The 72,089-nt window shown below is 39.1% G+C and overlaps 1 protein-coding gene across 1 annotated transcript; it reads right to left on the minus strand.

The window, feature by feature from the left end:
• Positions 1 to 2,935: 2,935 nt before the first annotated feature.
• loxl1 (lysyl oxidase-like 1) lies at positions 2,936 to 33,974 on the minus strand. Its single transcript, XM_041786525.1, has 7 exons — positions 32,476 to 33,974; positions 23,054 to 23,162; positions 22,032 to 22,169; positions 13,408 to 13,564; positions 13,022 to 13,117; positions 11,843 to 11,958; positions 2,936 to 4,965 (listed from the first exon to the last, which is right to left on the minus strand). Exons 1-7 carry the CDS (start codon positions 33,560 to 33,562, stop codon positions 4,959 to 4,961), a joined length of 1,710 nt encoding a protein of 569 aa, XP_041642459.1. The 5' UTR covers positions 33,563 to 33,974; the 3' UTR covers positions 2,936 to 4,958.
• Between the last annotated feature and the right edge of the window lie 38,115 nt (positions 33,975 to 72,089).

Consider the following 72,089-nt stretch of genomic DNA (forward strand, 5'->3'; position numbering starts at 1 on the left):
ATGCTTGATTGCAATTAATCTTCTGCATGCAGGATTTTACCGTTTTGTGCTATTAGTGCCTCTTCACACTTGTCTTTATTTTCTTTCTTTATTTTTCTCCTGAAGTATATTGTTTCTTGTAATCTAAGCTCTCACTTGACTGATTTTCTATTAAAAGTTACTCCATACTGGCTTGGTGTGAGTCATTAAACTGAGATGAAGCTGACTCCCTAAGAACTGTTTATTAGTGTATGCTTCCTTTTGAAATCATGTTAATATTCAATTATGACAATTCTGCATCAATGTTTGAAGGATGAAGACAAAACTTAGACTGTGATTACTGACATTTTGTCCAGTTAAATGAAGACTATTGATGATAATATGATAAAAGTTTAGGTCCTCTCTTACTGTAATGAATGCTGTTCTGTTCAATTTGGTGACTTCTGACACATACCAGACAAATGACATGCCAGTTTTCCATTGTCAATAAAACTTGTACTTTTTGCTGACATTTTCAATGACAATGATGAAAATATGACACAATCATTTTTTCACGACATCAGCAGGTGACAGCGTGGAAATTGGACTAAAAACTAGTGTGACTGATTTATTTATGCATCCAGATGTTTCATTCACTGTCTGATGTTTGCAGGCATCTTGTATTCAGTGTTTTCCGTGTTTGTAAAGGTCAAATTTCCATACCTACCTGAATCATGCAGAACAAAATTACATACGGTACCAAGGAAATACTATAACGCATTAAACAGAGCACACCTAATCTTCTATGAAGGGGATGAACTCGGTAAGTTGTCACACCTGTCACACGGCATTTCCTGTGAATCTGCTGATCCGTATTCTGTGTAAACCTGCAGATTGGGCTCCAGTGATTGACACTGGTGGTGCAGAGCATGCATATCCCATTCAGAGCACATAGCAGAGGTGTAAATGTATTTATTGTATATGACATTTTTGACAGGTGTTCACTGTTAGAAAATACAAATTTCATCAGCACATGTCAAAGATGCTGTAGAACCATCACCTGCTCTTGTGCTGCTGTTACACTGAGTGTCACAATCACATGTTGGTCTTTTCAACAAACATACAGTTTGATCAGAAGCAACTAAAATAAAAATCAAATGCTGATCAATTTAGAGAAACAGTACAGTGAAATATTGGACCCTTATTCAATGAGCAGTATGTATGACACCAACGACAAAGGCCTGTTTTCATTAGATGCATTCTAACAAAAATGTCGAAAAAAAGCAGAGTAACAAAGCTGTTTCATCAGTTACAAAATATTTCTGTTGCTCTGTCAATATTTGGTTAATACAGAGAAATCAAAATGCTGAACAGAAAAACTTCATCAGCAGTTGCACCTTTAGACATCAGTCTTTTAAACCCCAATGTTATCAAGTTACACTCCCCATACTCTAGAACTTTCTTTGTTCTGTAATAGCTTAACATGTATTTACATTTCATAGTTACCTCTCCATAAAGTAGTTTAAATTATTAGAAATGGGTCAGAACAACCTACTGATGGCCAAAAGGCCTTCCATGGACAGGGAAACTTTGCGCCCACCTGATAAACAGTGCTCATAAAAAGTATTCAAGCCCTTGGATGTTTTATCCATTTATTGGTGTTATAAATTAATCATGGTCACTGTAATTTGGCTTTGTAGACAAAAAAAAATCCTCTTTAAGGTCAAAGTGAAAACAGATTTCTTCAAATTGATGTCAAATAAAAACATGTAAAGTAAAATAAGTGGCTGCATAAATATTCACCCCCTTCATGTCAGTAAATGTACCTTAGGCTGCAATCTCAGCACTGAGTCAGTGTGTATAGGTCTCAGTCATGCTTGTACACCTGGATGCTGCAACTCCAGACTTCTTTGCAAAACTGCTCAAGCTCTGTCCTTCAACTACTGCCACAAATTCTCTTTTGGATTGAGGACTGGGTTTTGACTTCAGAACATTCGCCTTGTTGTCTTTGAGCTATTTCTGTGGAGCTTTTATGGTACTTTGGTTCATTATCTTGCTGGAAAATAAATCTTCTCCCAAGCCATAGTTCTCTTGCAGACTGAATAGGATTTTCTTATTTGCCACATTCATTTTACCCTCAGCCTTTACAAGCCCTTTAGGGTGGTTGCTGAGAAGTATCCCCACAGCATGATGCTGCCACCACTGTGCTTCACAAAGGTGTGTTTGTGGTGATGTGCAGTATTTGGTATCTGCCAAACATAGCATCTTGTCTGATGGCCAAAAAGCACCATTTTGGTCTCACTGACCAAAGGTCCCTCTTCCACTTGACCACCGAGTCTCCCACATGTGTTTTGGTGAACTTTAGTCAAGATGTTGTATGAGTTTTCCTCAACAGTGGCTTTCTCTTTGCCACTCCCCCATAAAGCTTTGACTGGTGAAGAACCCGTGTAACAGTTGTATGCAGAGTCTCTCCCATCTCAGCTGCTGAAGCTTGTAACTTCTTCAGAGTAGTCATAGGTGTCTTGGTGGCCTCTCTCACTGTTTTCCTTCTTGCATGGTCACTCAGTTTGTGAGGACAGCCTGATCTAGGAAGATGTACATGTGTGCAATATTCCCTGTATTTCTCTGGATTTAACAGAACTTTTGGGAGTGCTTGGTGCCTTGATTTTTTTGTAGCCATCCCCTGACTTAGACTTTTCTATAACCTTTTCTCTGAGTTGTTTGGAACATTCATTTGACTTCATGGTGTTATAGTTGCCAGAAATACACAGGTGTCTTTATACTACAATAACTCGAGACGCATTCACTGCACTCAGGTTCTCTCCATTTCACTCAGTTGTTGGACTATTAACACTAATTGGCTGGACCTCTGTTAAATTAGGTCAGTCATTTTAAAGGGGGTGAATATTTATGCAATCACTTATTTTACCTTCCATATTTTTATTTAATTGAAATTACTTAGTAGGAATCTGTTTTCACTTTGACATTAAAGAGTTTTTTTTGTCAAAAAAGTCAAATTATATTGACCATGATTGATTTATGAAAGCAATAAAAAGGGTAAAACATCCAAGGGAGTGCTTTACTTTGAAAAAGAAAATAAGGGGTAGTTTTTGAGAAGTCATGAAAATTATAACTTTCCTTTCCACCAAGGTTAGTCAGATAAGCTATGATTGTTTATACTCAAGCAATTCTTTAACAGCATTAAAAAAAAATCAGATGTGCTTGCAAAAGGCAAAACCATGGCAATATAGGCTATGAGATCATGTCTGGTTATCACAGGGATTAATAGAAAAAGAAGGCCCAGCAGTGGTGAGCTGCAGGTGAGCTGAACCACTGCTAGCACTTTGACTAGCTCCTGCTATTTTGCCCTGCTGTTGTTTGGACAAATTTCGCCCAGTTTGAATTATTAAATCAGATGGCAGTTGCTAATAGCACAATGTGAAAGTTCCAATAATTGACCAACTTCATCAGATTGTGATTGTGCTGGTTCATCCGTGAAAGCTGCTGTTCTGCATAGCTGCTGAGTCTCCCTTTAAGGGATTTTCAATGTACAGTAGTAATACCTGTAACAAAAGTTTTATTAAATAACAAAAATTTAAATCTTATTGTCCTTGGAATTATACTAAGTCTTTGTTTGCATTCTTTTACTAATTTGAAAGATTTGAGGGATTAGCTGTGTCCTGTCTCAGAGTGGAGGAGTCCACAGTGAGCTACTGTGTGTACTTCTGCTAGAAAACCAAACAAGACTCAATGGCCTAAAGGAGAGGTAGGTAAAGACAGCTATATGATGATCTGCATTGTAACACAAAGTCTGTTTTGAATTCAGTTTCTCATTTGATTTCAAGTAAATATATACTGTATATTTCTATTTCTATAAGTTCATTGAGATTCACACATTACAGTAATTATCAAGCTGGATAAAGAAAGTACAATCAGTTATAACAAAATAATCTTTAAAGTCATGCATCAGTGGAATATTTCTTTATACATTCTTCAAAAAGATTAGATGTACCACATGACCAGTGTTGGTTGTATAAAAAGGCCCTGGGACAATGGAAACCTACAAGCTCACTTTAAGTTTGCTGTAGAAAAGCACCCTTTGTGCCAGTTTTGCTTCCCGTTTTGGATTTGCGGAAGTAAGAGAAGAGACAAATGGGGAAAAAAACAAAAATATGGCAGGATTTAAAGAAGTGCAGCCACCAGCACTGTCACCCTGTCGTCTTGTTGACTTATAGTTCGTTGGTGTTGACAAATGCAAATATGACCTGCTGTCTTCCTTTTTCTTGCGGTTAACTCAACATTAAACAAGATGTGCCCAGAGAGGCACAGTACCCCGGTCTGACCTGCTGAGGCAGTGAAGAAAAACTAAAAAAAAACTAACACATTACAGTTCCTCAGAGTCACTGGGAATCTGTATGTGTGTATTGTGTGTCCCTACATAGTATGGATGAATGCACCTGCGAAGGCTTTGTCCCCCTAATTTGAGTTGTTGGATTGCAGCTGAACCCTGACTTGTCTGGAACAACTCATTTCAACCCAACGCCACCATTTCACGCTTTATTTATAATTCAAGCAGAGGCACTCTGCTGGGGATGTGCACAGATTTTTTTTTTTTTACAGTGCACACCTCTTTTGAAAGTCCATGACGTGTGTAAACATTAACCTAACCTGACAGGAGGGGTTACAATATGAGAAATGTCATAGGTAGGACACTGTAATGGTAGATTGTAAGGATAGGATGACATGGCGGGGATATCAGTGCGCAATGTTTTATGAAAAAGTGTGTGTATGTATGCGCGGGTGTGTGTGTCTGCTTCAACCCCCACCTTCTCCTCAGTGCCAGTAGAGCCCTTGTTTGCCATGGGCACAGCATACAGAGACAGCACAAAATGATAGAGACAAACATCACTGACAATGAGCCAACAACAAATGGATTCCATTCACATTTCAATGGAAAAGCAATCAGGGTCACTCTAGCGTGGCAGCTTTCCAGTGCCTGATCAAGACCTGCAAAATAAACACACAACAAAAGTCACTTTTGTAACATCAAACTCCAATCAAACAAAAGTTGGTCTACAAAATGAAAAACCTGACTAGATTAAGCAAATAACAGCTGATATAAATCTTTTTATTATCTTCAGCCAACAAGTAAGATTGTTTCTGCATACAGAATTGGTCATTCACAAACATGTTATGCGCTAAAATTTTTAATGGACCAACTTCATAGGTGCTCTCTGTTCTCTGTGCTAAACCAAACTCCACACATGAGTAGATTTTAGGTTATATCGACCCTTGCTGACTGTTTGGTATTGGTGTAAAGATAATCCAATACGGATCAGTTAACCGATCTTGATGTCCGTGGTCCGAGTGCGTCAGTCCACGGAGCCGTGGATCATAAAAATGTGTCACGAACAGGTCTTTGGACCAGTTTTAATGTTAGAGATCGGTTCATTGAGGCTCTGCTGCTTGTTTTCATAGCCCGTTACGCCATGCTCTGGCTCAGCGTCTTTAATCTCACACGACCCGCAGTGATCTTTTACCTTTAAATGAGAGTTCCGTTTGTCATAGGTGCTCGCTAGGTAGCTGGCTGTGTTTCACCGGTCGATGCCTAAACATCTTCCAGTTCTGCACCTTGTAATGACCTTGGGTCATAGGTTTGGTTGTGTTTATTGTGAATGCAGCTTTGCCTCCTCTCCTGCTGTGTGTGAGTGGTGGGTGTGGCTGTCAAGGAGTGTGGCTGTCTCAGTGAATGTGTCTGTGTTAGCTGTGAGTGGGTGAGTGTGATTAGGTCCTGGTGCTGAGGCTGATTGGCTGTTGCAGACTTGCTGCCACCTGAGAGACTCCAGCAAGTCTACAAATACCTGCTGCTGCGGCCTGCTCTTCCTCTTCTGCTCCAGCCACTTCCAACAAAGCAGCTTGCTTGTTGTAGCCTCTGTGTGTTGTGTATAATTCTGAGAGTTAAGTGAGTATTTAGGAAGTAATAGTAGTGTGTGTTAATCAATTTGTTGTTAAGCCAAACCTTAACATTTTGTTACCATCTGGATTTCAGACTTTCATTTAGTGTTAGATTGTGTAAACTTTTGTGGCAGCCAAACTTAAACTGGGTGTTCACTTAAAGAGTACAGACTGTTAAATTTTAATAGGTGTTAGCTGCCTAGACTGGGGTTAAAGTCAAAACCACACTTTTGTGTATACTCTGAGATTTCAATACCCCAGTTTGGTATTTAGCTTTGGGTATTAGAAATTCTGTTACTTGGGGAAATCTTTTGTTATATGTTTTTGCTCTGTGTTTGCCAAATAAACCTGTGTTTAACTTTGAGGAATTCCTGCTGGCTTTCTTGGGCGTGGATGGAGTCTTGAGCTATATCATGTTATGTCTAGGTTCCCCTAGACCGGTGACGTAACAACCTCAGGAAAAAGTCGTGGACTTTATCTGAAGGAAGGATAACTCTCAAAATGTCTGCCCACCCGTACGCTTTGGAGAAAAGCGATTAAGAACTATGCAGCTCATAAATCTCACCTGTTGAGCTGGCTGCGCTTAAGTTTAGTTAAGATGCTAACGCTAAACACAGCACAAATGGACCCAACATAAACACTTTTCTGAGTTAAAACTCTGAGAAGTCTTCAGTTGTCACCGTAACAACAGCCACTTTATTCATAGGGTTTATAACTGTAACATGTTGTTGGGAGTGACTGATTTTGTGACATAATCAATACATCTGAGCCCAGTGATATGATATTAAACAGAGTGGACTTCACTGAGCTGGAGATCAGCTGTTCTCCAGTGAATTAATTCAAGAATGAAAACAATCAAGAATGATAAGATACACCGAGAAAAGGAATAACGATGTTTTTGCGACATGTAGACTGAATACTCACATTAAGAAGAATTATGAAAGGAAAAAAAATGTATAAAAAAGCTGTTTTAATTTGACTGTTTTTAATATTATTTCAACCCCTTGTACACCTGTACCAGCAGACACACAGAGCTCTGTCTATCCAAATCTCCTTGTGACTCTAAACTCATTTTAATTTGTGCTTCTAGGGAAAATTTGATATTTAGTCTGTACTGTTATTGGGATTAATAATGCTAAGGAAGTTACAAATATAGAAGGACAAACATGTGCCAGTAAAAGCTCATTTTAATATTTATCTCCCAATTTAATGTCAAAGTAAGACCCGGGTGTGATGAAAACTTTCTTAAACATAAATTCAGAATGTTAGCACAGGAGACCTGGTGTTTAGTCTGTTTTATAAATAAGATCAAATAAACTTAGAATATTATGAAATGCTCTTGTTTTCCCCTTTTTTGCAAATTTTTGTTAAAGCAAAAAGTTATTTTGATTCTATAATTAGAATGTACTGGATCATATCGTACCGAATCGAATCATAGTCTGTGAATTGAGATTCAAATTGAATTGTCTTGAGAAGGAGAGATTCACACGCCTACTGTTTAGCCCAACATCCCTTATGTTTTTGTGTTTACATATTTACACTACAGTAAAGCCAAATCTTCGTGATTGGAGTTCCAAGTAAATAACGTGGGTTTTTATTTCCATAATCAAGGGCAGCCATAATCACCATCTTAGCAAACAGATTTCTTGAAATCTGCGGACATTACTCTGATAAATGTGTTTGGCTGCATTTTCAGTGTCTGCCTTTAACTGAAATAGATTTGCGCAAGTTGTGTGCAAAAGCCAGTGAAAAGGACCTAAAAAGCCACACAAAGTAAAAACCTGTTTTTTACTTTGTGTGGCTGGCATAAATCTAGCAGCATAAAGCTAGATAGTTTGAGTTTTGTCTTTTTTTTAACCAGCCCTTATTCCAAAAAATAAAAAAATTGGGGCTTTGTGACAAAAGTGAGTGAAAACAGACTACAGTGGCTCCTTTCAACCTACTTAATTGAATACATTAGATGACAAAATTTGTTCAAACTGATAAATATGATAATTTTTAGAAAGATACACACTTATTTTAATGTCTGCAACACGTTCCAAAAAGGTTGGGACAAAGACAAGAAAGACTTGGAAAGTTGTCAAATGCTTATAAAACACCTGGAACATTCCACATGTAGTAGTGCATTTCTGAATTAATGCAATTGCAAGGAATTTAGAGATTTGTCCATCTACGATCCATAATATCATCAAACATTTGGAAAATGGGTTCCAATTTAGCTCAACTGGTAGAGCATGTGCCTACATACAGAGGTTGTAGTCCTCAATGCATTAGTCATGGGATCGAATCCCTATCACGGCACTCCTTGGTGCATGTCTTTGCCCCACTCTCGCTCCACATATTTCCTGTCTCTCCTCAGCAGTCCTGTCTAAGTACAATCAACCCATAAATAAAGGTTGAGAGAATCTGGAGAAATTTCTGAAACACCGAATCCCTCTGACCTTTTGCCCCTCAGGCGGCACCACATTAAAAACCAGCATCATTCTATGAACCCCTGTCAGATAACACAGTATGTTTCTGTATCTACAAATGTAAGTTAGGACTCTACTATGCAGAATGAAAGTCATACATCAACAACATCCAGAGGAGCTGCTGGCTTCTCTGGGCCAAAGCTCATCTCAACTACTAAAGTGGTAGAGTGTGCTGTGGTCTGACAAGTCCACATTTCAAGTTTATATATATATATATACACAGCCATCAAGTCCACCAGGCTGAACAGGAAAAGCATGATACAGGATTGTTATTGGTGCAAAGTTCAAAGCCTCTACTATGATGGTATGAGGTGTATTAGTGCCCATTACATGAGTAACTTGCACATCTGTGGAGGCAACACTAATACTGAGAGGTTAACACAGATTTTGGATCAATATATGCCTCCATCCAAATAGCATCCTTTTCAGGGATGTCCCTGCTTATTTGAAAAAGACAATTTTGAGTTACATTCTGCACAAGTAACAACAGCATGGCTTTACAGTAAATGGGGGCAGGTACTAGACTGTACTGCTGGCAGTCCAGACCTCTCTCCCACTTAAAACATATAGTGTATTATGAAGTTCAAAGTACAACAACATAAATCATGCACTGTTGAGCGACTAAATACAAACATCTGATGAGAAATGGGAAAGAATTCCACTTTTAATACTCCAACAATTAGCGTCTTCAGTGCCTAGATGCTCAGAAGGCAAGCTTTTTTGAACATTTTTCAAGTTTAACTTTTAGAATGTGTTCAGGTTGTACATTAAATATCTTGTCTTTGTTCTGTATTTAATGAAAATAGGGTAAACATGATTTTCAAATCAGTGCATTCCATTTAAATTAAATTTTCACACAGTGTGCCAACTTTTTTGGAATTGGGGTTTGTAAATTTAATGTTAAAGCAATGAAAACAGGGTATTTAACAACTCAGCTTGTTCAGTCAGCTGAAACCCACAACTCAGTGGAACACCTTACCAGATGACATTAAGATCTGCATTTCTATCTGCACATCTAAAAATAGAACTTAAAAACATGTTAAAAGATGATCAGCTCTGTAACCACTGGATCTTTCTTTCCTTTTAACTAAGCTTAAATTCTTGTTGCTGGTATGAATGTGTACTTTTGTAATACACTGCTCTGTGTTACTAAGTTGTGTGTAAAAAAAAAAAACCCTGCTGTTTTAATATAATGATGGAGTCAAACTGCTAACATCTGCTGATTTAATTTTTTTATTGGCATCAGTAACTATTATATCCATCTTTTTATTAGGTCTGGGAAAGCTTTGTCAAACATTTTTTAATGCATGTTTCACTCTGCCAGTGAAATAAGGGAGACTGGCATGAATACTTGAATCTAATGATGCTTTACTCATGTATATCAACTCTCTATATAAAGCCCTTTAAAGAGGATTTGATAACGATCCTGAGCACAATGATACACTTCCTAATAGAGCTATTTAAAAGTTCAACGTCCTGAGATCTCCCTTTGAGGGAAAAAATCAAAGTTTCAGAGACCATTAATCTTAACTGGAGAATGAGAACCTCATTCATTATATCATCAAATATTTCAGCCAGGAACCCATTAAGTCCTGTAAGTAATTCAAAACACAGCGAGGCTCTTCATAACACTGCACTAAGCTGCCACCCCGGCATGTGGTTTAGTGTATTTCAGTGGTAAGAGGGTTTAAAGTTTGCTGTTAAAACTCAATAAAAGAACAAAACCTGAAGATTTTCTAGGTTTTACAGCTTCACAAGGCTCATTAATGCAGAGGGGTCCGGCTGCAGACCGTGTGTTTCTTACAGCCACTCTCATTCATCTAAAGCCTGATTTATGCTTCTGCATCATGTCGACGGCATAGGTACGCGTCGTCGCTAGGGGGGTGTGGCTGTGTGTGTGTGTGTGTGTGGTTTCACGTACAAATCCTTGTTTATCTGCCGGTCATAGCGACCGAGGTGGAGCGGGTGTGTTTGGAGCTGGAGTTCATCAGTATCGACGAACAAATTCTTTTGTTGCAAATGTTGAAGCGCAGGCGAAAGGGAAGATGTTAGCGGAGGTGGTCTGTACGACCACTAAACGAGTCAAGGCTGAGAACGGCTGAATTTACCACACCAGTTCATCCACTGAGGGACCTGGATGAAGAAATGATGTTTTGAGCAGACCAATCACAGCCCTTGCGGTCCACGTCGCGTAGCTAGGATTTTTTGGAGGTGCGCATCAGGCTATAGTGTAGGGGTCCGCGTAGATGCAGAGGGCTTCATGTAGCTATGCCGTCGACGCGACGCAGAAGCATAAATCAGGCTTAAGACACCATATATCTCAGAAAGGAAGGAAATGCCTTGATTTGCTAAAGCTATAGCTATAGCTAAAGATAACATAGCCAACCTAACTACATAATCATTACCATACAAGCCAATGTAAGTAAGTTAGTTAAAGCTATGTGAGCTTTAGCAAACAAAGCTGAACCTAATGTAGCTATGTTAGCTTTGTAGCTATGTTGACTACGTAGCTCCATTATCTATAGCTTAGTTAACATTAGCAATATCAGCTTTAGCAAACACAGCTGAAGCTCACATAGCTTTGTAGATAACATAGCTACATAGCTTACGTAGCTGCCTGTTAGCTTAGTTTTAGCTATGTTGGCTATGTTGCTATGTTAGCTATGTAGCGCCATTATTTTTAGCTAAGTTAGCATTAGCAATGTGAGCTTTGACATAGCTACATAGATAATTTAGCTACATAGATAATAAAGCAACATATTTGTTTTGTGAGCTTTGGCTATGTTAGCTTTGTAGCTCTGGTATCTACACAGCTTACTGAGCTATGTAAGCTACGCTAGCTGTGTTAGAATGTTTTCATGGAGGACAAGCTTCTTCTCCTGTAAGCAGACTGTTTACTCTGCTTAATTAAACTTTTGTAGATTTTGCAGGTCAGGTTGTTGACTTTAACTTTTGGTATCCTATCTGTTACTTAAACCGTTACCCTAACCCTAAACAGAAGTTTAATCTGATTTTATTTCAGAAGTTTTAAGGTGTCTTTCCACTCTGAGATATAGTCAACGCTGATGAACAGTCTTTGAGAGTGGACGTCAGAGAAGAATGTTCTACAGACAGACTGTCCTGACAAAATATAGCACTATGTCAATACACAATCAAATAATGATAAAGCAATATATTATAGGCTGACTAGTGAAATGCAATTATTTAATATCTGTTGCTAGATATTTTTAGTTCAAATATGACACTTTATATGATGACTTTTGAGTGTCTTTCTATAAACCAATAATCAAAGTTGCACTGCAAAGACACTGCATCTTAATATGATTGTTATGGTGTGCCACATATCCTATGATATTGCTTCACTTCATATTGTATCCCATTGTGAGTTAGCCTGCAATTCCCAGCCCTTCTCCTAATAATCAAACTAAATCTGTGTAATCAAAGCTTTTCATACTTACTGTGCTATCCTGCAGTTGTTTGTTGTAACAAACCGCCCTGTGTAGTGAATATTACACCTGACCACATTGTTGGTGAAGTCAGATTCCCGTACCAAGAACTTGGGATTAACCTGGAGCTGAAAAACCAGGAACAAAGAGAAAATCATAAATACCAGCAAAGAATAAAATAGGAAAACAATATGTAGGAAAACATAAATTCTGCTATTAATACGTAAAAAATGAAATGCTTCATAAAAAAAAAGATGTGAAACAACTACTTCCAACCACTTATAACAACTCCGACTAAATCTTAATCTTATCTTTAAAAAAAAGACAAATAATCAATAATAAATTGAAAATATTAAATTATGAGGCTTTGCACAAATTTATTGCTCACTAATTGTTCATTATATATCTTATTGTGTGGAATTGTAGGGATCTACTTTTAAAACAACCTTAAATTGAATAATAATACTGCAGAAATGAGTTTTGCCTGGTATTTTGCTCATACAGATCCACTTTTTCTGAATTCCTTTGTTATGAAATGTTAGGACTTTTATTACAACAGAATAATGCAAATAATGTTCTGAGCAAAATCAAATACACTCCCTGACTCTGCTCAAAAGCCTTTTCAATTCAAAAGAGCCTTTATAATTTGAGAGGTTTTGTAAATTTATTGTACAAAAAGCTAAAAAAACCCAAAGGTATGAAAAGGTGATGTGGTTCTATTGTTGGAATTAAAATATGGAATGATGCCAATAAATTAAAAAACATGTAATACAATTCTGTTTTTTAAGAAAGCTATTTCTAGGTTTTAAAGCTATTTTTGAAGCTTATAAGTGTGATTGATTTATCTGTTATTTTTTTTTTCTTTGCATTTCTGTAAGTTGCTAGCTTAATTTGATAAGAATATAGGCTAGGCTTTTATAAGCAGTTTGCCTCTGTCTATATGTCTTTTTAGTCACTACTTAATATATATATACGACTGTGGACATTGTTTAAAATGTCTATACTGTGTAAAATGTTTGGAATTTGAGTTATGACTGAATAAAATTACTACTAGTACATTGTAACTATTTTATGACCTGGTTCAATTTGTTTTGGTGACCTTGACCTCTCCTCTTCCTCCATGATATGTGAATCCTGCCCTTTTCACAATGCGGCCATGCCCATGAATACCAGATTCTCACTGACTCTTACCTTTAGTATGTAGTTTCCAGGCTTAACATCTGTTATATCGATCCACTGGCAGTCAATATCAGCATTGTATGTATCATAGCAGCCTGGACTCAGACCCTGTGGAACCAGAGGAGAGAGAGAGATGCTCATGAGGAATAATGATGTGAGCTGAAAACAGTTGAGCATTAGCAGACAAATTAAAGCCAGCTGTTTATTTAACAAAAACAAGGCTTATGGCTGACCTTGGTTACAAATCTGCAACAAATGATCCAACATCAAAACAACAGAAGTGTTATTGCTGTTTTCATTCAGAATTTTTACCCTGGCAATGCATGACTTGATGTTGGGATTATTCATAGTGACAACTTTATAATAGCACAGCTACTGCAAAGAGGTATTGCTGTTACCTGAGTGTGAGCAGTGCAGGCATAGCGCTTCAGGTGACCAAAGTCACAGGTGGTGTCCTCTAAACAGAAGCTAGCCTTGTGTCCCTCTGCCACTTTGCGCCCCGTGCTGACCTCTATTAAATCATAATGGCTGAATTCATCCATGCTGTGGTAGTGCCTGTCAGGACAAGAAGAAGATTGAGTGTGGAGGGGAATGGAAAAAAAAAAAACATCTTGATGAATCCCAAATAGTTTACATTCATTCCAATGTTATCTGTCATGCCTTGTATCCCTGAGAAACTCTTCTTCTGCAGAAATTGTTGAGTTTGTTAGGCTGCTTTTGTAATCACAATGCTATTTAGTGCACATTAACTTATTAAAGTGTAACTTAAGATATAAAGTGTAAATTTATTGCATTTTATAATCAAGCCAGTGACCTCACATGTTCCCACCCTTGTAAGTGATGTTGCACCTCGACTGAACACATCATAAACTATCAAAGGACAACGGACACTAATTAATGACCACAATAAAGTATTGCTGCAGCACAACATTAACACCCTAATGATGTATGAATGTTGCTAATTAGCTTGTATCAGTCTGCAAGATCAGAGGTGTTTGGGTGTGTGATTGTACAAGCATGTGTGCTGTTTATGTGAGTGTTACTTTATTTCAGTTACATATCCGTTACTCATCAGCCTGTGTTTGCCAGCCCGTGAGTGTTTGAGTGCTGCAGCATTTGTGAACTTGTGTGCTTGTTTCAGTGTGTTTGTTTGCACAGCTTTAACAGCTTATAAAAGCCTGAGTGCTCATGTCCACTGATCATCACAAGTGAACCTGAATATGAACCTGCTGACTCCCAGTGAGTGACTCTGGCAGTGAGCTGCTCCATTTGAAATCATATGCAGGAAAAACTGATGCATGTGTTTGGATTGGACCTCTCCCAAATGTCAAAGTCACCCAAGATGCTAATCACTTTTGACTGGAGCATGTTTGCACTGAGTAGACTGACAACATAATTAGATGGTTTTGGATAAAGCTCTATATCTTGTTGATTATTTTGATGTGTTTGTGTACAGCACTGAAAACTATTTCACAGCCAAATGCATACCGTATACCAACCTTACCATACATATTTTATTTTTTTTTTGTAATGTGATTTAATCTCTTCACATGATTCACAGTTATGTATTTAGTTGTCCAGAAATTTTGTAAAGCTAAATGTATATCAAACCAATGCAAAAATGTGTGCCAAAACAATACACAACAAACATAACAGTTAAAAAGATCATAAGATCATACAGTGCCATGAAAAGTATTTGCCCCCTTACTTTTTCACGGCACTGTATCCCTTATCCCAGGGATGGGCAACCTTGGTTATTGAGAGGGCTGCACTGATTTTGTTTTTTACTGCAAGGAGCCAAAGTGTTATGAATTGGGGCAGGGGTGTCAAACTCAATCACAGCAGGGGCTGGGTTCTGGATTTAGGTCTAACCTGAGGGTCGAACAGGGTCAACATTTAACCATAACTGTCAACCTCATTTTCACCAGTAATAAAATATGAAAAACAGCACTGATGATAAATCATATGGAAATTCAAAAAAGCAAAAATGGTAAGTTTAAAGGCTCAAATCTGAGATATAAATTAAAATTTATTTGTTCAAAAGATCAAAACACAATATTGAAACTAGAAAAATAATGTTTTTAAAGAGCAAATATATGAGGAGAAAGTTGAAATCATAAGTTAAAAAGGTCAAAATATTAGATCAAGTTTGAAATCATGAGTTCAAAAGTCAAAATATGACTTAAAGTTTTAAATTGTGAGTCTGATAGGTCAAAATATGGGATTAAAAAGCCAAAAATTAGGAGCTGAAAATGTCCAAATATATGATAAAATATATAACTTAAAAAGTTGAAAATATCACTTAAATTCAAAATTGGGAGTGTAAAGGGTCAAAATATGATATAAAAAGTAAAAATGATTCATTCAAAATGTCAAAATATGAGAAAAAAATGAAATCATGTTTTTAAAAGTCAAAATATGGGATTAAAAAAACAAAGTAAGGAGTTGAAAAGGTCAAAATATGACTTACAATTTATAATTGGGAATCTTACAGATAAAAATGTGACATATAAAGTCCAAATTATGAGTCGAAAAGGTCAAAGTATGAAATGAAAGTCAAAAATATAAGTTTTAGTCGTAATCTTGAGATTCAAAATTGAAAATATGAAGTAAAACACAAATTAATTTCCTTACCCACATTTTGAGTTTTTATGAAATTTTTCTTACTCTTTACTTTTTCAGGTTTTTTTATGGCTTAACAAGGATATTTTAAATAATCAAGCTGAAGTTCACATTTTTACACTGGAGGAAATCTGCAGACCTCACACTGGTGGGCCAGTTAGAATACAAATATGATATGACCTTGCGGGCCGGACATAATCGTTCCAGGGGCCAGATTTGGCCCCTGGGCCTTGAGTTTGACACCCATGAATTGGGGGATACTAACAAGTTAGATGACTTATAATTTAACAAAAGGAACAAATATATAGCCTTTATCATAAAAATGCACAAACTAATCCTTGACTTGGGTATGAATGAGCTTTCATACCACTCCAAATTAACTGGACTATTCAGGAAAACAGATCAGAGCTTAACAAACAGCTCTGGTGTGAATGCAACCTATGCTACATTTCAACCTCATCATACAAACCCCTTTAATACACTCATGGCCATGTTCTCAGTGTTATCATGTAATTCAATCAGCATGTAATAACATGCCATTGGCTATGTCAGTGGGAGCAAGTTCCTTGCTCATGTGGACTTCAGCAGCTTGGATCAAACTCCCAACTTTCCAAATTAGAGACAACCAAAGTCTCCCCAAAGGAAAATAAAATCAGTGTCTTTTAGAAATTTGGTTTTGTAACAATTAGATTGGCCCAACTGAAAAACCAGGAGATTGTGGTAAAAGCTCTTAGCCACAATTTCGATGGAGTCTCACAAAACATGAGACCTGCAAAGTGTTTGTCATTACACTGGTAACAGTACAAGTAGACACTGACCATGTTAGTATTATGAACAAGTTTAACCCCTTGTTTCCACATACATATGGTTACAGAGGTAAGTCAGCAGGAAGTCCATTCATCATGGGGATATCTGTGATGTCAGTCTGACATGAAATGCAATCAGATTAACAACTTTGACAGGATCTATTAGACAATATGAATTACTGCAAGATTGTTTTGGTAGTATCAGATGTATTAAGACGTTTAAGTGATCATTTGGGAGGGATGGTTGGATTAAAAAAATGTGTTACTTAACATATACCTGTTTTATCTCTGTAATTCTAGTAAACACAGATTCTAAGCAGCATAACGGCGAAAAAACAAGACAATATCATCCTCTGCCCAACAGGTAGTTTATCAGTTTTCTATCCATCTGTAAAAAAGTGCACTTAGGCCCTAGGGGCCATAGTCTGTATATTTATGGATAAACAGACATCAGTCATGTGTGTGGAAACGAGGTGTAAAGCCTGAAAACACCCTCCTTTTGCTTACTTCCATATAAACATGCAGCACAACTTTGTAATTGTTTGTAATGAACTGATTTGTCAGATACTGCAATTGTATAAAGAAAATACAGTACAATCAGTTAGCCAATCACTCACTAGGACATTAAAATAATAGATTAAAAAGTCAACCACTGCTGTGGTTATGCAGCAAATAACTGTGCCATTCTGCTGTTATTTTGCTGTGAACATCTGATTCTTGAATTGCCAGTTAATTAGTGATGACTGAAATTGTTGCAGCAGATGAAATATGCCCTGGATCTCTTACACTCAGACACACTCAGACTACACAAATATCGCCCTTTGGCCCTACTTCATGGCCTATGTTTCAACATAGTAGCTTTTACTGGAACAGTCATTAAAGATTGAGGGATGACTTGGAAGGAAAGGTGGGTACTTTCCACTGACGGAGCAAGTGACCATTCAGCGACTCATTCTTTCCACTCAAGAGGCAATCAGTTAAGAGCTTCCCTCAGGTAGAGACCAGTCGATCTTACCTAAGGTTTAACACCACATTTATTGAGCCTATGGGAAAAATGACCCCTCTGTCTGTGTTCAAATGCAAATGTGCATGTTAATGGGCTTTTGTGCAACACTTGTAAGTGTTTATAATCATGTGTGTATAATCCAGGAGGGGAACTTGAGGGCTTGTTGATGGGTTAAGGCACAGTCTCTGTTTGTGTTCCTGAAACTGGCATTCATTATGTTGCAGTCTTGAGATGATTATCTACAGCCTGTGTTTTTGTGTGTGTGAAATTGAAAGTAACAGTGCGGGAAGCAGAGAAAAGAGGGTCTGTAAAAGTCGCCTGCCTTCTTGGATTCCTGGATCTGCTCTCAGACTATATCACCTACAGAGAATGTAGTGTTGGAAGGACACAGAGAGGCTTTTACAAGAATAACTTGTAGTCGTAACACACAAAACATTCCAATCCTTCTTCATCTTTGTGAGTCATTTTCCACTTGTAACAAACAAGACTTTGAGGGTCTCTCAGATCATGTCAGGTTGTAAAATGAACAGAACTACAGCAGGTTCTTTGAAAACTATTTAGAAGCAGCCTGACATTTGCCTTCCACAGAGTGCAACCAGGATATGAAGACATTTGTTGAAGCACCTGCACAAACAGCAGCAATGATCTTTGACCACTAAGGTTACATAAATAAAGTTCTACCATAAGTGAGAAAAATAAAGCACAAGTTGAAGAACTTTCAGATAAACAGTGTTTTAATCTCTCCTACTTGATTCCCCGATTGATTGGCATGAAAAAAGATTCCATGTGGAAATCTGTGTCCTCATTTGTGTAAAAATGTGGAGGATTCCAACATTTTCATAGCCTGCAAAACTCCAGAGGATGCACTTCCCTTCCCTTCATCCAATACTCTAGTGAGGAAGATAGGGGTGAATGTAATGATGTGCAAAACCGACAACTTCACAGCTTATCCAACGAGAATGTAGGGCAGGAAAAGTTTATGGTGACAGTCTGGGTGAGAGATTTTCTTCCCCTTAAGGGATTTCTTTGTTAACATTCACCCTGTCCCAGTAACCCATATCCATTTCATCATACTATAGCTGCTCACTTATCTGGTGTCAGATTGACAAGAAAAATAGATTGATTTGTCACTCTGATCACATAGTTGGTGGAATGATTGCTTTGGCTTTGTGCCTCCTGGGAACCACTGTGTAAATGCAGACTGATGTCAGACAGCAACAACACTGCCAATCTCCAAGCGGCCAGTCAACATTCCTCCAAGATGAGGGCAGTAAAGCAGAGCTTGGCACTAATGTGAGCGAGCAGATGTGCTGAAAGCGAGATAAAAGTGGGTCTACTTGGAATGTAATGTCATAAAACAATGGAGATACCACCATAATCAACACTAAGCAATCCCCAAGAGATGTTCAATTTGAGCTTTTTCACACAATGCTTACTCTCAAATGGACCCCACAGTTTGATCCCTGCTAGCTACACTAAGGTTGGGAAACTGTAAAATATGAGTAACTTCTCTGTTAACAAGGAAATGACTTTCTATGTGACAGTTTAGGGCCTGATAAACATCCTACAATGATCTTCAGCAAAAAATCTGCTGACTTGGACGATATCAGTTAACTGAAAAGTCAGCATTGGGTTTCAATTTTCTAAAGGGGGCTTTCTGAATTTTTCAAGCTTTAAAGTCCACAAAAGTGCTTTAATAAGTAGCAATCCAATAAGCGGTGCTGTCAGTAAATTAAAAATCTAATCTAATTAATCATAGGCTTAGTAAATAATTCATCACAATTAAATAAATATGTTGATGATTTGAGAAAAGAGTGCTGCAGTAATGTCACATGAATTTTGAAAAAAAGTTATGGGACTATAAATACAAGAAAAAAACAAATAATTTAAAGATTAGAAAACAAGCATCCTGTGACAAAAGTCTCAAACTATTCAAAAATTTACGACAAAGGCCTTCTATAAATTGGCTGAATTTATGCCATTATTCAAAGCAATTCCTGTCTGCAGTGACACAGAGGACAACATCACAGGCTCTCTGTCTCTTTTCATTATATACTACTCAGGCAGTCCCCTAAATAGCTCTGAGTAAAGACATGCACAATTTGGCAAAGCATGACGCAATGAAGGAACAGACTGTTGTTGGTTGCAACAGTCTGTTCCTTCATTGCGTCATGCATTAGCATTAGCAGCTAGCATCAGAAAAGATCGAATGAACCGATTAGAAAATGGATAAAAATATGTTCGATATCGGCGCTACTGATGTGGATTTAACCTTTAAATGCCCTGGAAAGGTCACCCAAGTTCCAGGCACACTAGAAAAGTCTTTGTAAGGGCTGCAAAGGCATGGATAGCGTCACCACAGTGGCACAATGGAGGGCTCCTTGAGAGAAAAGTAAGTGGCTATGATTTATGGTTCAAAAGTTATTTAAGTTTTGTAACCTGTGTCTCCTCTTTATATGACAACATTAGTCTAGGAGGGTTAATACCAATTGACAGCCTACTGGTTTAACCCACCTGCCTACAACTGCTTCATCTACCAACATCAACCTTACATCTATTATTGTTGAAAATCCAAAAGCTGTAATACTTTAAGCTGCAATAATTACCAATATCAGGCAATTCCTCACAAAGTGTTACCATCATAACTTACATTTCAGCCACATCCAAGAAATGGCCATAAACGTATCTAGTTCATTATTGATGCACTGCTTGTTTTATTTTTTTCTGTTTCTTCCTTGTCTCTTTTTCTGTATCACCCCTTCTCTTTCACCTCCTTCTCTCTTCTTCTCCATTTCCTCTATCCACTGCCTTCCCCTCCTCCCTCTTGGTATTTGCTTTTTACTCTACCCCTTTCAGCCCACACAGCTTCAGTAGATGGCTGCTCAACATGAGTTTGGCCCTGCTCAAGGTTTCTGCCCAGTAAGGGGAAGTTATTCCTTGCCACTTTAACTCTGCTAAATGTGTCTTAGTGGTGAGCTAATGGAGGATTAATATTGGGTCTTTAGAAATTTCATCACCAGGCATGGGCTAGATCTGTTCTCTTTGTAAAGTGTCTTATGATAGCACTGGTTATGAATTGGGGTAACTATAAATGTTGCTACTACATACAACATTATATTAAGATATTAGATGGTTGTCACAATTTTAAATCATAATCAACCATGAAACTACTTACATTTATACAGCTCTTTTGACACTTTAGCAGCATTCTTACAGATTATTTGCAAAGTATTCTGGGAGATTTCCCATTATACCCCATTTGGAGCATGCCAATGGAAAGTCTCTGAAGAATGGGCTTTGTACCTCTTGAACTTTATCCCTCCCCTGCATTCCAGGAAGAATTGGGACACCCTACCTCCAGATGTGAACATGCAAAACAGGAGTCAGGCTAAGTGGTAGAGACAAGGGGTCTACTGGGACTTAACCTGAGTGTCCAAGAGAGTCATGGAGGGCATCCCTACAGCATTAACTTGGAAATAAGCTCTGCCCAAAGGAAAACCTTGCCTTAGCTACAATGACCCAATGTCCAACAGAAAACTTTAACAACCTGAAAACCCACCATGAACTCAGCATTTAATACAGTAATGCACAGGCCATGGAGAGATTCAGTGACTGCCCAGTGAATTTTGTAACCCAGAGTTACATCTGAAATGATTTACAACATGTATTTTTTCATCTTCTGGTGTCTCATAGACATAATGAGGCCAACTGGGATTCTTTGGCTGGCGCAACATCCAGCTAGGATGGTGTTCATGGCAACTACTGTTCTAGGGTTTTACTTGAGGTGTCCAGAGCATGTAAAAATACATCTTTATCAAGAAACGGTTCATTTCAATCACCAATTTCTGTGATAGAGCAGTGAAACACCTTTCAACGGAAACAAAGGGCATCACTGCCAGCCTTCTCTTTTATCAGTAAAAAAGCGACAGCCACAGGATCAATCGTAATGTGATCCTTCTGTTTTAAAGAACAACTACAGAACTATTAGCATATGTGCATTCTTGTCTTGGATACTTTTGTCCTGAACTGAATCAGACAGCTGAGACCAGAAACAGATTGGAGGTACAACTGAGTGGCAGCAAATCAGAATGAATGAGTCAGTGGTTGTGAGGCTTTTTGAAGAGTGATGCATTCACTCACAGCTGTTGGTAATTAAATGCCTCTGACAGCATTGACCCTGGATCAGAAAATAAACAGTTAACTACATTATGTGGTTAGTAGCTAGGGATCTCTCAATAGAACTCAGTGATGCTCAGATCAGTGAACTGATCTGTGAATTTAGTTAGAGTTGTCAAAATGAAGCAGACCGCAAGCCCTATCATTGGTCAACGGGGTAGCACAAGGGAACTGCCAGTCACTATAATATCTACAAACACTTTGGCCCTCTTTTATCAAACTTACATCAAAACAAACGCAGATTTGGGTGTAAAACTCATCTCACGTCAAGGTCCATATGTAAGTTATGAAATGTGTGTATCACTCTTTACTCACTACAGCGGCTGGTGGTGTTATCAGTAAAGACTGAATTACTGATTGTAACCTTGTTGTGTACCTTGTGTTAAATCGGTGTGTTGTATTGAGTACTTACTGATGACAGCTGTGCCACTCCCAGGTATGACGCGGCCTGTTTGGCATGAAGTCAGCAGTCCCCTTGTTCTTCACCCTCTGTGGAAATCTCAGCAGGACCCTTACATCATAGTCAGTGGTCTCAGGGCTATAGGCTGAGCTGAACACATACATCAAGATAAAAAACAGTGAGGGAGACTGCAAAGAGAATCTAGGAATGTATGTTTTTCACATCTAAGATACAGAAAGGAAAGAGAGAACTCAAAAGGCTCGGAGGCAGGAGCATATCTGCTAAATAATTCAATCTACAGATTACCAGCTCTCAAATACACAGTTTAAACACGAGGAAAGGGAACATTCTGCTGCATGATTTCCTTTTTTTGTGTGAACGAAGCTTGAGTTCACACTACTGCTGAAGATCTAAGCCATTTGTCCTGTGGCTGCTGTTGACAATGGAGTGTACCACAAATTACAACAGGCCATCTGTCGGTGATTGCTGAAAACTCCGACAGGATATGAAAAGGATTTGAGGGATTGATGTGCTTGTGATGGGAAGAGGGAAAAAGAGCAGCCATGGGGACTGAACACTTCCATTATTTCAACAGTGTCCTTAGTGCAAAGGCAGTCAAAAGGTCCAGGCCTGTGGCTCAGGGGATGCTATATCTGACAACACAGAGAAATTAAACTAACGACAGCCTGAATACCTGAAGGTGTGCAGGATGTAGTTAATTTATGTTATGCTGTGGGTCACATTTTTTTCATCATAAGTTTCGGATGTTGTTGCAAAGAAGTGATGAATTCCTTAAGGCTGCACTTTCTTGTTCATAGTTCACTGGATGGTCAATGGTGAAACAACCTTTAAAGAGTTAATGCTGCATTTAAATAAACAATGAATTGTTGTAGTTTGTTGTTGACCATCAATGAATGTCTTGTTTAGCTCACCACAGAGCCAAAAAATGTTAAAGATTGAGCTGAAAAAGTAATGAAAAATGTAATAAAAGGAAAGAAAGCACATATAGGTCATGAAGAACAAAACTGGTTTACCTTGACAGACATTTTTCTTCAGCAGCACAGCGGAGGGAATACATGTGGGCTCTTTGGATATATGTGGAAGCTTGGACATAGTTGGGATCAGGAACCAGGTCAGGCAAACCTGAAATGAAAAACAGACCACTTTCCCTTACAAAACACCCTTTTTAATAAGAAACATGGATTTGCTCACACTTCTTTAAGCTCTCAAACAAGGAGGTACTACTTTACATCAACAGAGAAACTGTTTGATCTAAATTTTTGACTTTAAGGTGCTAATGGAGCAGCAGAGGTTGGAAAAAAAGGACAGCAATGCAGGCTCAAAAAACAGCAGTTCCTTTGGTGTCCACCTGAGCCTGGAACCAAGAGCAAAAGATTCCCTTTAAGCCTATGTGAGCATGTCCACTTTTACAGCAGAAGTTAACAGGTTAACAGCATAGTACAAAAATGGTTGTGGTTCTTATTGCTAAATATTGTACAGGGGAGATCTTTTATTTAACAATCAGTATTCATACCAGTATTTGATTTGGCTGACATATTGAAACTGTTTTTCAGGAGGCCCACCTCAGCTCCACCTTTTCCTGCTTCTAAATTGACGTAACACTAGATTTATACAGCATTTTCAACATGGCACTGCCATCATCAGGCTTCATAAGCCTCTTCAGACACCCATGCAGGGGTGTCCAAACTACAGCGCTGAGACCAACTCCAACCCCTCATTCTATTTTCAATAGACCTGTATCAAATTCTTAAAATAAAATGAAATATAGCCCAGATTAGAAAATGAAGCCTGTGCTTGATGGTTGTACTATAAACACTTCGAAGTTAAAGCTCAAGGCACTGCTACCATGCTAATTCTGTAAACAAACATTTTGAACAGAAGAAATTATTGATGTTTTTTTGAGAGGGCTGGTTGTAAACTGTACATCTCTGTTCCGCACATCTGAGACGCCATATATCTCAGAAAGGAAGTGCCGTAATTTTCCAGTATAACATGTTTCCAGTTTTAGATATTTTTTCAAACTCAACTTTATTCATCAAAGTCTGGTAGCTACATTCATGAAATAACCCCATTGCAAACATTACAGACTAAGAAACATTTTGTAAATAGAATGCAAATAAAGGTCAGAAGTCTAATGTGGGATTCAATTATGTATCAACCCATTTTAAAAGTAGTTACACGAACAGTGACTCATTTAAGCTTTGTAAAGCTAACATAGCTATGCTTACTACATAATTAATGCCACTTCATAAGCCAATGTAGATAAGTTAGCTTAAGAAATGTCAGCTTTGGCAAACGTAGCTAAAGCTACCATACCTTAGCTACGTTGCTATGTTAGCTATGTAGCTATGATAGCTATATAGCTACATTATCTAAAGCTATGTTAGCTTTTGTAACATGAGCTTTAGCGTCGTAGCTAAAACTAACTTAGCTACGTTGATAACACAGATATGTAGCTTAAGGAGCTGCTTTGTGAGCTTAGCTTTAACTACTTTAGCTTCATAGCTCTGTTATCTATGTATTTTACACTGAAAACGGAGCTACATAATTTTTGCAGAATTAGAATGTTTTCATGGAGGATAAGCTTTTTTTCCTGTAAGAAGATTGTTTTCTTGGCTTTATTAATGGTTTTGTAATCAGATTTTGCAGGTCAGGTTTTTCTGAGAAATATACAGCATCTCAGATGAATGGTCTGTGAGGATGGCCATCAGAGATGTATGGTCTGCAGCCAGATTCTCATAGTTTTTTCATGTGATGAAATTGAGTCAACATTGTAAATGGTTAAAATATTGCTGCCTTGGGGAGCAGGTAGCCTAGTGGTTAAGGGAGCTCCCCATGTACGCGGGTGGCCTGGGTTCGAGTACGGCCTGAGGCCCTTTACCGCATGTCTCTCCCCACTCTTGACCCTGTTTTTGACTCTATCCACTGTCCTCCTCCATCTAATAAAGGCACAAAAATGCCCAAAAATAAATCTTAAAAAAAAAAAAAAAAGTATATATATATATATATAAACTCATCTATTCTCGTTGGCTTTCAATTCAGGATGAGGTTATTTTATCCCAACAGATTTTAGATTTTAGATGTTACTGTTACTTTTACTATTACTGTAAAATGTTCTTTTTTTAAAATTACTATTTAATAGTGATGTATTTTTGTTTTATGTTTTGCTTTTATACTGTGAAGCACTTTGGTCAACCATGGTTGTTGTAAATGTGCTTTATAAATAAAGCTGAATTGAATTGAATTGCATAATAACAATATCTTGATTGATACCTCCCTGATGGATGAAATCGCAGTACCAATAGCATTCCATTGACGGAGCCAGTGGTAGCCAGGGCCAACGAGGACCCCCTGAAGTCTGATTGACCTCCCCAAAATCCATAAAATAACTGGTTATTTGCCTTCTCAACCATTAATTTTCCACTTAAGCAATCACTAAGAATATCTTAGCCTACGTTTGACTGGTTTACTTTCTGTAATATCCGCAAGGTACAGTATATGAACCACCATCCTTATGTATTTATGTATGTGGCCTGAAGTGGAAATTTTGTCTCCTCTGCACTAAGGGGTCGTGCCATAGAGACCACATCCATATAGTTTATGGTGAAGACATAGGCAAGTGATCTCCCAAAAAAACAAAATTAAATTTTTCATAATTTTATGCAAAAGTATATGCAATCATGATGAATTTTCCTCTTTTTACCTAATATGACAACCTTTTGTGATTTTTCCATTTCAAAACCCTTCTTTAAAAAGTTGATAGATGACACTGATAGTATTTACTTTAATGATTACATTTGGTTATCCAACATCAGTGATTGTAATCTCTATCAGCTCACCTTTTAATCTCTTTGAATTCCAGCCCTTCCAAACTCTGCAGCTGAACATCCGGGAAACAGAAGAGCTCTTTTATATCGATGATTGGGTTTTTTATCACTTTATATTAATATAGGTGCTGATGGAGAATATGATCAGCAACAGAACTTGCAGTTTACGGCTGGATCATTGTGGGCTCTAGAGAGCAATGATAGCCACTGATTACAGATCATTCCAGGTTATCATCATGCTTCGTTATGAGGCACCTTTGACCCTCCAGTAGGGGTGAGTTTAGGGGTAAGGAAGCATGGGGACTGTGTTAGACCCCATAAGTACAAATCCCCCAAATCTAGTCTCATATACGTTTGCAATATGCTCTTCTAGAGTTCAAAACAATAAGCATCTCACCGTTTGAAAAATAATGTGCCCAGATAACAAGTGGCCTTCTTGGTTATGTGATGTGATCCAACCTGACACTAATCTTCATATGAATGTGTCACTTTAGCTGAACCTTTTACATAGCAAACATAACATGACTGGTTGTATCTTTTGGGGATAAAGCTTTACTCAGAAATATCTAAGCTGGAGTATCACAGGAGTGCTTGTTGCAAGGCAGTGTCTGTTTTTCATTCTTTGCTCTCTGCAAGCGAGTGTCAGAGATGAAGAGCCGGGGAAAGGCAAAAGGTGCACAGATATAAAGCGAGAGAGCCAGACAGAGACACGGTGAAGTTGAACGTGCTTTCCAGGCTAAAACAACAGTGATCTCACCACTGCTGTTTTTAAAGTGGGCCACTGACCAAGTCTGTCAGAAAACGTGAGGAACAAGTTGAAAAAGAAGGCAGGCCTTACATGTCAGATTGGAGTTCTTATCAGCCCTCTCTGTTAGCCTCACAAAGACCAGACACTCTTTAATCTGAGCTTGTTCAAGTAAAGTGAAAGTCAAACCATCTGACCTCTAAGCCTGGGAACTTTCATTTAAATCACTAAAATGATGTACGACCTTTAAGAGCTGTTGCATCAAGCTGGAAAAATAGATGATGAAATAATATGGTGTTATCTTTAGATTTAGGGCTACCAAAAAGGTCTTTAGTTAAAGTGTGTTTATGGAAACTAAATAGGTTTTCACTGTATAAATGCAGTGTTTAGCATCTATCCAGGTGACTCTCTCTCTCTTTCAGTCTGGGGCTCAAGGTAAACTTCCCGAGGCAGACCTAAACACTAAGACCAATGTGAAATACAAAGGTTTTCCAATAGCTCTCACAACCCCACTCTTCCTTCTCACCCTAGAAAGGCTTTGTTCTCTGTCCCTTAATCTTTTGAAATGTGAAATTGGGTCTCCTTCAGTGGGATAAAGTGTATTCAGAAGCCAAAGCTGATCAGCTCTCAACAGCATGTGACAAAGCCACACATTACACTCTAAGTGGGGCACAGAGAAAAGAAACTCAATCTTGCCATGCGTTTTAAACCATCTAATATAGCATAATAAAGACATGAGGGCTTGCTCTGTACATACTCCTGCTTTCAACTATGGACTGCTGCTGCAAAAGGTTGGCATACTTGAGATGTATTGGCCATTTTATCAGTGTATACTCCATATACTCAAATTATTACACTGCATATATATTTATGATTGCCAGCCATTACACTTTAAATGGTTAATTGACAAAACATAAAACTAATGCTAATGCTAAGGTGTCCAAACACTCTGTTAATGTTAAGATATAGTCCTGCACAACTCCGGTCAGAGTCCCTGCTGGATTCATCCAATTAAATTTGTTCTCAAATTGAACTCATTGTCTGATCTGATTGATCTGAATGTTCTCTGACAGTATTCCTGGTTATATAATGCAGAGATTTCTCACGGGGCAATAAGACAAAAGACAATAGCTGATATTCAGGAATACATCTTCTCAGTATTAGAACTGGTGCTCTGGTGCTCTGGTCTCTTGTCGAGTAGAGATGGCTTGATGAAGCAGTCTTCATACAAATTCTCCTCAGGTGCATTTTTCTTCAGGGGAGGGGGGCTTCAACAAAATCACAATTTGATATGTATGTAAGGTATATCAAAAGATGTTACTATACAGTGAGCTAAGTCATATTAGTATACCTTTTTCAACATCTGAATTTGTTTGTTTGGGGAACAAATAGTATTTATAATATAATGTTATATATAATATATAATTTAATAAATAAGATGGTTATAATAAGGGCCATCAGCAGCCACAAGTAACTAATTCTTATCAGAGTCAACTTATCAACTCAAATCAACTCAATACATGACGATACCATGTTAAAGTGCTAATTGAATATTTATTCTAAATATGGACATTTACAAAATACATAAGGTGCAAGCAGTCACTGCTCCAATAGCGACTGGTTGAGTAAAAAGTATAAATGCCAGACCTGAATGCAGCAAAAATGTTTTAACACACAAAATTATTATTTATGAATTTACTTACATACTTAGCATTATTAGTCTAATATGCCATCAGTGTACTTTCTCCCTGTCACAGGTTTGTTGCTTCATCCTGATATCTGGCCAGTCAGGTCCAAGCTCTTTAATTCTAAGTTTCTCCACCAATGTCCTCCACTCAAAAGACCTTATTCTTAAACACTGCTCTGAGTTTTCTTATTGCATTTTGCTAACGGTTTTCCTAGCAGCTCTCTATGAGCTAAACAATGAACACAGGCACAATTTCTGACAGAAAGCCAGAGATGTACTGCGACAGTGCATGACTTCCTCTGTGTGTATAAAATAACGGAACGTGTTTCTGTCCCTTCTTTGTGGAAAGAGTGATTGGGGGGGCAAGCGCCCCCTACTGACCAGCCACCGCTGATTCTCTTTCTCATGTCTTTGAAAAAAGACACCCAAATGATAATTAATTCCTCCAGTTTTTTCACTTCAGATGGAAGAGTATCTGATGACTACTCCAAAAGAATTTAACATGCAGTATGCCCTATAGAGTGTTAAATATATCAAATTCTGGCCATCAACTTTGTGAAGCTGGCTGTGCATCAAACCCTGACTAAGAAAGACTGATCTGTTAAATTGTGTTTGAATTCAAAAGCACTGACCGGGAGATGGCTCATTTCCAAATAGTATCATTGCTTTACACTTTATGATTGTTCTCAGTATATATAATCCTTTGATGGTTAAGCTTGCCAGCTTTACACTTTAGCTAACCCTGCCCTGAGCTATTTGTTATGAGACGTGGCCATAGCTGGCCAAACATCAAGTGGCTTTATCAGGCTGAATTTTTTTTTACAATTTAATGAGCAACCAAGATAGTGAAAAAACACATTTATGTAAAGCATTGGCTGCATATGTTTTTCACTGTCTCTGATTCAGCTAAACATAGCATTATAAATATGCAAGTATTTTATTCTTACAAATCATTGAGGTTACTTTGGAAATGCTTGGATAAGTAAAGAATCAGAAAACACTTTGTTCATCGTTAATAAAGCATTATTAACCAATTATAGACTTTTACAGACAATTATGACACTTTATTGATGCTTTATTGGTCATTTTTAGATGATTTACTTAGTAAAATGTAATTTCTATACCCAATCATAGATTTTTCATTGATGTATTTGAAAAGCACTAGTCAAGAATTAGAAGGGGGTCAATTTTGGGTTGGGCGAGGGTATGGGTTTGGGTTATTATGCTTTATTTTTATACATTAATTAAGGATGTGCATGATTAGCCACCTGAATGGTTTAATTTCACTATCAAATTTACCAGGGCAAGATTAACAAGTCGGCTAAACTGGTCACTAGGGGTGTGAATCCCCCCTTCTCAAAACATTTTGATTCAAATCTCGATTCAAAGGCTACGATTTGATTCACTGAAGATTCATTAAAATATCCGGTCTGATTTTCTCTGGTTGATGCGATTCGAAAACACATCTTCAGGAGGTAAGATATGTGTTCCTGCTGTATCTGGTTCAATTAAAAAAAAAATTAAGAAAAACACTTCAGCAATTGGCCTGCCCCCTAACCTTATGGTGAACTATGGCCAGAGACAGCTACCTGACTCTGTGCCAGAGCAGAGAGACAGAAGTTGAGGATTAAATTTACTGTTTATGTGTTATGATGCTTTCAATGATCCATAGGCCATCATGGCTGATAGATTTGGGTAATTAACATTACAGTGAACAAAATCATGTAACTGGCTGTTAATTTTCGATGAAAGCATTGGCTAACTACAGACTGCACTGCTAGGGGATTTTATATCATTGTAGCTTTAGGTGGGTGGAGTAATTCCCCATAGTGAACGGGGGCGTGGTTGGGCACTATAGTTTCTCTGCCCAAATTAAACCAAGCCAGGAAAGAGGTGAATATTTCTAACAGTCTAAGTCCAAAGTTCAGTGACACAAATATCTCAGTGTTTTCACACGTTTACAGCAACTGTATTCAAATGTATCCCATGTGTTGAGACACAAATTTCCAATTTCACTTAACAGGGACATTAAGCTTTACTGATGCTCTTCTAAGGTATCAATAAACCTTTTTTTTAATTTCTTTCTATAAATGAAATTTTAATAATTAACACTGCCCTTAAGACCATGACCTAAGTATTTACTAATGTTTTATTAATGCTAAACATGTGTAGTTATTGTAAAGTGTACCATTACTTTAATACTAGCATACAATGCAGCTTTATGCCATGCTATGAAGCAGAGAAATAAAAATGTAAGCTTTTCTATAGCCCCCAAAGGCTCAATCTCTATCACAATCATTACTGGGAGCATTTATGCATCTGCACACAAATTGGCTTTTTGATGTAAAAGTTGCTCGCAACTCTGGAGTGCCTAATGAATGAAGTTGAAAGACACACAGCACACTGGAGAGATTGCTGCTCATTTGGAAACATCATTAGGGTAAAACAAATCTGCTTTACTAAAAGCCTGAGATTCTTGTTGGAGTTGCTCATCTGTTCCAGCTCAGCCCAGAAGCTTTTTCTGGCAGCCAGAACATATATAGAATACGCTGGCATTGTTTGCACATAAAGCTATTAGTTCCTCATTATTAAGTGTAAGAAACTACTCCCTTTTGGAAATATGATGGCATATTAGAGCTCCCATGAAAGAGGATGCATACATTGCCAAGAAAGATTGAGATCTTTAAGTTGTACGTATACGAAAAACTGAGCTCAGAATATTCAAGTTTATCCAAGCTGAGAATGTTGGCACTGACAGGCTCAGTGAAGTACTTCCAGTTGTGCTTTAACTTTAGTCATGGCAAATCACTAAAGGTTGAATGGTAATTTAGCTATTTGTAGACCCGGTATGTAAAAGATAAAAGATGGCAGAGTGCTTTAAATTGTTGTAATTGAGGTGCCCCAATCCCAATCACGTGCATCAGATTGGAGCCGATATGAGCATTTTCAAATTTACTGGAGATAGGCAATTTGATCTAATCAGCACAGCCAATCATTTACACCAGCAGTCATAAATGGAGCACAATTTGTGGCAGGCTGTAAACGTGTGAGTCAGACAACAAAGCAGCAACAGCAAAATTAGCAATCCCGTGGCTAAAATGACAGCAGTATGGAAATACTTAAAGCTTCAGAGCGGAGGCCAAAAATGCTAATCAGGACATTCCAAGTTGTAAACATGCAAAATAAAAACATCTCAGGTGCTTTCCAGAAGGAAAGGCAACATAAAGATGGATTCAAAATAATCTAGTGGTGCTATAGTTTCTACCATCTACCAGTAGAAGTGAAATTGTGAAATTGTCACCTTAGCAAAATGTACATGGAGATTGATGCTATGATATTGGATGGGTATAAATTCATGATTTAAAAATCTAAAAAATGTCAAGATTTTATTCTCATAAATTTATGGATCAGTGTTGTAGAGAACAGTTCCAGATCGTTAATACATTTACAGAAACCTCTTTTAGCTTAGGTATGCATATTTTGACTTGATCTTTCTTCCTTCCAGAACTCTGAGTAAATATTTCTTTGATTTCCTGTAGCTTAAGTAATAGACCCCATGTGTTACGGGGACTTTCCACATCTTCCCTCCCCCTCAGAGAGTTCTGAGGTACAGTACCCCCCTCCTTTGTTTCCCCTATTCTGTCCTGGAGGCACACCAACACCCCCCCTACCAGCAGCCCCTCTATGAGGTCACCACCGCCATTACCAAACACCACACGCCTCATGAGCCAGCCCTCTTTCATATAGCAGAGAACTCCCCACAAAAACACAGACGGTTCTGTGTGTGCTCCCTCTGCACATTGGCAGGGCTCGCTCTTGCTCAACACCTGGTTTCAATAACCAAACAAGTTGGAAAGATGAATCTTGCATCCACTCTGCTTTGTTTGTAAACTGAAAAAGATGGTAGATTGAAGCAGCTGCTTCAGTCTGATTACCTCAAATAATATGAAATACAAATATTAGCAAAATGATACTCTTGAGGGTTGGTGTGCGTATTTCAGATTCATATGTCCAGTGGTAACAAAAACAGAAATACCTTAGAGTGGACGAATTCTAAATCTGAATCTAATGTCTCCTGAAGATATTAGGATTTTGACTAACTTCCTGAACAAGGAAACAACTAAAGAATAGATGACGTAGGTAGATAAAACTTGAAAAAAAAAAAGCATACTGTACCTCTCTGCTCTGGCCGGTACACACTCCCAACACTCATACTGGGGTTCTCAATGGCAGAGTTAGGGGAATTTCTGACTGGAGGGATGGGCTGCTGGAATGGAGGCTGGGGTCTTCCAAATGGGGGAAACTGCTCATACTGAGGGCTCCTGACTTGTGGCTGTGGTTGTGCAGCTATTCCCGTCCTATCCACTGTCACAGGGGCACCCTGGTTGGGATCAGGAGCAGGAACAGCTGGAGCCGAGTCTTCATTGTAGAGACTGTGGGTGTATCTGTGGTCCAGACCATCTGTAAATGGTGGTTGGGCGGCACGTGCAGGAACCGCAGGATTGGGCCCGTAGCCATAAGACTGGTAGTAGCGGTAGCCATCGTCAGTAAAATCAGAGGGGGAACCCGGGAGAACCGGGGCAATGCCACCAACATACCCTCCCCCAGTGTACCCTCCACCAGCACCATATCCTCCACCACCATAGCCTCCACCAATAACCGGCCCAAAGGGCGGCTCATAGCTCCTCACTGGTCCTTCCACATAAGTAGGGTCATACGGTACTGGCTGGAAGGGAGGCTGCTGAGGAAATGGATTCTGTGGGTAGGATGGTACATTATAAGAAGAAGAAGAAAAGGAAGATGATGACGAAGAGCCTGTGGATGGCCTGAAGTGAGTGCTAGATGATTCCTGGAACTGGCCTCCACCTGTGCTGCCCGCAGCTTGTCTCCAGTTGTCAGGCACTTGTCCAAAACCAAAAGGATGCCTTGCCTGCCCCCGAACAGTATCAGAGGATCCTCTTGATGGAGCCTGCCGTCGCACATTTCCTCCTTGAGGTCTACGAGAGGATCGTGAACGAGAATCTGACACCACCACCCTCGGACCTCTGTCCTGTGTTCCTGCTCCAGCTGGAACATACTCAGCTCCACTGTTAAGCAAACTAAACACCCGACCATTGTTCTCCCACTGAATCACCTGCCTCCAAGGAGTGGCTGAAGCACCCTGGCCCCTACTTTGACTCTGCCCCTGAGTTTGTGCGGCGTCCTGAGCTTTCCCCGAGCCCAGCAGCAGGAATACCAAAGATGCCATGAAAATAGGCAGCATCCTGGCTCTGATGATGCCACAGCTCACCACACAGAAAAAAAAAACCTTCCCAGTCCAACAGCAGCTTAAACTCAAACCACCTGTAGCTCTGTCAATAAAACATGTGTATCCTCCCCCAGCGGGTTCAGCTTTGGAGTGAGCGTTGCGGCTGCTGCAGGATTGTAAAGTAAACCTGAGGTTGAGAGCATCTGCAGGTCTTCACTGCCAGCGGTAGAGGAGACTGAATCTGCATGCAGGATCAATCAAACACAGGAGTTAAAAAGTGGGCTTTAGGAGACCCACAGGTGGTGTTACTGTCTATTAGTGCTATGAGAGTATGTCCTGATATCTTGTCGGTCGGCTGCCTCGCCTGTCAGTAGACTGCGCATTGCTTCCTGCCTTCTGGGAAGAAGTGCCTGTGCACTGTACGACTGCAAGCTTCTATTTGCCTGATTGCTTACAATGGACTGTGAAAAAATCTCAAACTTTTTTAAGTCGAGGTCCCACATGGCCCTAGTGCTAGTGATGTTTCCTGGCCTGCTGCAGCCAGGGCTCCGTGAGGCTTCCAGAGTCAACATTACCATCTGCAAAGGCATTCAGACATGTAACACTTCTCACCTCGGATTGCTTGAATTCTTCTCTCATCCTGTACAAGCCAAGATAGGGAGAACATGACTTTTTATTTTTCCACTGGTCTTGTAAAGGCTGTTGTTTTCCTTTAAATCCTTGAAAAATATACAATAAATATTAGCAGATGTGTGAGAGCATGATTGGAAACAGGAAAGGTGATGCAGTCGACACAATAAACAACAGGCCGCTCTTATACAAACCCTAAAGTAAAAGATAACAAATTCCTGTTGAGGGGGAAAACATCATTTCTAGCAGCTCATTTGTTTGCACAATGAGTTGTCTGCTAATTTACAAAATGACTTCATATGAATGACGTGATGCTGCCCCTTTAACACAATTCTCTGTTTACATGTTGGATACATTCGCAAATTTGTTTTGTGTACCCCACCCAGAAAAAAATCAAACTGAGGTCAACTGGGAGAGTGTTCATAACCCTCCTCCCACCAAATGCACGCAAATGAACACACCACCTCTCTCCACCCCTTTCCCCAAGCTGCTTGTAGTCACTGAATTCACAAAAAAACATGCATGCACGCAGAGCTCCCCAGGACAACACTGTGTGTGCTGTTGTCTGTGAGAACTATCAAAGCACTGTTGCACTCTGAGACCTTCATTTACACAACTGTTCTGCAGGAAAAGTCATTAGTTAACACATGTATGTGGGATTTGAAACAGCCCGATTACTGCCTACATTCGTGGAGAGCATGCAAACAGAATCCGATTTCCTCTTGTTATCAAAGGCAGCTGTTTGCATGGTGTTTTTCTTTACATAAATTGCAGGCAATGACCAAAATTTGCCATGGACTAACGAAAGCACAGCATTCTTTACAGCATCACCTTTGAAACAGGATCCTGAAAAACACAAATGCAAAAATACTTATTAACATTTATTACCTCCTTACCAGGCAAATGATCACAGAATAGAAAATATAAAGTACAAGATTATGTACTATGGTCACTGAGAGAAGTATCAGGGTAAACTACTGATGTCTACATACATGCACTATGCTACATAGCTAAATAACCCACTAATATAAGGGTGGCTACTTAAATGAAGCATTTTAGGAGCATCATACTGTCAGCCTGTTTTTGATATGCATTTCACTTGAATACAATATTAAGACTTCATTTTCTTTGTCTGATTACAAGATAGCTATCATTTCTCAGGTCAACAAGAACCCTCCAACACTTTTACTTACTCTTTTAAGATGTGGGGGATTTTTGTCTTAGTGTGCTATCTTTTTGCTATCAAACCTCGTGAAGGGTTTTATCTGTTCGTCCTTTACCTATACCGCTCATCCTGTTTTGGGTGGCAGAGGGATTTGAGCTGATCCCAGTTATCATCTGGAGAGCGGTGGGCTACACTCTGGACTGGTTGCCAGTCAATCACAGTTCTGATATATTGAAACCAAGGTTACTGTAGTCAAGGCCGCTAAGAAGGGGGGATAAAGGGGATGGACAGGGGGAGATATGGGGCCCAGCCAAACAGGGAGCCCATGGAGGTCAGAGAAAACATGTTCCAATGTAAAGTTAAGCTGTGATAACCGTATTTTATATTTAACCTAAATAACAGCCACTCTTATCAAAGCAATAAAAAATAAGTTGAATTTATTCACTCATGTTGTAGTACAGTGTGGCCTTTTTTTGAAATGCAAACCCCGTTTTCATGAAACAGAATAACCTTTGGATTAGTAATGTTAGTAATCATTTGGAAAGCAATTTTAACCTTCAAGGCTAAGCTATGATGTGAATAAATGTAAGGATATCAGGATATAGAGTTGAAGGAACTGAAATAACTAAGAGACAATTAATAAATTAATTGCAAAAGAGCTGAAAACTGAAAAAAAGGGTTGTGAGTTGCAAAAAAATGTCTGGAAAAAGTGGTGAAAAGGGATTACAGAGTAGTAAATGTGGGTTTAAAGTGGAGAATAGAATGACAGCAGCAAAAATGGGCTAAGAAAGGTAAAAAGGAACAAAAAGATGTTAAAAATAAGGTGAAAAGCTGTTAAATGTGGCAAAAAAATATGCAGAAAGTGGGAAAAGGGGTTTAAAGAGACAAAGTGGGAAAACTGCAGCAAAATGGGAAAAGTAAGACAAAAAGAGGCAATCATGGGTGGGAAAAAATGGGTAAAAAATTGGTTGAAAAATACCACAACTGATTAAAAGTGGAAAAAATATGTCAAAAGAGGCAAGATGGGTGGAAGGTGGCATCAGTGGCTTAAAGAGGTAAAAAAAAAAAAAAAGAAAAAAGAAAAAAGCTGCTGAAATGTGTTTAAAGTGGCAAAAAGTGGCAACACTGGGTGGAAACAGTAATGAAAAGACATCCAAAAGTGGCATAAGCAAGTGATTTGAACATCAGGACCCAGTACCAGTTTGAGTACTTTTCAGCTCCAGAATAAAATAACTGTTAGCCAGGATGCTAGCACCAATGCTACTGATCCAACTCACATGCACTGATATCAACAAATCACATGCCGTTTTTCAGGGGCCCAGCCAATTCTGGGGTCAGGTCTGATTATATCAACCCAAACTAACTAAATGATTAAAACTAAAATGTAAAAGACATTTTAGTTGACTGAAACTAAACTTTACAATAATAAAAAAACTAACTTAAACCTAATTATGTGCTTAAAAAAATGTACTAACATAAAATTAAATGTGATGAATTAATGTAGCCCTTTTTAACAGAATTGAACCACATATCTTTCTTTTTTCTCAAAGAATTATTTTGGGCCTTTTTATGTCTTCTTTTATAGAGAAGGACAGTGGAAGGGAAACAGGGATGAGAGAGTTGGGGAGAGACATGAGGGAAAGGAGCCGCATGCCAGACCTGAACACAGACTGCTCGCACACATGGGATGTAACCCAACCATTAGGCCATCCACAACAGTTTTTTTTTATTAGAAGAACAAAAAAAAAGAAAGCCTGTCATGATGGACCAATGCCCTGAGTTGGGTGTGCCCACTATATTATGTTTTGTCACTTTATTTGGCTCTTAGTAAATGGGATGGAGAAACCATCCATCCAATCATCAAGAGTGTTTTTCAAGGGTTCATCCCCTCCCAAACACAGACTTTGGGTGGTTGGCCTGGTGGGAGACATATCTCATGCACCACAGCATGAACCACAGAAATACTCTGTGAGGAAAATATCAGCTACAAAATATATGTAAAATATATTGAGTTATCTATTTTTTATCAGATGTTTGCAAACTACTTACTTTATACCCTAAGTGTATAGCCAGCCACAATGTGCCACATCATCCTACACATCATCCTTCCAATGTGAAGACAATCATATTGTGTATTGTCGCCAGCAGACGCAAGACCCCATGCAGATCTGGTACTCATACCCGATTGTGAGGAAAGACCATGCATGCATGGGGAGAGCAGGCAAACTCCACACAGAAGGGCCCTGTCCCATGGGAGTTTGATAGAAAGCTTCTTGATGTAAAGCTGCAGTTCTCACCACAGCTCCTTTAAAGGAAAATAAAATAAAGAAATTCCTTGAGGAAGGACACAGTACCAGGTTTTTCTGAGTTCAAATTGTCCTGCATTGTACATTGCTTTTTTAAGTTTTTTTTTTTTTTTTTCTGTCATGTCTTTCTCCTGCATTCTTAAACATGCTCTATGGATTGTAAGTGGTCATATTAAGCTTGAGGGTATTTTGTTCTTAATTACAGATTGAGCCCAGGGGATTTTCCTCAGAAACAAGCATTACTGCTTTAAAGATACCGACGAACTCCGAGCCCCAGACAGATTTGAAATCCTGTCATTGAGACATTCCACAGAGATTAGTCTAAGTTGCAAGGCAAAGTTGTTTTTTTTTGTTTTGTTTTGTTTTTTTTAATGTGTGTGTGTGACTGCTGTGCAAGTCTCCTGTCTGCTGGAAACACCTTGTACCCTGTGAAGTTCAGTCAAAGAACACATTGATCTGAGTGACTATGCAGCTCAGGAGGAAAGACCAAGAAGGAGGCATCCTGCTGAGCTGCACTGAATCACAGCTAGGGACGCTCTTGTACACCTAGAACTACAGTCGTCCTCTGAGTCCAGGTAAATAAAAGATGGAAAGTCTCATTTCTGATCTAAGAACATTGGTGCGTTAATCTAGAATTATGTTAGAAGCAATAATATTCAGTAATTCAGCATCAGTTAAAAAAATGTGTTTGGAACCAAATGTACGCTGGTTTTGTGTGCTTTAAAGGAGGACCCAGGGGTGTTGCATCATGTTGCATCTACTCAGGCTGCCTTTACCTGAAAAGAGGGACAAAGCATCTTTCTAATTGAACTCATAAAGTGTAAATATTTTAATTAGCTGAGAACCCACATTTATTCCTCTCTGAAAAGATTCCTCTTCACCATGGAAACAAGTTTTCACAGTGAAAATTTTATGTTAATTTTGACAGCTAACAACAAAAAATATCCCATAAGAAGGAGTGATTCAATAATTATGGGGGAAGAATCTCTCACACAGGAAAAAAATCTTTGCAGCTGTCAGATGTTGCAAGGGTTGGATTTTGCAATACACTTATTTGATCCCTCCTTATTCAAAGGGGGAATTGTCTGTTCTACAATTGAAAGACAGATGAAGAACATGCAGACAAGCTGGGAAAGTCATATCTGCTGCTGGGGTAGAACAGCTCCTATCCTGCATTCATACTGCAACTGCCTTAAAGGATTCATAATGGAACAAAGCAGCCATGGTTCAGCAGACATACTGTTCAAAACCAAGACTTCTGTGATGGTGAAATTTGTGTATTCAATGTCTGACATGGTGATAAACCACTTCCTGGAGTCAGTTAAGAATTTGACACATTCAGCATTTTGTTTTCCTGCAGCTTCCCTCCCCATCTGTAATCTGCTGGAGAAACATTAAAAGATTGCTGTGGCTGCATTTTCTGTGGAAGATTTCCAACTATTTTGCAAATGATTTTTTGGGGTCATGGTGAGGATTATTTTTATCACCATAATGAAATCCAAATGACAAGGAATGTGTCTTTATTGTCTGGAAGCAATTATTTGATCCGTATTGTTGGTGTTAAAATAGGTCAGTTGAATTATTCAAACACTGCTGCAGTAAAATGAGTTTATCAGCACATTGAAAGCATTTCTAGTGCAGACATTTGGTTCACCATCTTGTAGCTCAGTTAAAACATACACAGACATACTGTATATATGTAGATCCCAAGTTAAAAAGCACTTTATTTTTAAGTCTTAAAAGAGGTGGCGACACTCAATGATAAACCGCTTCTGTAGTTTGATGATAGGTGTTAACTCCACAGGAACGCATCAGATCCCGTGTCTTTCATCTGTTTTACTCTCACATTAAGTAATTACTTTGATTCACAATCCTAACTTCCATTTCCCCATAGCTGAGACAACAGCTGAGGTTGGCGGATGCAAGCACATTTGGTCATACCGTTGGAGCAGTCAGCCTTTGAAGTACCCACCTGCTTTCCATTAATTTCATTTTCATTCAAGGAGTGTAATCAGGCACCTGCACTCTGTTCTTGGCTAAGTGTCAGACACCACAAAACTGAAACCATAAAAACAGCTTTAATCGCAGGATCGTTTTAATATTCTTCTAAGCACGACATGGAACTGAACCTCATGATCTTTTGTTTTTATAAAGCAACCAAGAGAACAATTATTACTCACCCCAAGTGTCATGTAGTAAAGTGTAATTTTTCTTTGAGCATATTTGTAATGTCTTAAAATGTGATTACGCAGCGGCAGGACTCTGTTATGAGGTCTTAAGTGCATGCTGTGACTCTGTGTAAGTTCAACATTACAAGATGGGGAAAAGCCAAGAAGCCTGCAGCTGAAAAGATTAAGATCTTGTTAGAAAACACCACATGCTTTACAGTACGCATTAAAGCAATGAATGTCATGTTGCATGTTCCAAGCTAAACCCTCCAAATGTTATTTTTTATTTACTATCATGTTTGAGCACTAGCTTCTAACTCCCTTTGCACATAGTAATATGTAAGCATCAAGATTGACTTGATTGTTCACAGTGGGAGCGCTTCGACTCACTTTATCTGCTTACATCTTAAGACTTTTCTGGTAAACCACTGGATCATTAAGGAACAGAAAATGTAAAGACACAATGCATGATAGTGATAGGAATTTTAGCTCTTTTCAGTCATCCAGCTCATTTGCCTCACCTCAGCAAGAAGAGCCGGCTCTGTTGGCTACCACACACCGTTTCATTTGGCCTGCCAAATTTTAGCAACATCAACATGTATGATTTACAGTTGCTAGAAAAAGTATGTGAACCCTTTGAGATTTCTTGGATTTCTGCATAAATTGGTCATCAAATGTGCTCTGATCCTCATCTAATTCACAACAATAGACAAACACAGTCTGCTTAAACTAATACTGCACAAAAATTATATGTTTTCATGTTTTTATTGAACAAAACATGTAAACATTCACAGTGCAGGGTGGAAAAAGTATGTGAACCCCTAGGCTAATGACTTCTCCAAGAGCTAATTGGAGCCAGGAGTCAGCCAACCTGGAGTCCAATCAATGTGATGAGATTGGATGTGTTGGTTAAAGCTGCCCTGCCCTATAAAAAATACACACCAGTTTTGAGTTTGCTCTTCTCAAGAAGCATTGCCTGATGTGAACCATGCCTGGCACAAAAGAGCTCTCAGAAGACCTAGGATCAAAAATTGTTAACTTGCATGAAGCTGGAAAGGGTTACAAAAGTATTTCTAAATGCCTTGATGTTCATGTGTCCACGGTAAGACAGATTGTCTACAAATGGAGAAGGTTCAGCACTGTTGCTACTCTCCCTAGGTGTGGTTGTCCTGTAAAGATGACTGCAAGAGCACAGCGCTGAATGCTTTATGAGGTGGGGAAGAATCCTTGAGTATCAGCTAAAGACTTACAGAAACCTCTGGCACATGCTGACATTTGTGTTGACAAATCTACAATAAGTAAAACATTAAACAAGAATGGCATTCATGGGAGGACACCACAGAGGAAGCCACTGCTGTCCAAAAAAAACATTGCTGCACATTTGAAGTTTACAAAAGAGCACCTGGATGTTCCACAGCACTACTAGCAAAATATTCTGTCCATAGATGAAACCAAAGTTGAGTTGTTTGGAAGGAACACACAATGCTATATGTGGAGAAAAAAAGGCACAGCACACCAACATCAAAACCTCATCCCAACTGTGAAATATGGTGGAGGGGCCATCATGGTTTGGGGCTGCTTTGCTGCCTCAGGGCCTGGATGGATTGCTGTCATTGATGGAAAAATTAAGTCCCAATTTTATCAAAACGTTTTACAGGAAAACTTAAGACCATCTGTCCGCCAACTGAAGCTTAACAGAGGATGGGTGATGCAACAGGACAACAACCCAAAGCATAGAAGTAAATCAACAACAGAATGGCTTCAACAGAAGAAAATATGCCTTCTGGAGTGGCCCAGTCAGAGTCCTGACCTCAACTCGATTGAGATGCTGTGGCATGACCTCAAGAGAGCGATGCACACAAGACATCCGAATAATATTGCTGAACTGAAACAGTTTTGTAAAGAGGAATGGTCCAAAATTCCTCCTGAACGTTGTGCAAGTCTGATCTGCAACTACAGGAAATGTTTGGTTGAGGTTATTGCTGCCAAAGGAGGGTCAACCAGTTATTAGCCTAGGGGTTCACATACTTTTTCCAACCTGCACTGTGATGGTTACATGTTTTGTTCAATAAAAACATGAAAACATATCATTTTTTGTGCAGTATTAGTTTAAGTAGACTGTGTTTGTCTATTGTTGTGAATTAAATGAGGATCAGAACACATTTGATGACCAACTGATGCAGAAATCCAAGAAATCTCAAAGGGTTCACATACTTTTTCTAGCGACTGTATATTTGTGTCGTTATTTTAGTCCTTCATTACTTTTTTGAATAATTAAATCTTTTATATTAAGTTTCAAAACATATTGTCTCCCCACAACACCTTGTGGGCCAGAAGAAATTTAGGGGGAGCTCTAAAGAGTTGTCTGTGTCGTAAAGTATACCCCCAAAGCCCTTGCCGTCCAAAGGGCCCTGCCCTTGCCTGCCATTCTTTAGGATATGGGATGTGCACACTGCTGGCGCACTCACATTTGCCCAATGCAGTGCGGTGGCATGGGCATTATATGCATGCCGTCCACTATGCTCCATGAACCGCTAGATGTCACCACCACTGCTGACACAGCCCTGTAGGGCTCTGAAAATATAGTTAGTCAGTCAGTCAGTCAGTCAGTCAGTCAGTCACAAACCGACCAATGTAGGCTGACCCACTAAATACTAATAGTGATAGTAAAAATGATATAAAATGCTCTTCTGATGGGATCTGTATCTTATTGTTCATTTTAAGGAGCTGGCTCTCTGAACCTGCTCGTTCATAAACAACTTATCATTTATACATAAAGGAATGGGATGTTATTTTCTACAGGGCAAAAATAGCTGCAAAAATAGCGAAAACAATATTTAACTGTTAAGTGTAGTGTAATTAGTGATGTTCCAAGGTTAAAATTACAAACCTGGTTGACATTTCAAACTTCAGAGACTTAATTTAATTTGTTATGGTGTGACTCAGCTTACTCCATAGCCTTTGGCTCACTTTGCCCCATAACTACCATTTTGGAAAATAATGCCTTGTTCAGCAGTTCAGCCTAATCTTAAACAAAGTGATCGACCAACATGCATGAAATGTCTTTTTTAGACCTGCATGAATTTACTTCAACTTTGACAGGCAAAAAGCTGTTTATGGTGTAAAAAAAATAGCAAATCACTTCTCTCATGTGCTTCTCTCCAACACAGCAAGATAGAAATGGTGGTTTCTTCCTGGATTCATAGTCACTTCACAAAACCTTTTCACAGTTGCCTCAACACAGGGCGTGGGTCAGCTTACCCACTGGCTCATCTTACCGTACTCTTCACTGAGTTCAATGGTTTGTGTCTTCTAGAAAGAATGTGAGGTTTTATATAAAATCCTGTGGTTTCCCAGCTCAAAAATTAACTCTTCGTCATCCATGACATTGAGTTACCTCTGACTGAATGATGAGCTCTGACTTATGCAACAGGATGAGACATCATGTTAACACAGTGATGAGTTGCAGTAAACAGCCCTGACTGGGTTGGGTTATATAGTGTTGTATTTTGAAGTTGACTGAATCATTTGCACACTCTTCCTCCTGTGTGGATTGATCTCCTCTATGTGAATTGATGCATTTTGGCCATGGTCTCCACTGAAAATACACCTGATGCATATTGCTGCTAGAGCATGTGTAGTGAAATTTCAAAGGCTGATTTGCTCAGGAGTGTAATTCCTATGTGATGAGTATGTGGAATTTAAGGGTAAGTTTACATGCACAGCTGTGGTAATGGTTCATTTAGGCCTTTTAATTTTTGTATTTATTCATGTTTTTGTCTATTTATCTTTATTGTGAAAGGACAACTGAAGAGAAATAGGAAATATGGGGAGAGAGAGTGGGGGATGACATGCACCAAACAATGCAAGGTCCAGAATCAATCCTATGACTATAGTGCATCACGGACTATATGAGCATACTCTACCAACTGAGCTAAACTGGTGCCCCATAGGTGCCTTAATTGGACCATTGTCGCTGTCACATTATACCACCCACTCGGGGTGACTGTAGCTTAGTAGGTATAGTTAGTCATCTTGCAATCAGAAGGTCATGGGTTTGATCCCTGGCTCCTGCAGTCACATGTTGATGTGTCCTTGGGCTAGACACTTAACCAATTCCACTGCTGTACTGGTGGTGTGAAACTGTGTATGCATGTGATTAGCTAATACTGGGGGCTGATTCTACATAGCAATCTTTGCTATCAGTGTGTGAATGTGAAGTGAAGGGGTGTGAATAGGTAGCTGTAAAAGCACTTAAGTCAGGAGTAGTTTATTTTTAAAGTGGACCTTTTGTGGCTGAACTATTATGTCAAAACAATGATCAATGAAGTCAGGAGGCAGCAACATTTATTTATATATTTATGTACAGAGAAAAGTTGTCCACCCCATAGAAGGGGGGAAAATCATAAAACTGCCATGCCTGATATTGCCATGCTGCTTTCAAATGCTGTCTGTAAGTTTGTACAATAGTCAAGAAAAAAAAGCCCTCTGATGTCGGGGAATCAGCTCACTGCTCTCAATCTGTGAGCGTGAGCAGTCATATGGCCAAAAGTTCAAACATGTCAGAAATTCATCTAACTGGTCAGGAGCAGCTGATCAGGCTGTGTTCAGGCATCACGCTGCCCATGTGCAGTGCATGACAAATGCTTCGTGATCGGAATGAAATCCAGTCCCACTTCAAAATCAGTCATACTACTCTCAAAAATCGGGCAAGTGTCTACCCTGCAAGGTACATTATATCAAGCTTTTTTTGTTTTCACATCATGAGAATATGCTGACTTAAAAAAAAAGCAAAAAAAAACAAACCTTCTCTAATGTTAAAGTAAAAACACATTTCTACAAAGTAATATCAATTAAATAAAAATGTGTGATGTAAAATAAGTGACACCATAAATATTCACCCCCTTCAAGTAAGTATTCAGTAGAGTCACCTTTGGCTGCAATCACAGCACTGAGTCTGTGTTGACAGGTCTCGATCAGGCACGCACATCTGAACATTGCAAATTTACTCCATTCTTCTTTCCAAATCTGCTCAAGCTCTGTCAGGTTGAATCATGCTTGAACAGCCCTGTTCAAGTCCAGCCACAAATTCTCTATTGGATTGAGGTCCAGGCTTAAACTGAGCCACTCCAGAACATTCACCTTGTTCTTTTTAAATGATTTTTATGTAGCATTCACTGTATGCTTCAGGTCTTTGTCTGGCTGGAAAACAAATCTGTCCCCAAGCCATAGCTCTCATGCAGTCTGAATAAGAATGCTCTGCAGGATTTTCCTATATTTTGCCATATTCATTTTACCCTCTTCCCTCACAAGACTTCCAGGGCTGGCTGTCAAGAAACATCCCCACAGCATGATTCTGCCACCACCAAGCTTCATAGAGGGACAATGTGTTTGTGGTGATGTGCAGCGTAGTTGGTGTATAACGAACAGTGTCTTATCTGATTGCCAGAAAGCACCATTTTGGTCTCATCAAACCAAAGAACTTTCTTCCAATTGACCATGGAGTCTCCTACATGTCTTTTGGTGAACTCTAGTCCAGAGTTTGCCACTCACCCATAAAGCTTTAACTGGTGAAGAACCCAGGCTTCAGTTGTTGTATGCAGGATAGGATTTAACTGAACTCTGGGGGATGTTCAGTGTCATGGGAATTTTGTATTTACCCCCGACTTATACTTTTCAATAACCATTTCTCTGAGTTGCTTGGAGTGTTCTTTTGTCTTCATGGTGTAATGGTAGCCAGGAAAACTGATCAACTAGTGACTAGACCTTCCAGACACAGGAGTCTTTATACTATTATCACTTTAGACACTACTTGTGAGACAACAGGCAACAATTGGCTCGTCCTGTTTAATTAAGTCAGTCACTTTAAAGGGGGTGAATATTTATGCAGTCATTTATGTAACATTATATATTAATCAACATTGCTTTGTTTTCACTTTGACATTGAAGAGGTTTTTTTGGAGGCTTTTTTTTTCCTGAAAAGACAAATGATTTTGACCAAGATTGATTTATTAGAATCAATAGAAGGGTAACACATCCAACAGGGCAGAATTTAAAGAATTTTTAAAGACACTGTATTTTCTCCAAAATACCAAGGAGAAAGTAGCAACAAAAGAAACTTTGCTACACTGAAGTGCAACAAAAGCTGCAGATGACCAGTCTTGGTAAATGTGAAGAAAATCTCATTTTGAAGTGGTCCCTTGCCCCCCTTAACAGCTCCTGGAAACACCCCTTTTTGTGGCCTGTCTCATGTACAAAGTAAGACAGTGGATAGTTTAATCCCCACGCTTTATATTCCTCTCTTGCTCCTTCGATAAATAAACCAGATTTGATGGGTTATGAGCACTTTTACTTTCCTCGTTACCACACAAATGCCCAGATGGACCTTTAGATAATGATGCTCCTTCCTCACACATTGTGACAGATCTTGCAGGGGTTGGGTATTAAACTCCTCATCTAATCTGTGTTTTTAAGTGTAGGTTAGTGACCTGTAACCCTCTCCTCAGTCACAAACTTCAGAGTCAGGGATTAATTTGAGCTCGGATCCCCCTACAACGGTGGCCTTTTGCACACGTAGCTCAACCTCTGGGGAAGGACACAGAGGCAACACGCTATCTAAATCAGAGATTATAATGCAAACAGCCCTGTGGGGTTCACTAATGACTAAGGTGAGCCTGAGATGCTGCTTCAACTCTGCTTTGGAATATCAATTAGGCCTCTCAGGGACGTGGAGATGGAAGGAAGTGACTGGCATAGTAAGTGCCTACAGTTTGTCTGTGGGCACCTCCTGCACGAGCTCTGCACCACAATGACTGGTGGGAGATATTGAGTAAAAGGGAAAAGAGGGAAAACAAAGTCAAAGTGCAGTGGGTGGGGGTGAGAGATAGAAGAGGAAGAATTCCAAAGTCATGTTGTTCCCAAAGACAGAGAAGGCTGTAAAATGTGTTACTCCATCATTTCCAGAGATCCACAGCTGGTCCCTTGAAGGTCATCTCCACAGATGTGTTGTTCTCTGTGTTCTCCATGGCCCAGAGAACTATAGCCATCCTCTGTTCTCTTTCTCCCAATTCTGTCCTGCCCTCTTTGTTACACTCTCTACACAACACAAGGTCCTGGTAATAAAATGCTGGTGGAGCCGGGACAGAGCAAAGACACAGACAACAGGCTGAATCTGGAATCATCTCACACCTCTGCCTGATATTGTTCAAGGAGAAAGAGCCATCAAAGGCCCTTCTTCTGTACAGGCACAAAGGCAAGCACATTCAAAAAAAAAAGTGCAAAAATGATGGAAAAGCCCATGTTCAGTGGATTTGTGAAGATTTGGAGTAAATTACCTTTTGGAGGGAAGGGTAATACACCATCGCCGAGATTCAGTACGTGCAGAGAGAGCAGATTAATCACAAGAAATAGCTGTTGTTTTTGTAAAGTCCTGGTGAGGATCTTTAGGTTTTTGTCAAATTTAGTGAATCCTGTAGACAAACGAGTACGCCTATCTCTGATCTTTTCTGGTCTGATCTGGTCCTGTACATTTCTACTGAAAAAAAAATTCAACCATGTCTTTTAACAGTTAATTGTACAATTAACTTTGAATATTTGTCCCAAAAATACCCACACAAAGACTTATTGGCAGCATGCTTAATCTGACACCTACCTGGCAGCTGTGGTTTCAATCATTTATAAATAACTTAAAAAAAAAAAAGGATCTTGTCACCAATGGCCTTGTTTGCTTTTTTGGCACAAGTTTGAACTTCAGCCTGTTTTCAAACCAGTGTAACACTCCTCATAGGAGCAGTATACAATAAGTGATTGTTTAAAAACAAACATCCTTCCTTTCTAGTCTGAACTTTTGACTGCAAGGACACCTGCTTCGTTCAAAATTTTCAGACTTAAATTTTAAGTTGCATGACTCACTTGGAAGTTGTGCCAACATTTGTCCTAATGGCTCATTGTTTGTTGTGAAGTGTACGGGGGGACATGATGGCCGACCATGGCTCAACCAGCTGCTCTCGACTGATAGATGGACTTCTGGCTGGTTTAAATTATGGTTGCACGTCTGCATAAACTCACACAGTGAAAGCACCATGTGCAGATTACCAATTTTCTGGACATTTTTCATTTGTAAACTGTCAGACAGCATCTAAAATCACCATGACAACAGCAGGAATGCCTCCTTGATGTTACAATGCCACATAAGCAGATTCTTGTGTCTGAAGCAACTTATTATGTGTCTTAATGGCAGGGCAGCCCACAGAATTGGCTGGGCTCCTGAAAACCCAGAAAATCACCTTTCTAAGCTTTGATTTATTGATGTAGCATTAGTGCTAGTTTTCAGGCTAACAGTAACTTCATTTTGGACCTGAAAAGTGTTTCAAACCATAACTGAGATCTAATGTTGGAATTTTTTTGTTTATGCTACTTTTTACCCCCTTTGAACTTTTTTTTTTTTTTGCCACTTCTTTTGCAAATTAACGACCATTTTACCACTTTCTGCCCATTAAATCTCCTTCATTTTGTCACTTAGAACCCATTCTTACTGTCTGTTGCCCTTTCTTGCCACTTTTAACCATTTTTTGCTGTTTTCACTCACCAGAGACGAGGACAAGACCAAGACATCTGCGGGCCGAGACCCAGTCAAGACCGAGATCCAGACAAGCCGAGACCAAGACAAGACCAAGACCATAAAAATCCATTTTACAAAAACCATGAAAAGGTTAAACAGTTAAGGAATGTTCTATCTTTAATGTTAGTTTCCTTTTTAATACATTTGACTGATAAAAACAGGGAGTCTGCAATTCTTTCAAAGAACAACATAAAAAAATCTCAAATCTTAACAAATTTTTTCAACTAAGTTTTTGTAAATAATAAATCCTTGTATGTATTTAAAAGCCATTGACAAGTCCGGAATTTTTTTTAAATATCTAAAAATGAGATGTTTATCTAGATTTGTCAGGTTAATGAGGCCTAAAGTAAGTGTTCAGAGGTATTTCTGACAAGAAATAAGATGGACTGATGTCTGACCTTTTGCTGTTTTAGCAAGAGCTTCTCCTTATTATCACATTCATGGAATCGAAGAATAGCAGATCAGTGCTGGTCTTGATAGAAAATCCTGAGTCCGACCGGACCGAGATTGAGACAAGACCAAGACTTTCAAAATGTGGTCTTGAGACCGGTCTGAAGTACTACAACACTACTCACTGTATTGCAACTTTTTTACCACTCTACACCCAATCTTGCCACTGTTTGCCACTGTTTTTTTGGCAATTTTTAACCCATTAGTGCCACTTTTACTTTTGTCCAATTTTTGCTTTGTTTTTGTTGCCATTTTTGCACCTCGCTTGCCAGTTTTGCCACTTTTTGCCCAATTTGTGCATTTTTCACAGTTTGCCATTATTTTTCTTTAAAGTTGTCTCTGTTTTTGTAAAAAAAATTAATGGAATGGTGTTTTGACTCAAGTCGAAACACGCCTGTTGTGCCTTGCCCGATAAAACTGCTTAAAAGGACATTTCCAAATAGTTTAGCTCAATGTTTCACATTGTAAAAATCACCAATACAAAGTAATTCAGTTTCGAGAAAAGGATTTTACATAAAAAAAAAAGGCTTTATATACTACAGAATAAATGGAGAAAAATAATTCATATTGTATCGCTTTGATAAGAGTGGTTATTATTAAGGTTATATATGTAATACAGTTATAACAGCTTAACGTTAGAATGGACCATGATTTTCCTGACCTCTATGGGCCCCTATTTGGCTGGGCCCCATAGTGGTCCCCTTTATCCCCCCTTTTGGGCAATGCTTTGTAGTGGTTTGTAGCCCTTTGGGGCATTAAAATGAGACAACAGATATGACTTTAACTTTCGCAGAGGAGATGTTTCAAAGGAAGCTACATAGACATTTATCAAATTCTGTCTAGACTTCACTCATGTGACAACCATCACAGTGTGAGTGATGAGTGAGCACAAAATACTATTCCTTTTCCTTGTTTTTACTGAAATGTGCAAGAGAAAACTTTGTTTGACAAACGAGTGCTGTTAATTTCATCATCTAAAACAACATCTAAAATGTTCATTGATTACCTTTTTCCATTAAACCAAGACTAGCTAAACATAGATCACTGATGATAAAAAAAAAATGGATGCAGTTTTTGTCAGAGACATTCAAAATCCATGACATTTCTCCACTGTGTGTATAATCTGTCAAAACACAGAGAAAGACTGGGTAGAGAGTGCTGGACATGTCAGTGTTTTCTTAGGTGTATTTCGAAGTAATAAAAGTATTGTTAGCGCAATAATATGACAATTTTAAATGTATATCAGTTTACAAAATGGTTAAAAGTTAGTTAGAAGAAAAGAAATGTTTGGAGTAAAAGTAAAGACAAGACTGTGAGGACTTAAACTACACTTAAAACTTTAGGACTGAAAATGACTCAAATGTGACAAAAACTAAAAGACATTTTAATCAAAAGACTAAGACCAACACTAAAATAGCTGCCAAAGTGAACACTACATAAATGACACTGTTATTTACCAATCTTACCACTGGTTGCTAGGGTTTAAACTTGTGTTGGTTATAGAAAACATGGAAGCAGAGCTAATAATTGCATCTAGTTGTTCATCAGTGGTCAGTTAAGCCAAAAATGCAGTGTACTTTAAATCTTCACTTAAAATCCTTTGTGTTTCTGTCCAATCACAAAGGTCATGTTTTACACCAATTACTCAACTGTATTAATCGTAAAAGAAGGATTGTGTTACATCTATATTCATGTAAAAGGAGACCCAGACCCCCCACTCTGCTCAGCCCAGACCAGATCAAGATGATCAAAAAGGATTGTAGGAAGGATTCAAGGATCTTTGACTAGAGGGATGATCTGAGCCGATCTAAGGCTTCTAAGGAGCTGGTGGGAAAATGCAGATCCAAGATAGAGGGCTTCTGTCGCTACAAGAAAGCGGCACTGCAGACCTATCATGAACAGAGGAGCCTCTGCCTCGAGCTCAGAGGAGGAATGGAGACTGATGAGCTGGACGGCAGTGTGGACAACCAGGAGGAGGAGACCACTGAGTTTGCTTTTTTTTTTTATATCATGAAGAGATTATTCCACTAGGAGACAGAGGCTTATTCTGTCCAAATTAAATTGCTAATGTGGTATATTAAGGAACATTAGAAAGATGCATCTTCATCTTAATTATTTACAGACTATAAGAGCATTTTTAAAGGAGTTAAGATTTTCCTAAGTCTGTAAAGTCGTTTTTCTTTCTTTCTCTCCCCTCTCTTTCTTCTTCTTGAACCAGACAGAGTGATTGATCTGATAAGCCATTGAGTCAGATTACATTATGCAGTTCTCACTGATAAGAGGCGAGCAAAACAACTATTTTCTTTTCCCTTATCTCCTCTGAGAGGCTGTGTTTCTAAAAGGAGAACTCTAGCCTCCCTGGCCAGATATCATTATTCATTTTGAACTGAGGCCTTCAGAACTGATTACACTTTAAGGCTCAGAAATGTCACACCAGTGGTCATCAGTGAAACTACTAGTCTCCTTTCTGCTGTAGGGTTATATGCAAAATATCATATGAATACAAGTTACACAGGACAGAGGTTTGTTTTGAAATTCAAAGCATCTTAAACATTTGGTCAGGTGTTGAATATGAAGCTCCTTCCTGAAATTCCTGTTTGTTTCAAGTCCAGGGTCACCTGGAGAGAGATATCATGTGTCTATGTTTCTGTGCTCTGGTTTTTGAATTGTTCTTCAAAAACAAACCAGACATGACAGACCAGTGGCGCCGACAGCCATGATCCTGTACACACTGTGTGTACATTTTTTTGCTAGTATATGCATATATTTTAATGAAAATAAAAGCATGATGGTAGTTTTATTGTCTACAATTTCGATTCTCTTCCTGTTACTGTGTGATACAAAAACAAGATCTGGATTGTTTCGAGGCTCCATTATAAGAACTGCTGAAAAAAAAGAATTGAACTTATTAATGCTTGTCAGTCTGAAACATAAAATGTGAGGGTTCTCCACTAGGGGGCTCTCAATCAAAACAGTGACAAAAGATGACAAGCAGAGATGAGATGCTGAACTCAGCCCACCTACTTGAATTGAGGAGTATATTTAATAATAAATGCTTTGCCATCCTTGAATGCTTTGTAAGTGGCATGCAGCGTTCTCCAGGTAGGCAACTTTCAACAGCCTGTCTCCATCCTGTGAAATTTCATTCTTGAAACCAAAATGGGGATTTACTTTTTAGCAAGTACACCTTATAGAGTGCAGTTTTTTGTCAAACAGAGCAGTGCCTTGCCTCTACTCGACTTGGAGGTGTATTAACTGGGCCAGTGTTACAGCAGTCAGGGGGTCCGGATGAGGAAATAGAGTTCTAAATTATGGGTGATGCTCATCACAAGTAGGTAGCACAGACATGAATGAGACACAGCAACAGAACAGCAGCTTTTAGAAGAAGTTTTTTCACATGACATGCAGCATTAACCTTGCATAGCAGATAGATATACCCGTTTCCGTGTTTCTCACTTGTGAATCCATGTTGCAAAGCTCCTGTCTGAACTGTTTGGGCCCGGTTAGAAAGTGACAGGACCAATCAGCATTGAGGGACAGTACTATCTGGTGCTGGGGAGTCGGGACCAAGCGCCAACCGCCGGTCCTGAAAAATGAAGCCAATGCGGAAACGCAAAAAATTGCTATACCAAGAGTGTCCACTTGAGGCTGGCTGCAGGAACACCAAAAGTCCAGTCTGGACACATGTTAAACAGCCGGTTTTGACACTAGAAATAAACTGGTTTACAGTCTGGTTCAAAACACCAAACGTGTCTCATTAGCTAGTGTCTTATTGTGCTCCCACTATACGGGGGTGGATTTTTTTTGTACCACGATCGTTTGGATTATATTTAGGATGAAAGCTGATTGCAATTCTCATTTGATTGACAGATAGCTTGGCAGGCAGAGGCTCTGTTTTTGTCAACCGGAATGCTAGCTAGCAGGCTGACAGGAAGTTTCGCTTAGTGGGCGGGGTTTAGGTTGATCCAAAGTTCGGTTGAGACCATGATTTCAATATGGAAGCCACGGATTGGCTTGAAGAGCTGTTTGAGTCCGCCTATTGTAAGCAGACGACTGACGTCACACGGGGTTTGTCCAATTCTTTCTACAGTCAATGGTTGTGATGTAAGCAAGCAGTGAGAAGAGGCCAGTGCAATCATGGTGGAAGACATTAGCAATGCTGCTAAAGCGCCAGTTTTATCAGAATTTGACGACATTTCTTCCTTAAAGGAAGAACAAAGAACAACAGTGAGTTGTTTTCTTTTCAAAAATGACAAAAGTTGTGTATTGACATGTCTACAGTTGCCATGGTTCACATTATGCAGTTCCCTGTGGAGTTTAGTCCTTAGTAGGGGCGCAGCTTGATAGCGGCTATGTCACGTTTTGTTGCTCTGATTGGCCCGTAAAGATGTGACAGGCAGAATGTTCATCCAATCACCCTCCAAGTTTTTTTTCAAAGCCTTTGCCCTTTCCCAAATGCTGTGTGGTTTACCAGATGGATGTGTGAAACACATCCATCTGGCGTACCAGGTTAATGCAGCATTGTGACAGCAACAATAAACATATTGCTTGTGTTAGATACAATTTCACACTCTTTTCTTACTCCCTATTCCCTATATAGTGTAGTGGACATCTGTAGCTGTGACACTCCAAGGGTTGTGGGTATTGTAGTATTTCTGGCTGAGATTGCGAATAAACTGTATTTTTCTTTAAACAAGGTTGATATCTTACAGACTTTTGCCATATACAACAGTAAATACCATTGTTTCACTCTCAGGTAGCTCATGGTAAGTCTAACTTGGATACTCCTGATAATTTGGCTAAAAATCAAATCTGCTCCGGAGAACATGAACAGAATTTTTACTTCTGGAACCACACTGTTGAGCCCTTTAGTGCACTTTATAGTGAATAGGGTGTGATTTCAGACATGGCTATTGTGTCTTTCATAGCATCTCTGCTTCAACTACATGAAGCCTAGCATCAGTTCATGCAGGATTCAGTAGTCATACACCCACCCGTGATCAACTGATGGCCTCCCGGCTCCCACAGCCAATCACAGCATTTTCTTTCAACACAGTGGTGTATTTAAATATGTCATACTTCTCACTAATCCCTACTTGCATTAATGGTGATGTACCACAAAGCTGCTGCTGCTGGCAAAGCTTAACCTCCTCCACCCCAGCCTCCTCCTTCCTAGCATAAAGCTTGTTGCAACCTCAAATTGAGAGTCATGCTACTATGGATGAATTGCTTTTGAACTAATTTGATTGTATTTAATATGCATCATCATAAATGTACTATGTAGGTTTCTAGCTATGCACTTCCTAGAGTCAAAGTATGATCCCTGACTGACCCAGGAATCATCTTTAGAGCAAAGCCTTCTCCACCAAGTAAAACTGTGAATCCATTTGGCAGTTAAATGTATGATGAGTGTTCCTGACTGAAAAAAATGAGAATTTCACTGGCTTAAAGGAAATCTTTGAGGTAATCCAACTAATCACCTTAAATACATATATACAGTACAACATAGGAGTGGTCATCTTTAAATAAATGACTTCAATAAATGGCATTTCAGTGCAGAAATTCAACCTGTTGTACCTTTAAGATAATGGTCAAATAACTATTCCACATATTGCAGTCAGAAGCCAAAATTTAAGTGTTTTTTCCCTTTATTTATCCTTGGAGGGTTTCCTGAGAACATGTGCTGTTTGGCAATACTTCCTCTCTTCCAGCATCACGTGCAGTCATAGTTTAAAGCAGCTCTGTCCAAACCCAGTCTCCTACAGCCAGCTCTAGCTCAGCCTCGCTGAATATTTTGCTGCCTTGCTTTATAGCACTACAGCTGGGGGAGATGTGAGTTTCTCATAGTAGGACGTATGTGATAAATATTTCACAAACACATGCCTCCTTGGCTCACTGGATTGCAGAGTATTCCTGTAATGTATGCTGCTATGCAGGGTCAATGCCAAAGTGCTTCAGAGAAAAAGAAAGCGAGGGAGAGTGCTGTACAAACCAGCTGCAGAGACCGAGCCAAAAAACAACTGGAATATTTGCTCTGGGCTGCCTGATTTAGTGTTCTGGCATTTTGGATTAAGGTGGGCAGGTTAAAACACTTCCCAGGCATTTCCTGATGATCACAGTGTGGGTGGATAAATATTGGCTCTCAGACAAACATGTGCACATGCCCTGATAGAGATGAAGACGTGAGGTCATGCTTCCTCTTTTACTCTGTTCCTCATCTATCAATTTTTCTTGGACATCAATTAAAAAGAGATCAAGAGTAGATTCCATTTTAGAGTCTCTTAGAAACAGTTATTAAAAAAAAAAAAATAGGTGGAGAAGTCCACAGTGTCAGATAAGTTGTAAATGCAGTTAATAAGCTCTGTGTTCTTATGGTTCTGTTACTGCTACTGTATACGGCACCTACAGGCTAAAGACGTTGTCAATAACTTTCCTCTCCTAATGGTTAACAGTGTTTTACAGTTTCCAGTTTACTGTTGCAGTGAAATGCATCTCAACTCTCCTAACTTCCCTATCAACAAATCACTGCCCCCTTGTGGGTCTATTTATGGGCAAATGAGTGCTAAAACACTTATACTCCCTTTGCATTTTCCATAAATGTTTAACTAGGAAAAAAAAAAACTCAACTAAATAGCACTGATTTAAACAAGTTTTATAGTGTAGTATGGACTCTGTCAGCTTTCACTGGTACTAAAAACAGTAGCAATCTCAGGCCTTTAAATGCAGATCCTGTCATAATTCTTTCACACATCTTGTTTGTATCATGTTTGTTTCAGACCAGAAAAATCCTCTGTTAGATTAATCACATCTCAAATAAGCAGCTGGATAACTTCCATAGGTGTCTTTATTTTGTGATAACACAGATCAATTGCCTGATATTGCATTATGATATTTCATATTGCTTAGATTCATTAAAGATGTGCAGAATAAGATGATAACATGCTGTTTAATATGACTCCTCTTGGTGTGAATGTAACAGAAAACACTGAGGCTCTTTCCTAGAGGCGAAGCCTCAGATTTTATGTGTTAGTGACAAAATATAGTTTACATAAAACAACTGTATGCAAACACCTTGGAGCAGAGATGCTCAACAACTTTAGGACTCGTCAACACCTTTATGTTTAAAGTTTTACAGTGTGTGAGATTCCCTTGGCAGGTGTAATGGCCCTGAAATGCTGACTTGGGATGAGCTTCGCCAGACCTTTCTTCTCGTGTTGACTATTTTGAGTCAAGGTCTGATTAGAAAGCAGTTTCAGGATGTGCTTTTTTGAAAACCAGGCAAGCGGCTGCTGTGATCCATATCTAGAGAAATAGTTTGCTTATATTACAGTTTGCGGTTTAGCAGGGGTGTTAAGTAACTAATTAAATCTATTCAAATTAATGTAGTGTTTTAGGTACTTGTACTTTTTTTGAGTACATTTTGCAACCAATACTTTTACTTCTAATTAAGTTTAAACCAGAGGAACTCTACTTTTACTTGAGTACAATACTCCCCTACTTTTTTCACCTCTGTTGACTACACAGTGGCATATAATAAGAGAACGATTCCACATCACATCCTGAAACAGCTGTTGCACATGGTAAAAACTGATATTAATATCTCAGTGTGAAACATTTTCGAGTTGATTTTAACCCCTTAGTTTAATTTTAGTTCCATTCTGAGTGAAATGGTCTTCAGTGTTAGTTATTTAACAGTGATGATTGTCCACTGAAATTTTAACTCTATAAAGAATCAATTTATCAAATTCCACCCACTGCAGTTTCAAATCTTGGGTGTGTGTGTGGGCGGAGTTTCACATCATGTCCTTGGGCAGAGTGTTTTAGTTGTGTTTAGTTGTGTTTGGAAGTTGCCTATTGTACAGAAATCCCAGGTTCCAGTGGATTGTTGTTTTTGATGTGAGACACATTTGCACCATGAGTGAAGTTATCCACTCAGTTAGAGTTTTCAGCGGTGACTGTAGTTGTACCTACAGGATGATAATGTAAATTAAAATGTTTAACACTTTTAAAAATGTCATTTACATATGAGGAGTTGTCAGTAAAATGAGATTTTTTTTTTTCTTTGGCAAGAGCAGTAAGACAATAGTTCAGGTAAAGTCACACCCCTTTAATAAAGTAAAATACACAGAAAAATGACAGTGTTAATGAAACTCCCATATATAGTTAAAGTTAAAACTTTACAAGTGTCTTTACTGGTCCACACCAGCTACCCAATACTCATCATTTAAAGTTAACTTTAGATTAAGTGGCATTTACTTCAGCATTTGTTTTACTCAGCTTTACTTGAGTACAATAGTCAGTAGTTATTCCACCTCTGACCTGTAGAAACTTCCTTTTCAAAATAAATCACACATCTCAGTATTTCGTAAGAAATTGTATTATATTTTCCATCATGTGAACTTCTACAATAATAAGCTACAAAATGTTTAGCAGGAAAAGTTGAACAAGTTGCAAGTTTTTGTGGCAAATTCAGGATAATTTGAGCATTTCCACTCTGCCCTTTGCAGAACATGGGACTCCTTAAGCAAATAATAAATATACAAACAAAGGAATCGATGACAGGAATGACTTATTATTCCAGTCATGGTGCATTCTCATCTTTATCAAATTGCAACCTCCCACCTCCATTTTCCAATAGCCTACCTTTTGCCCTCTTTCAGCCCAAGCGGCTGGATTCTCCTTGTCTTGCCAGATAAGCAGACTGCCCTTTCTGCTCTGGAGAAATGTGGGTATAAGAATGCAGGATTTGTCCTCTGAGTTAAAAAGAAAAGACCCTAGCTCCCTGTCCTGCAGCTGAAAATGTCATCCAAGCCCTGCAATAAATCACATGGGGTTGTGATGTGTTTACTTATTACAGTGAGGTGCATCGCTGTCATCCACACTCTTATTTACTCCCCTGGCCCTCAGCACACCCCCCCCAAACACTTTTCCATTTATGCTGCATCGCTCTCCCCCTCTTCTGCTTCACCTTTTACTCCTTTCCTGTCACTCTTATCCATTTCAGACTGAATGTGAACATCCGAACCTACATATAACCTCAATCTTGATTAAAAATCACACCCACAGCGCAGTGTTCTGTCTGAAAAGTATAATCTAGCAAAGACTTTCATACAGCAAACAGTAAAATTGAAAGCCTTTACCTCCAAAAACCCCCGACGGGAATTTGCTGCCATTAAGAATGGTGCAGTCACTGTGTAAGTGTCTTAACAAATTGGCACCAGACACCAAAGCCAATTCACTGTAGAGAGAAAATAGGGCTGACTCTCTTTATCTGGAGATAAAAGCTCTTGTCAGAGGAACACAAAACAAAATTGGGTGGTAATAAGCACAAAGCCACATTCTATTCTCAGAGCAAAATCTACTGAAACTTCATTTTGCTCCACAGATCTATGCTAGTTAGATGAGATTTCATGTAATAGCAAAGAGACTTACGTAACGTTTAGTCTCTCATTAGTTTACTTGCACTGGTTTTACTGCTCTGCATAATGCAAAATTATATCTAAGGCTCTCTCCTGTTAGTGAGGCACCCACCCTCTAAAAGCCTCAGTGAGGCTGCTCACTGCGCAGATATAATAAAAGCTCTAGGAAGCAGCTGCAAGATATGACTGTTTGAGACTGAATATAATGTAACAGTGCTTAGCAGAATCTTCCCCAGGTTACAAAAAAGAGGAAAAAAATTGTTCATGTTATTTCTGTTTACTCTGTAGAGGACCCCCAAGGGGGTTACAGTAGGCCAGAGAAAAAAGCCACGACATGAAAGTGGCAGAGGTTTGATAAGCGACAGCAGGCAATTACATGTGTGCAGCTCAGCAGAGAATTGGAGGCTGTAACCTGTTGTCAGGACGGAGACATCGCTAAATCTGTGGCCACGGACAATGCTGCCGGATCTGTGATTTGCTGTCCCTCGCTTTTAAGTTCAAATTTTCACCACAGGAAACGCAGGAGTGGTTTTCAACCGTGTCACCTTACATATGGTTTAGCTGAGAAAACCTTTCTGTGATTATGCTAAGATCTTTTCAGCTAATGCTATCCAAATATTTTTAAATAAACCTGCAAGTGAAATCAGACATCTCAACCCAAACCCTTTTTTTTTTCAGGTGATTTAATGAAATGTAATCATCCACATTGAGGGATTTCTGTGTAAATTCAAGCCAATATTTGTGTGTCCCTGTGTATGAGTATGAGCACTATCTCCTCTCTCAATTTGAAGTCACTGTGGCCCTCATGCCCTCCCTCCAGCTCATTTCATCTTGGATTAGTCACGGCTGCTGTTACTGAAAGATGCTGCAACACTGAGTGAGCAGAACATATGATTCTTCTTTCCCCCTAACATAAATCTTTTTTCTCCTCTTGTGCATCAAAGATGCTAACAGACTTGCGATTTTAAACTGGCTACTTTCAGATTCTGAGTGTATTTTCGTTGTATTATCTTTCTCTTCTGTATGCTTGTCTTCAGCATTTCCCTCTGCACTGAAATACCTCGATCTATGAGGGTTAGGACCTCAGAAGTAGCCGATGGCTCCTGGGTATTTAAAGAGCAGTGACAGACCTGTGTGACTCTCTGGGGTCAACATGGATTAATTGGCAACTTTCTGAATTGCGTGCATTTGTACCTAGGGCCCTTTATTCCCCTGGAGGGTGAGGTGAAAGTGAAAGAGCAGGAGAAAAACAAGAGGGAAATGTTCTGCTCTCTCTAATTACTGAAACCCTTTCCTTTAGGGAGTTTTGCAGTCGCTGATAAGCAAGAACAAAATTAAGAAATAGTTGTACGCAAAGCTTTGTAAAAAATAGTGACTAAAAATTATATTAATGCCTGTATATATATATATATATATATATATATATATATATATATACAGTGCTTAACAAATTTATTAGACCACCCTAACCCTAACCAAAGTAAGGTTTATGCCACAGCTGCCCTAAATTAACAACATTGGTAATTACCAAAATCATTTTTTATGTTTCTGCAATAGTTATTACACCAATATGTAGAAGCTCTTTAACCAAAATGATATTTTTAATGCTAAAATAGAATTAATATTGTTATCCATGAATTTTCAAATTTACTGATTTACAAAAAACTGTAGAAATAGTAAAGCACATTAATATCTATTGATTAATGTGTCAAATTATAGTTATTGACTTGCATTCCTGAACAGAAAAATGAGTTTTAGTGCTTTAATGTAATGCTTGATTCATTTCTGACTTTTCAGAGAAGCCCAGTGAGCCAGCTCAAATTTGGGTGAATTCAGTTTGAAATTCCTCATTCCTGTTCAAAATGGTAAAATGTCGAGAGCTCACTGAAAATGAAAGAGTCCGCATTAAAGCACTTCATGATGCTGGATGGTCTTTGAGACAAGTATGACAGGTTTCTAATAAATTTGTTAAGCACTGTATGACCAACAAAAAACAAAAAACAGACAATCAGCAAAAAAAATACAATTTCTGCATAGCTGTATTTGATCCTGGTGAATACTGCCACAGGGTAGGTACTGGATGAAGGGAGTAATGGAATGTGGTCTAAACCAGTGGTTCTCAACTTGAGTCACAGAACCCACCATCAACTCCTCAATGAGAATTGCGACCCAAATTTGGGGGATTTTTTTTGGCCAATCAAATAAAATAGTAGAGCTTGGTCCAAGGACAGTACAAAAGGTGTAACAAAGACAATGAAAAAAAGGAACATGCATGCTTTATAGAGTCTCATAGACATTTTAACACAATTTTTTTCCCAGGCACACATCTGCGACCCACTGAAAAGGGCTTTGCGACCCACTTTTGGGTTCCATTCCACCAGTTGGGAACCACTGGTCTAAACAAAAGATATTGGGGAGCAAATGGCCTAGATGTTTGGGTGCGACCTATAGGGTGGTCCAGATTTAGGTGCAGCCTCTCATTCTCATTCCTGTTTCCAACTCTATCCACTTTCCTTCTCCTTGAATAAAAGCAGCCCCCCAAACAAAAAATATAGAAACTACACAGACGTAGTGACTCATTTGCATCCTTTATGTTCAAAAACTGAATCTGTGCATTTGAAATGTTACTGTCACTGCCCACAAGCTTACAGTATGTGTTGATTTGTGACATACATCAAAAAAATCTATCACCGAGAGGTCGCTGTCTCACACAGAGCTCTACAACTCAATAAGTTGCCTCATTGCCGCATTTATTCAGCAAGATATCCACAGAAAGTTTGAGTAAATTTTGTCATTTTTCAAATGATTCTTCTTTGTTGTGCTGGACTTCTCTGGCTTGAACTGTTGGCTACATTGCTCAACACTGCCCCCACAGTAAACAGTGGTAGTACATCATAAGCCGTGTTTCTATCAGGGGGTCCGCTTTGATTCAGTATGGTTTGTTTTGCTAAACCCCAAAATAGTTTCCGTTTCCACAGACACCCGTGCCCTCATTTGGTGGACGGGTTGTAAAGGTGATGAATGTGAAGTCCCATGCAGCGCGAGTCTGCTGGTCCAGCCGCAGTTATAGAGAGGATGAGTGAAATCCCTGTACATTTAACAGCTTTATTTCAGCTGAAAGTGCTTTTTTAAAAAGTAACTACATCTTAATTATGTTAACCGCTGTCAGTACAGCTCCTCAGCTGATAGAATGCATGTACAGAGATATTTTGCGTCATAACTATACGCTAATATGTGAATATATATAGTCAGTAACAGTTTATATTACAAAACATGAATGTTTAGAGCTGTACTATGGGAATTTGCTGCATTAAAAATAAGGTAGAAGTTTAGCTGGTGTTAAAATCAAACTAGATTAAATCAGAAATCCTGGGTGCGCTGACCTTGTTTTCAAATAGGCTGCAGCCTGAAGTTTTACAAACACGTCCAACAACCACAGAGCGATGTTTTCACAGGTTACCTCAAGTAAGAAGTAGATTAATAACTAGTTACAGTACAGAGGATCAACTGCTCTAAGGATTCGTTTTTACAAAACTTCAGCATTAATTTTAATTTCACATTCATCACGGATATACCAAGCTGATGTGAGCCTTTGGGCTCTGCTTTGTATTCTTAAAATCAGGGCCAGATAAACGTCAGGAAACTTGATTTGTGGCCAGATACCAATATCCACAGACTAGGAAACAGTTTGGATCTCTGTTGAGCCAAGAGATCCCCGATTTAAACAGATATTAGTCCGTTTTTCTCCCGTTTCCGCCCACTCCTCGCAGCGCAGACTTCCGTGTTCAGCAGCTGAGCAGCTGTGTTGCATGCTGACGTGACATCAGTACAATCCCCTATTGTTGGGTGTGTAGCTCCACTTATTTGGTAAAAATAGGTCAGATTGGTACCCCTACGGAAGGGTGCCAAAAAGTGGGACGGTACGGGTCTGTTTTTTGGGATCCTTTCCAACTTTTGCTCTATGGAAACTCTATGGAGAAAAATGCGTGCCATTCTGCACCAAACTTAGCTGGACTGCTTGGTGGAAACGACCTAATATTTCTGCATGTCTGGCCCCAGTGCAAGTCAAATATTATGTCCAAGCTGTAATGCAGCTGCATTCCACTAGCAGGGGAAAGCCATAGTGGTTGTAGTGCTGGCTAATGGGCTTGCTATTGACCCTTTATGTAAACAAGTGAATGACTGGCATGTTGCAGAAGCAGTCTCTTGGGAAGTATTTCTATTTCACTTTCTCTACTCTTTTCCTCTGGTGTGGAATGAATTACCCAACTCCATTCAATCTGCACAGTCCTTTTCTACTTAAGAGAATGCTAAAGACCCAGCTCTTCAAGCACTTAGCTAGACTCTTCTCCACTGTTGTCCCCAGTGGTAGAAGGAATCTCCCAAATACAGGTGGCTTGCATTGTCCCATTCTACTTATTGGGGTAATTGATGGCGATAATGTGAGGTCTCATATGAGTGATTGGTTGTTTCATTGCTGATGTTGATCATTAAAAACAAAAACAAACAACAACAAAAAAGACTTCTACACACAAAGTGCATAGCCTCTTCGCTTCTAGCAGATGTATGTGTAGGTTCACATTTATGGTTTCCCAAATCTTCTTCAAGGGGGCTACTGGACTTGACTGAGATTCTTAAAGATGTTTCACCCTTCCTCCAAGAGGCTTCTTCAGATCTAAAAATGACTGGTGGCAAAGTTGGGATTTATAGCCTATGTTGACCATCCACATGGTAATGATCTGGGTAGTCACCTGAGAGTTGTTTACACCTGAGTCACCTGGGTCACCTGAGAGTCTTTGGCTGAGTTGTTGACCCAGTTTCACTTAAGGGCATGTCCTCTTGGGACTCTTCAGGTTTGCCAGGACTGCCTGATGTTGGGTCTTGTGATCTAGTTTGAAAATGTCATTTGAATAGCTGTCAAAAGGAACCCAGGGCTTTTAGCCTCTAGCACTGCATGGCAGCACTTGCATCTGATTAGACTTTAAGTCTTCTGAGACAAAAGTCAGATTCTATGTCTCACTATACTCTTATGAGGTCTGGACCTTGACTGATGGCCAGAGGTGCCGACTGGACTCCTTTGTGACTAATTCTCTTCGGTGCATCTTTCCGTATTGATGGCAAGATCGTGTGTCTAATGCAGACAAGATAAGGAGAGCGAGGATGGGAAGGGTCAGCTGCCTGATACGGGAATGGCAGGTGCGCTTTTAAATGTGCCTGACAATGCTTTCCTGGGCCTGATCCAGCTCACTGCATACTGGGTGTCCAGGACCCAGTAGGCTGTTCCAGACAAGGGGCAACCATGTGCATATTGGAGGGGGCAGCTGGGAGGATACCAGAAGAGATGGGGCACAGAGTAGTACAGGACCAAGGTTGACGGGGCAAAGTGCCGACCTGGGATATGTTCCCATACCTGACCTGACCTGACTTTGTGGACTTTGTTGTTTCCTCCAGTCTAGATATTTGCTTGTGTTGCACTCTCAGATGTACGTCACTTTGGACAAAAGTGTCTGCTAAATGACGTTGTAATTTTCACCACATACTTCTTCCAGGCACACATCTGAAACCCACATTTGGGTCCTGACCCACTAGTTGACAGGGATATTTAATGCAGCAAAATGGGCATTCATCTGTACGTTGGTGGTGCTAGCACTGCTAACATATGTCATATTTCGCAAATCAAAAATGCGAACAATTAAAAAATAAATCATGTTCTATTGTAACTGATTTTAGAGTATTTCTTGCCTTTATACCAGTGGAATAATGAATCCAAATTAGTTTTTAAATAACTTTTAAATTAATTACAGAGGAACACCCCCAGTGAAGACAGCCTTAACATCTTTGATGCAAACTAAGTGATGGGACTGTTAAAAGGAAGAAGGAGATTTTTTGTTAAAACACTATCCTGTACAAAACATCAGCAAAGAGGGAAAATATAGAGTTTTCTTAATAGGGGAACCAACATTCCTTCAAATCAAATGTTTCTTAAAGAAGCTTTAGGAGCATTACAGTATTTTGTTATTTAAGGCTTTTGAAGATGAAGAAGCTTATCTTTTTAAATCATTGGTTTTGTTGATTGAAGAAAATTCCAGTCATCAGCATAAAACCACTTTAAAATAGCCCCAAAAATTGAAAACACAGTTATCTATAGTCTCTGTGTTGGCTGTAGGTTTATTTTAATCAGGTGTTACAGACTGAGTGAACACGGGGTGTAAAAGGATGCTTAATTCACTGATGTGCAAAAACTTCAAAATGTCCAATTAAAGCAAGGCAACACTCATTTTTCAACCCAGTCATGCCTTTCAAATTGATCTCGCCTTCCTCCATTTTGTATATATTTCATAATTCAAGCCTTTTTTTTTTACTCATATGTGAAACAGATGGGTCAGCAGTTTCTATTTGTGTACTGCTCCCTCCTGTACTTGGTGTTTCCAGATTATGATGTAGTGCTGCCAGCCAATGAGAAACTAGGAGAAATGGAGCGGGGACCACAGCACTGCTCGATGGTTACACTGTGTGTGTCAGCAAGACACCGCGAATGCCCAGCACACACAGACCTGTCTTCTGTTGACTCCTTGACAAGGGGAAGGTCGGATGAATGAGGAAGGTGGACGAACTACGCATCACAGCTGAGCAGGAGAACATCTCTGCAGGTCCCAGCACCTGGATTCGTCTCACATGACTAATGATAGCGGCTGATGGTGGATCTTACATGTCATCACTGTTCAAAACCCTCAAATCCGTTCCCTGAAAGGACTGTTAGTTTTCCTCTGCCCCTGGCCCTCTCCCCTGGGTGGTCATTAGTGGTGGTTAAAGTCCCTCCATCTCTCCACCAGTAGATGGCGTGGGTGATCTGACTGTTCTGCCAGAGGTGTACTGACCAAAGATGGAGGCTCTCTGCTGTCTCTGACTGTCTTCATAATGATGTTGCTGCGTTACATAAGAGTGCAGTATCTCTCAGCAGACTCTTCATAAGAAATTATGTGTTAGATCTCAGCACAAACTCCCTGCCTTTATTTCTTTTTGTTACTGCACGCAGCTCTGCCAAAGAGCCCCTAAAATGATTTTTTTTCTCCCTGTGCGAGTCATAGAGAAATCCTGCTTTGATCACTGACCTAATTAATGAAGCAATTGATGAATGTAAATACCAGATTAGTTATGCAAATGATCAGACCACAGGAAAAAAAAAACTCCATTGCCCCCATTTAGAAGTTCTGAGGATGCAGATATTGTGAATGCATGAGACAAGATCTTGGTCATGATAGGTTTAAAAAATGCAGATAAACACATCTAAAGCTGTGGATTAGAGACTGTTGCAGAGGAGTCCTAGGGTTGGAATGATAGGAATGAGGGTTCAAGATAAAGGCTTTTACCCTCGTCCACCCTCTTTTTTATTCCATGCGTGTGATGGACTCAGTTTGCAAATCTCACATTTTCAGGCTTGTATTAGTTTGAGTCTTCAACTGTAGATCAGTGCTGAGGATATCAGGGTCACAGCTATTTATAGCAACTTCATTTAAGCTATTTGGTGTTGCTGATATTTGAGTCCAACGAAGTGGGAAGATTGCTTTACACTCCATGCAGTGCAGTTTGTATAGGCACACAGGTGACATTTCATTAAGTGTATTACATTATTTTTTTAATGAAAGAAAGTTGATCAGCTGAATGAACTAATTGGTGAGGAGACAAGCCTTGGTTGTACATTTACAGAACCCCTTTAGAGAAAGAAAATACAGAGAGGAGAAAAGATTGATGTTGTTGCTCTGATGCCTCTTAATCCTGACATCTAATATTGTGTTAACTTCATCAAAATATGACTAGTACTACAGCCCCAGAACACTTACTGAAAGTGACAGCAATTATGAATTAGTGATAAATTAACTGATATATCAATATTTCTACTTCTATTTTTCAGTGATTGTTGGATGAATAAAACATGTATCTTTTTGAAAAGACAGGGAATGGGGAGTAGTACAAGTATTGTATTAGAAAAATAAAAGTGTAGCGGAATCCAGTTTGATACAGAAAATTATTGGCACGACAGATATAACACGCAGGGCCTTATGTTTAAAAAAAAAAAAACGTAAATATAGAGTGTGAAAAGTGTCAAGAAAAAACTTATGATTAAAAGAACTTAGGAAATGCTGGTGGAGAGGATACATGTCAGCACTGGTTGGTCTTCAAGAGTTATCAGGAGTAAATTTACTCATTACTAAATTATGCATAGGTGCTATTATACTCCACTAAAGTTATTACCTCCGCCAAGAAGTTATGTGATCGGGTGGGTTTGTTCGTTTGTTAGTTTGAGTTTGAAAGACGTACGCCCGGTTGAGGAGACGAGTCAGAGCATAACAGAGAGAAAGACAGTGAACTGTAGAATACTCACAATGCTGGGAGTAATAGAGGAATATTCACCCTCTGCCATGACTTTCAGTCGTCCAGTGAGACCTTGGGTGCTTCTGCCATGACAGTCCACATGTAGCGAAGCCAAAGCTTTGTCTCCTTCTCACCTGGGAGAGAGAAATAGGCGAATTAGATTTTGGGAGTGATCCGGATCACCGTCTGGATCCGGGAATGTTTTTAAAGGATTCTTCACTATTGGGAGATAGGGCTAATGGTGGAGGTCTGCGCTCTCTGAGTGCTTTTCTAGTTTATGATGAGAATGATTGAAGATAGAAAATGTTGGACATGTAAGGAGGAAACTGGCACATCAAACAAGCTATATAGGAGTGCCCTGCAGTTCTTCCCTGTTGGAAAGAGGTGCTGGGATAACTTGGAGAGGTGATAGGACACCCCCTAATATAATCTCCTCAGCTATGTCTTCCTGTAGATAAATTGTTTTAATCACCACGTTTAACAAAGACACAGTTTGGGTTACTACTAAATGGCTTTATTACTGCATCAAGAACAGTGTTAGAACATGGGAAAAATGCAAAAAACAGTATTCAGGAGTAGATTGACGCTATTACAGAAACAGCCCTTTGAAAATCTTTTTACATGAATAAATGTCAAAAAAGGGAAGTTTAGCAAAGTTTTGAACATTTTTTTCATTAAGGGCTTAGCATGTTAAATATATACAGGTGCATTGGTAAATTGTGTTGAGTGGGGTATTGTTTTAATGCTTTGTTTTTGCTGTTTTTTTGTTGTTTCTGCTTTATTTATTGCTCCATATTCAATTTTCTAATCATTATTTTAAGCATGAGTCAGAATATTGATACAAAATATTTTTGATAACATAGTGCAAGTAAACTGAGTGAAACAGAATCAATAAGAACTTAAATAACAGAAGAAAGAAAGGAGATGATAAAATGCCCAGTGCTTCAGCACCGTTCAGTGATCCATCATAGCTGCCACTTTTCTAAGATTTTGTTACTTACTTTATGACAAGTGCCGATCGGTTTGTTTTTTGCTTCTAAGATTTTGTTACCCTTTAACTAATGCTGTGTAACAATTACAGACTGATAAATCCTCCAGGATTTTCCTATATATTCCTGTATATATTTTCCTATATTTTGCAACATTCAGGGCCGGCTGCTGAGAAGCATCCCCACAGCATGATGCTTCCACTGCTGTGCTTCACAGTGGGGATGCTGTAGCTGTGGTGATGTGCAGTGTTCGGTGTCCGCCAAACAAAGCATCTTGTCTGATGGTCAAAAAGCACCTTTCTTCAACTTGACCATGAAGTCTCCCACATGCGTTATGGCAAACTCTAGTCGAGATTTAATATATGAGTTTTCTTCAACAGTGGCTTTCTCTTTCCCACTCTCCCATAAAGCTTTGACTGGTGAAGAACCCAGGCAACAGTTGTGTGCGATCTCTCCAATCTCAGCTGCTGAAGCTTGTAACTCCTTCAGATTAGTCATCGATGTCAGGGTTGCCGCTTTTACTTGTCCTCTTCTTGCACGATCTCTCAGTTTGCGAGGACGGCCTCATCGAGGCATACACATGTGCCACACTCCCTCCATTTCTTGATGATGGATTTAACTGAACTCCAGGGGATGCTCTTTGACTTGGAAATATTTCTGTATCCATCCCCTGTCATGTCCTTTCAATAACCTTTTCTCTGAGTTGCTTGGAGTGTTCTTTTGTCTTCATGTTGTAATGGTAGCAAGGAGTACTGATCAACCAGTGACTGGACCTTCCTCACACAGGTTTCTTCATCCTACAATCACTTGAGACACATTCTTAGTGCTAAAACACCAACCTGCTAGTGCTGGAAGGAAACTGGAGGCCTCATAATCAAGGGAGTATGAAAGAGGATACATCATAGAGAAATAATATAGTAACTCCAACATATTGTTGCCATACTGTGCTTACTGCAGTGCACTGTAGGAAAAAACAGGATTTACATCTTAGTGCATGACTGGGTGAAAACTTTAAACTTTTTAGAGTAATAAATGCCCCTACCCAGAAATTGTCTGACTCTTTTATTGGTCCAGTATTTAGAGAACTGGGAATAAATCTGGGGCTCTTAGACTGCCACATGATTGGATTTTGAAAGTATGGATAGTTCCCCAGAAGTATTTTGTTTGTATTTTGTTTTTGCATAAAAATTTGAAGATGCAGAGAGTTAGAAATTTGATTTGGGGATTTGAAATCAATGCAAGGAGATTAGCAGTTAATTGTTTTTGTTGTAGACATTCAGTCTGTGTTTGGGAGAATAGCATTTATCCAGCACAGTAAACAATTGTTCATTGTTTTGAGCTGAAGGGTGAAGTTAAGGTCAAACCACTCTGACAGCTTGGGACAGATGTTAATAGCTTAATATGGGATGGTGCCAGTAGACAGAGAGATAGGTAATGTTTAGGCGGCTGCATCCCAACCACTCAGGCAGAGTGGAAGGATTTATTCCGGACGATGGAGTAATTTGTGATTTAGGAGAATGCCTCACTAAGCTGGATGCTCTCTTGTTACAGATTTTTACAGCTATGACATTATATGCCTGAGGAAGTCAAAATGTGGACCAAACTGAAAATGGTTGGCAGCAAATGTGTGACTGGAAGGTTGCTGGGTCAAAAATCTCCACCAGCACTAAAATCTTGGCTTAGAAAGTGAATGAATAATCCCCTTTTCCTAACCCCAACAGCTTAAGCAGAGCTATTTAGAGACCTGCAGTTGAAGACTGTGGTCTTAGTGGGCAGCTCTAACCCATGAATGAGCAGTCAGAGTAAGTAGGCCATTTCAGCAGAGAACACTTCAAAATATGCTGAATAAATAGGTAAAATTATCACTTTCACCCTGGTTTTCTGGGAAAATAAGAGGAAGATACATAAATGTGTTTATTCTTTATCTGACCCTCTTGTTAAAATCAATGGAAAAAGCTTACTGGTAGAAGTTTTCACAAAAGAACCAAAGGGAGCTTTATGTGGCATCATGTGAGGAGGAATAATAACAAAACTAGAGAAGTTTTTAAAAAAGTATAGCTTTTAAAATTACCTGAATTTTCTGGCTGCCTATGCCATGTACTACTAAGGATCAGAGGCCCTCCATATGCTCCTCATGTCCTTTTCTACGCTGGAGACTCCAGGGATTAGGAGGCTTGTGCTGTAAATCAAGCCAAACTGGCCTTGGCTTTAGCAGGGCGTATAGACGGAAAGCGAGACAGAGAGAGCGTGAGAGAGGCAGAATGATGCTCACTCTCACTGTCATTTCACTTCTTGTTTAAACACACACAGACTTAAGGCAGCCAGATGGTTCCTCCTCCTAATAGGTCTACATGTGTTGCTAGACCAGCACCATGTAAACTACATTATTCAGATACAGTTTCCTCCAGGATATAGAGTGATGGATTCGTCCTGCGTCAGGGTTGTTTATGAATTAGCATGTAATCCGTCCAGCTTCTGTATAAGCATGTTCATCTTAAACCTGTAAGTAAAGATCTCCTCGCTCCTGTGAGTCTCCAGGGTTATCAAGGTAGAACAGGAACCGCTGTGCCTTTAGGTGCAGCCATTAATACCATTATCTGGGCAGATTTGCATGTGTAAGAGGTAGCTATCTTATGTAGCTGACTGATGTGCTGGAGCAACTGACCTGAGGTAAAGAAGCTGAAACACAGTTGGCCAACAATGTTGCTGATTCAGTACCAAAAGACTTATTCTCCTCATCTGTGATCCTCATGAGCCAACTGTCATCATGTGCTACCAAAGAGCCTGGAGAGAAAAGAGAGGTGAACACATTAATAACTACACCATGCTGTAGCAACATCATAAAAAATGCTTGGTGAACCAAGTTGGTTTGGAAGTTTCATTATCTAATAGACCATATTTCTACAGCAGCCATGTTGCTGTGACATCATGCTGAGCTCCAATGCTGTTTCCTGTTGTACTATTATATTTCAGACCATTTGCCATTTGGTTTTTAAGTTTCTGACAACTTCTGTTATGTTGTCATTAATTAAAAGTAAAAAAATCTTGCAAGAAACGTTTTTTTTCAGGTGTGGAAAAAACTCATAAAGGAAGAACCCAAATGAAAAGGCACAAAACTATTAATTAACTAAAATGGCACGAAATACAACTAAACTAATTCAAAATAAAAAAAAAATCTGTATTAAGATCTTTTAATATGACATAAAACGTGGGAAAATTATGAGAATTCTGCTAGTTTTAAAGAGGAGAGCATATTCCTGTAATCCAGTGGATTTATGTAGGATGTATGGCTGAAAGTCATCTCCTTTTGGATGCTTTGGAACTGGCTGTGACCTTAACTTCACTCCTGGGTCCCGATCCTTTAATGACTAAAAACAATCAAAGCAACAACACAAATGTGCTTCACTCAGCCATTTCAATGTCAAAAGGGGCTCATGACTTTAACTAACTCCATCAAGAGTGGCTGTGACTTAATTAAACCTCGCAAACATCGTCACAGACCATGGGGCTGGCACTGCTGCCGTGCCAGAACTCAGAATGTGAGAAAATGTCATTACCTCAAGTAACTTTATAAAGAAAACATTTTTCTAAGAGGAACTCATTCTGCTCTGGGCTATGGTCCCTCAGAAGAAATCTCTCTTTTTTTGGCTAATAATTAGAAACTTTGAGTTCTTTTAAAATCCAAAACTTATTAAAATATAATGAAAAACAGATCAAACTCATCTTTTCCCTATGTATAAACCAGCTTCATAATTCATTAACTCTTTTTTTAATTATCATAACTTTTCAAGAAGTAAAGTTAGGCAGTGGAACTTGGATTAAACCTGTCAACTTTTTCACTTCACACCTCAAGATGTTGCTATGTGCTTACAGACCATTATCAACTGATCATTAGAACCAGTTCAGCAATGTGGAAAATGGGATGTTCAGCATTTGTAGCTACAGGTTTGTGAAGCAGATTGCATTAGCACTCGATAAGACGTAACAAAACTCAGAGGTCGCTTAATTAAAAGAAGGCAGCATCTGCTCAGCGAGCGATTAAATATGATCGGCATTAACACGAGGCATGTGAACTATATTGCTGGCACTATGGTTTCTTTAACAGATGATTTAGCAAGCAGCTGTTGGTTTTTGTGAAATGAGCTGGAGTTTCCATCACTCTGCCAAGCCACTTTGACAAGATGCTATTTTCTACTTGAAGTGCTTGTGGCCAGCTAAGTTGTGCTTGGCAGTGATGGGTAGTCAAGGGATTGCTTCTCTGGTCAGCTTGGCTGACGTGAGAGGCAATTGTCAGGATGAGGACTGTGACACAACTTTAAAATCTGTCTTGTAAAGCTGTAAACTGCATTTATTGTTTAATCTTTGACATGTTTTTACCACACAAAAAACGATTAGGCAGCCTGCATGAACTTTAAAGTAACC

Source organism: Cheilinus undulatus, linkage group 1 (assembly GCF_018320785.1).
Source record: "Cheilinus undulatus linkage group 1, ASM1832078v1, whole genome shotgun sequence".
In the NCBI taxonomy this organism is placed as follows: domain Eukaryota; kingdom Metazoa; phylum Chordata; class Actinopteri; order Labriformes; family Labridae; genus Cheilinus; species Cheilinus undulatus.

What these genes read in the sequence shown, in the direction of transcription:
- loxl1 (XM_041786525.1), bottom strand. Translation starts at nt 33,562, where the DNA reads ATGCTGCCTATTTTCATGGCATCTTTGGTATTCCTGCTGCTGGGCTCG. An exon ending in GAAGAAAAATGTCTGTCAAG is followed by an intron (nt 22,170 to 23,053) that starts GTAAACCAGTTT and finishes GTATGTGTTCAG; the next exon opens with CTCAGCCTATAGCCCTGAGA. An exon ending in CTGGAAACTACATACTAAAG is followed by an intron (nt 11,959 to 13,021) that starts GTAAGAGTCAGT and finishes CTGGTTTTTCAG; the next exon opens with CTCCAGGTTAATCCCAAGTT.